The 72,089-nt window shown below is 38.4% G+C and overlaps 1 protein-coding gene across 2 annotated transcripts; it reads right to left on the minus strand.

The window, feature by feature from the left end:
* Positions 1 to 23,134: 23,134 nt before the first annotated feature.
* SOCS6 (suppressor of cytokine signaling 6) lies at positions 23,135 to 57,066 on the minus strand. Of its 2 annotated transcripts, none has more exons than XM_080581885.1 (2): positions 54,507 to 57,066; positions 23,135 to 29,147 (listed from the first exon to the last, which is right to left on the minus strand). In XM_080581885.1, the coding sequence occupies exon 2, from the start codon at positions 29,020 to 29,022 to the stop codon at positions 27,418 to 27,420; it is 1,605 nt and encodes a 534-aa protein (XP_080438011.1). In that variant the 5' UTR covers positions 29,023 to 29,147; positions 54,507 to 57,066; the 3' UTR covers positions 23,135 to 27,417. The 2 variants fall into 2 exon arrangements, with proteins under 2 accessions (XP_080438011.1, XP_080438010.1); XM_080581884.1 differs by having other exon boundaries at positions 54,374 to 54,508.
* Positions 57,067 to 72,089: the final 15,023 nt, after the last annotated feature.

The raw sequence follows: 72,089 nt of genomic DNA on the forward strand, positions 1-72,089 counted from the left end.
AACATGTTTTCACAGACAGTTTTTCTACTTGGATTCAGATACCTATGAATATACTGCATCATTTATTTCAGACATATGTCTCATGCCCCAGGGAACTGGGCTACAGATTAAAAATGGTGGGTTTGGGGTCATAAACCTATCAGGAATTTGACGAATATACTGAGCTTGTTACAATAAATATAATATAAATGTAATGCTACCAGAGTGGAGCTGCTAGTTTTATCCTTCTTGTTTGTTTAATGTTTTTTGCTTCCTGTCTCATAAAGGCAGAGCTGTGTCTGCAATGATAACACACATCAAACATTCTGAAACAATGAAGACCCTTAAATGTGTAATGAGTGATGGTTGGACCAGATGATCTTGAAGGTCTTTTCCAACCTTAATGACTCTATGTTTCTATGAATTCATAATCAGAACACTAGGAAGTGACAGGTGCAAATGTTAAACTGTAAGATTTGAAGCATTTGTAACAAATGAAGATAGGAAGGTCCAGCATCCTGGAGTGAGTTCCACAGAGTTAATCATTTATAGAAGACAGCAGCAAAAAACATGAATGGGTGGAGACAGGAAGAATATTCACTGACATGGATAGAAGAATGCTGTGCTTTTGGGCATTATGGCCATTTTATCTGTTCAGGAGGACAGGATCAAACAAACATGAGAAACCTTGCAGGAAAGATGTCATTAATGTAAAAACAGGAGCTCCTGTAATGAAGACTATAGTCCAAATTACATAAAAGAAGGAGGAAAGCAGACAGGGATATTGGTATCATCTGCATCACTCAGTTCTACAATAGAATCAATTTTTTTTTTCTTTATTACTTTGGACAGACCGCAATTAGACACAACCACAGAAGGGATTAGATGTTTAGAGAGAATATAGCTGTACGGTATGGTTGCAATTGCTTGGTTACCATCTAATGCTCATTTTCAAGGCCCAAGCCAATAACTTTCAGGATAAACATCTTCTAACATCCTGTTCCACTGCTTTTAAAAGTACACTATTGTTCGTGAGGTCAGAGTAAGCAAACCAAGGGTGAATCATAGAATCATTCAGGCTGGAAGGGACCTCTGAAAGTTGTCTAGTTCAATCCCCTGTGCAAATAAGGTCCAGTTAAAGTAGGTTGCTTATGGTCTTATCTAGCTCAGTTTTCAATCTCTCCAAGAATCGAGATTCTACAGCTGCTTTGAGCAAATTATTCCACTATTTGACCACACTCGGGAGTAAAAATAAATAAAGAAAATACTTATATCTCAAAGAAATGTCTCACGTACCAACTTATGCCCCTCATCAACATGCATCTCCAAAAGGACTCTCTCTCCACGTTTTCTAAGCTATCCTGCTAGGTAGCTCTAGACAGCAATACAATTTCCCTATCAGCGTTTTCTTCTCAAAGCTTTCAGCTCAAAGCTGGATTTGTTCAAGCCCAGTTCTCTCAGCTTTTCTTCATACACCATACACTCCAGGGAGCATCCCACTGGGGAGCCTAAAACAAGACACAGTGTTACAGATCTGGTTTTCCTCTGCCTAGCAAAGGGAAAAAAACACATCCTTTGATCTGATGGCTACAGTGATGATAACGCAGCCCAGGATGCAGCTGAATTTCTTCGGTGGAAAGACACACTGCAGGCTGATGGTCAATCTGTTTTTCACCATGATTCCCATGCCTTTCCTCCAAAGTTGTTTTCCATACAATGCCAGTCAGCCCCAAAATTTCATTGGTGCATGGGATTATCCCATCCCACATGTAGGACTATGCACCTGACTGTATTTGACATCAAGCAGCATCTGCAAACAGTTTCTCCAGCCTACCAATATCCTTCTGAAGAGCAGCCCTGTCCTCTATCATCTGCTGAGAGCACAGCAAGCGTCCCATCTCTGTTCCCTCACTCACCATATTGCACAGAATTAGCCTTAGAACTGACCCCTAAAGGACATTGCTAGTAAGCAGCTACCAACTGGACTCTTTCCCTTTAATCCCTTTGAGATCACAATTATATGCCCAAATGAAAAATGGACAATTATGGCTCTTGAACTGCCTGTGACTTGTGGGAGGGTATGACTGCATTGAAGGTTTATACCACCAACAGCAGCAGACAGTCCCAGAGCAGGAGCTGATGGATGGTCCAAGTCCCTGAATGTGGGAGGGAATGAATCAAACAAGAATGACAAGACCCACACATTCATCTGAAGCCACACTATTGAGTCAACAAGACTGGCCACAGTTGAACCAATGAAGATTTCTGAGAGCCATTATCATCTCCCAGCTGAGACCTCCTTCTGGGATGCATTGTGCAATGTAGCCCTGGTAATAGAAAGGGTAGTCACTTCTGACAAAAAAAAAAAAAAGTCCTTTGATGCTGACCCCCTGCAAGATCCTCATAGAGAAGCTGTACGAGCTGGGTGAGCAGACAGTGAGGTGGACTGAAAACTGGCTGAATGGCTGGGCCAAGAGGGTTGTGGTGATGAAGTCCAGCTGGAGGCCAGTAACTATCAATGTACGCCAGGGGTCAATACTGGGTCTAGTCCTGTTCAACATCTTTTTAATGATCTGGACAATGAGGGTAGAAGGCACCCGCAGTAAATTCGCAGATGACACTTAACAGGGCGGAGTGGCTGGTATGCCAGAGTCACACTGTCATACAGAAGGATCTCAACAGGCTGGAGAAATGGGCTGACAGAAACAAGGAGCAGTGTAGAGTCCTGCACGTGGGGCAGAAAAAGACAGTACTTTCACCAGTACATGTTGGGGCCACCCAGCTGCAAAGCAGCTTTGCAGAATACCTCCTGGGGGTCCTGGTAGACACCAAGATGAATATGAGTCAGCAATGTGCCCTTGCTACAAAGAAGGCTAATGGTATCCTGGACTGCATTAGGCTAAGTATAACAAGCAGGTCAAGGGAGGTGATCCTTCCCCTCTAGGATCCTGGTGAGGCTGCACCCAGAGTACTCTGGCCAGTTCTGGGCTCCCCAGTATGAGAGAGACACAGAGATACTGGAGAGAGTCCACTGAAGGGCCACAAAGATGATGAAGGGTCTGGAGTACCTTTCCTATACGGAAGCACTGAGATTGCTGGGACTGTTTAGCCTAGAGAAGAGGATCTCAGCATCCTGAGGAGGATCTCATTAAATGTCTATAAATACCTGAAGGGAGGGCAAAGAGCCAGGCTCTTTTCAGTGCTGCCCAGTGACAGAACACTAGGCAGTGGACACAAAGTGAAACACAGGAGGTTCCATCTGAACATCTGGAAGCACTTCGTGCTGTGAGGATGACCAAGTACTGGCACAGGTTGCCCAGCGGGTCTGTGGCATCTCCCTCCTTGGAGATATTCAGAAGCCATCTGGATACAGTCCTGGGCAACCTGTTCTAGGTGGCCCAGCTTGAGCATTTGGTTGGACCAGATGACTTCCAGAAGTCCCTTCCAACCTCAACCATTCTGTGATTCTGTGAAAACAGTGTTCTAGGAACACTGTCATCTCAGTGGGATTCTGGGCAAGGATCAATTCAGCTACACTGACTGCAGAAAAAGGGATATATCAGTAACAGATACAGGGCCATGAATATTCACATCCTTGCAATATACACAGTGAAAACAAACGTTCTATGGAAAACAGTCTTATGAGACCTCGACAGAGGCCACCTAATGAGGACCTAGATGATGACTTGGTGTAACCTTTCCTTATTCATGGTAGAGTCTTGCACTTAACATCAGAAAAGTGCTTGTACATTTTAACACATTTACTCTAGCTTAAAACAACAAAATGCTGGATGGGATGTAGGGCCAAACCATTCATTGTATGAAGGAGGGAAGATTGCTTTGTTACAACAGACCCACAAAATAGGAAATCTGGGTTCTACTCCAGTTTTATAGTAGACTTCCTATGAAACATTAACCAAACCTCTTTGAGCCTCTGTTAAAATTTATCTACAAACACTATTACAACTTTACTGGGAATTTCAGTGAGTCAAATAATAATAGAAAATAGGATTACTTCTTTCATTGTGTGCTTCACATCTGCTAAATACTATTTATTTTAATAACGAATACTTACAAGTTTAATGGTATCTGCAAGAGTTTGAGATATTTGTTGGAAAATGCAAAATGTTACCATTGTTTGCAGTCAAGTGCTGTGTCATTTTCTTCAGAATATTTAGATCAAGGCATTGACAAATCTCCAAACCAACTTCCTCCACACCCCAGCTCTTCCCCTGGTGGTGCAGGGCTTATAGTACTGCCATCAACTAGGCGGATCCTCTCACCAACATTACGAGTGAAGCCACTCAAAGTTTCACTTTGAAAAAGGAAATGCATTTTCCTGAAAATGTGCCAGATTCTACTCCACCCCTAAGTCTCTGCACTCATTAGTTACACATAGTTTAATGGCATGAATGCTGCAGGGGAGTTGGTGATCCATTACTACTCTATCACTGCATTTTTAGTCACAATGACTCACTTTATTGCTTTATAAAAGAAAGCATGACTGAGAAAGGGTGCAGTACTGAACTGTGCAAATAAATGAGCCCATAAATCTTAGGTGATTCTAGAATTTTCTATTGCATCTCAAAAATAGGGAACCATTAGCTGAAATGAGGTAGGCTTTTCTCTAAATAGCAAGTATTTAAAACCATATGTGGAAGAACAACAAAAAACATACTCTGACTATATAGAGACAGATAGATATGAAAAGAGAGATAAGTTAGCTATGACAACAGCTTTGTAAGCTCTACAACACTCAATTAGCAGATATAGGAAATAACATGAAGTGCACTATATCCAAGGTAGTACCTGTAAATGTCATACAGCAATGAACTACTTATAAAAGAATCATGATAACATATAACAAATATGTGACATGGCTGCTTCAGTTATAATTCCCCATGTTAGTAGCCTTCAAAACAAAACTCTCAAGAATAAGTCTACTGGAGTCATCCAAAGAAATTGGAAGAATAGGTGGTAAAGGAAGCTACCCTCTATTTCTGAATGGTATTCCTGATAACCTAACAAACCTTAGCCAGAAGTTTTCTGAAAATATCAATGAGTTCTATAACGAGAGTAACCTTCAATAATGAACATTATTGTTGACTACATTTCATTGTACATTAATCGAAAGTGCCTATTTATCCCTATTTATCCAGTTATTTGAGGATGGTTGAAAAAAGCATACTTCCCTAAATATTTAATTCAATGTGTTATTCACCCTATTTTCAAAATAGTGCCAAACTAAGTTTCAACATGAGATGATGACAAATTTCATTTGGAGAAGAGTGACATAAAATATTTTTATATTCTGAATGTCTTCCACTCTAAAATATGTGCCAGATTCAGAATTCCTGAAAATACAGCCAGACTCTTTTATCGTCTGGTTTTTGCTCCTCTGCTGAGATACCATCCCTTCTACAAATTTCTGTCAGCAAAGATGACATTAAGACAAATCTAAGAGCAAATTTTTCAGAGATGCTAATCCTAGGAAGATTTAGTAATAAGTGTGTAATTTAAGTTAAAAGAGGTAGGTTGGATTTGAACTGTCCATACAAATATTAAAATCCTAAGTATGGCAATACCCATCAGGTGTATTGTTGCGAAATTCCACTGACTCATGGATATGCATATCATGATTTCTCATACAAGAAAAGTTTCTAAAGAATAATTGCAGGGGAAGAAAATAACAGCATGATAAATGACATTTTTAGTAAAATAACCTTTAACTAAGTTTGCGCCAAAAGGTTAGTTGTGTTTGTATCTTAGATATAGTTTAAATAGCAAAAATATATAGCATTTTTTCCTATCAGTCACTCATCATTTCAGGAAATCTCCTATTGACTGAAAACTATTACTTCTAGGGCTTATCAATGCATGTATAAGTCTCTCTTATCTTAAGGCTACATAATTTCAAAAGGAATTGTGTGTAACGTGCTTCACAGAAGTAATTAATAAGTGATTAATTTTGTAATTCGTGACTTAAGCTCAGTAATCCATAACTCAATAGGATCTAAAAGAAGACACTTGAAAATGAATTATGTGCTTAGAGGGCATCTGAATTCATCACATTGTTCAACATCAGTTTCTGTTAAAGAAAGACTAGGAAGTTTCATTTTAATTTTGCTGAGGACTTGTTTGTTCATTTTCATGCACAGAATTATGGCTTATACCTTGAAGAGGTAAAAGTGTTCTAAAGCATGGAACTGTATTTTTAAAATTGTTTAACTTCCTTAAGCTCTTGGACAAGGTCCTGGTTTTGACTATGTGGCCACAGATACAAATAAACTTAATTGATTCTCTTTTTCATTCCAGAAGATACCAGGCTATTACATATTTGAGTTTCCTCAGATGTCATAGATTTAGATCTATCCTGGTACATCTTTATATCTTTGGAAGTAGACATTCCCAATAATTCAGGTTACAGTTAACACAAATCAGCTCAAGTCTGAAAATAGTAAAACTTCATGCACATGGCAGTGAACTTCATGGACTTTGCATAGGCATTGTATTTTCTAAACTTCATTTGCATAGCTTTGTGTTAACTGTGCTTTTCTCTTGGGTACCAAAATCCTCCACTACCCAGAAAACCGAGAGAAAATTACAACTGGTTCTAAAAATAGATTTGGTTTTCAAGCTCACAAGCATGCCAGTGGCAGATGAAGACTCCCAGAGTCTTCATCTCCTGTGACCGTCACATCCTGAGGATCCTAACCAGGCACCAGTTTGTCTCAATTTTTTCATCCGAAGGTGATTTATAAATTTTGATCTTAATGCTACAAGCTAGACCATTTCACATCTCTTACCATGCTTAAGCAAATTCACTGTTGTGGAACCATATGTACTTAGTAGCACCTGAGTGATCCCAAGATCCAGCTACCCCAGGCAGTGAGGAAACTCCAAAAATAACCCAAACTATCAAATTACTTTGCAGAGTACTGAATACCACAGCAGCTACTAATACCGGGCAAAATCCTACATCAGGACAACCTGATCTAGTGGAAGGTATTCCCGCCCATGACAGGGGGCTTAGAACTAGCTGATCTTTAAGGTCCCTTCCAATCCAAACCATTCCATGATTCTGTGATTCTATGATCAGAGAAACAATAGGGCTTTAGTATTATTTCCATTTTATCAGTAACCACACTAAACAGAATGTGATATCATGACAAACAATAATAAAACATGCAGTTTGCTGTAACTGCAGGACTTTTGGCACAGAACTATTTGCTGCTCTCCTCAGGTCACCAATACCAGGTGCATATACATGACAGCACTTACCATGGTGGTTGATGTGACAAATAAGCAGAGGAAAAGGAAGAGAGGAGAGAGATCTCCCAAAAACATATCTATCAGAGCTATGCTTGAAAGAACTAGAATTCACTTTTTCTCCCCCCCCCCTCCAATTTTATCTTTACTTAGAAAAAAAATGTTAGCAGCAAACAAAACTAAACTAACTCACAGCCAACTAATTTCCTTCCAGCTGAGCAGTTCTTCTCTTATCCCTCTGTATTCCTTGAAAATAGAAGATATATAAAACTCCCAAGAAATACTAGTCACTAAGTCTAACTACTGGCTCCACACAGGACCACCCTAAAATCAGACCATGAGTCCGAGAGCATTGTTCAAATGCTTCTTGAACTCCAGCAGCTCAGTGCCATGACCTGGGGAGCCTGTCCCAGTGCCCGACCACCCTCTGAGTGAAGAACCTTTCCCTAACCCCCAGCCTGACCCTCCCCTGTCCCAGCCCCATGCCGTTCCCTCGGGTCCTGTCGCTGTCCCCAGAGAGCAGAGCTCAGCGCCTGCCCCTCCGCTCCCCTCGTCAGGGAGCTGCAGGCCGCCATGAGGCCTCCCCTCAGCCTGCTCTGCTCTGGGATTAACAATGCAAGGGACCTCAGCCACATTTCACATGTCTTCCTCTCCAGTCCTTTTATCATCTTCATAGCCCTCCTTTGGACACTCTCTAACAGTTTTGTCCTTATACCGTAGTGCCCAAGCCTGCACAAAGCACTCAAGGTGAGGCCGCACCAGCACAGAGCAGAGTGGGACAATCCCTTCCCTTGACTGGCTAACAGCACTGTGCTTGTTACACTCCAGGGTATGGTTGGCCCTTTTGGCTGTCCAGGCACATTGCTGACTCGTATTCAACTTCCTATTGACTAGAAACACCCACATATTTTTCTGTAGGCCTGCTCTCCAGCTGCCCATTCCCCAGTCTGTACATAAACCCAGGGTTGCTTTGTCCCAGGTGCAGAATCTGGCACATGTTCTTGTTAAATGCAAGGTCTCTCTACTCTCAAGGGAATCAACAGCTCCTCCTAACTTAGTATCATCTGCAAACTTAATTAGTACGCATTCAAGTCCTGCGTGCAGATCATGTATAAAGATCATTGAAGAGAACTGGCCCTAAAATGGCCCCAGGGAACGCCACTATAACCCTTTGAGCTCAACCAGTCAGCCAATTGTTCATGCATCATATTATGTGTTTGCCTAGCTGTATGCTGGACATTTTGTCTAGAAGTATGCTGTGAGAGCTGGTACCAAAAGCTTTGCTGAAATTAAAATAAATAAATAAATACATACATAAATAAAAATACATCAGCTGGCTTCTCTTCATCAACTAGATGGGTAACTTTGTTATAAAAGGAAATTAAGGTTGGTCCCTCCTTTTAAGAGGAAATTAACGAGGTCCCTCCGGAACCTTCTTTTCTGTAGGCTGAACAGCCCCAACTCTCTCAGTCATTCCGTGTAGGATAGGTGCTCCAGCCCCTTGATCATATTTGTGGCCCTCCTCTGGACTCACTCTAGCAGGTCCACATCCTTCTTGTGCTGGAGGCTCCAGACCTGGATGCAGTACTCCAAGTGGGGCCTCACAAAGGCAGAGTAAAGGGAGACAATCATCCAGAGAACTTAAGAGAAGAAAGCTAAAGGAGACAGGTTTAATCTACTCTTTGATATAAAGTTTTACTCTGACTTTTCATTGTACATACTTTAACAAACAAGGCATTGTCTAGTTCAGTGACTTAATGCCATGACTGGTCCCAATTACCCTTCACAAAGCTTTAGGTCTGTCCCCTAAGACTCGTTATTCTACTTCTGCACACAGAAGAACTTACACATTTCATTAATATTTTAACAAATCCCTCTTTATCTGTCACTTCAGCTGACACCCCACCTGCTAATCCATGCCCCACTCCTCTTCATCCTACAGCTCATGCTAGTGCAGTACCTTAAAATTTTGAAGGTATATTTGTGAACTTTCAAAGGAAAAGAAAATATTCTTCCTCCACAGAGAGCACTGGTAGTGTTATTAGTGTGTCAGCAGGTAATTTCCTGCTTCCTATGATCAGCAGGGCAGGAGCAGCAGCCACAGGCAGAGAGGATCCCAAATTCAACAATCAGTCAAGCTGATGGATAGGATCAGGATCAGCTGATTTTAAACTGAGAGAAGAAGTGAATTAAGATTTAAATCACAACTAGTGATAAAAGAATGTGGAATAGCAATTGGAATATACTTAAATATCTGGGGACCGCTGTAATAGCTTTCATTCTAGTGTGTATTGAAAACTATCAGGTCAGCTGGTAACAAGAAAATATATTCTGATTTTATTGTTGCTGAATATTGAAGTGGAAATAAACTAGATAAGCCTGTCTCAACCTTCCCATTTTATGTCATCTTAATATGTCAAAGACAGGAGAATTAGAGGCTCATCCGTGAATAAATTACCTCTTCTACACACACAGAAATGCTGTATAGGTTAGTGCCTCATTTTTTCTTCCAACCATCCTTCACTACAGTCGCAAATCTATGGCTAATTTTCAAATGGTATCCTCCATGAGTAATTAAGTTTAACTATCAAGGAAGCTAATATTCTCAGAAATAAAAAGTTTCATGGCGTATTCCCTCTATCTTACATTCAAATAGACTGTTATAAATTGATGGCACCACAGCTGACTTTTTCCTTCAAATGCCAAAGCCCTTCCTATGTAACAGCATGTGAATTCTAACTAGAAAGACATTATCCTTTATGAACTGCTTCACTGCAACACCATAAATCACTTTTCTAAATGAATTCTCCATGTTACATGAGCAAAATGCTGAACCTATCAATTCCTCTTGCTTTATGAGTCTTAGGACAGCACAAAGGCGTGAAAGCTGAAAAAGTATATATTAATCCTTCTGAAAATTCAAAGCTCAGCTAATGTAAAGAAACAAGCATGCCAGACATTGCTTATTTGAAAGACACACACGCACACGCACAAACATCAAAAGTGAGTAAGTCAAACAAGGAAGGTATTGCTGTCACATTTTCACAAGGAAATATAATATATGCCAATATACTGACTGTATATCAGCAAAATCTGATAACACTAATAAATACATCCACCTTAATATATTTAAATGGATATTCTTGTTTTGTTTTCTACTAACTGTTAATTGTACACTACCATCAAAAGCTACAGTACTTGCAAATATTATTAAATCAATAATTTTTAGATGTTAAATTAATAGCAGCATTACTAAAATCCAAGTCTGGAAACTGCTTACCATAGTAAAACGATGGTAGAAATATTCATTCACCTGACAATCTTTTACAGTGATTATGCTCAAGGCTTTGGGCCAATGGATGGTTTCAGAGGTGAAAGAAGGAGATGAATACCCCACAACAGCACCTTGGCTTCACTGGACAATCCTGTCGGAACCTCTTGTTGGGGTTTCAAGGTTACCTTTGGGATATTAGCTACACCAGAAACAAGTGTCAGTAGTGGAAACCAGGCTTCTTAGCTAGTAACTGCTAACAGTTAACGTACTTATAAATATGATTTTAAATACTTCCCTACCTTCCTCCACAGAGTCCCCAAGGTCAGGTGGAAGTTGTTGCTTTTAAAAGATATTACCTTTAGTGTCCTAAGGTGTGGTATCAGCATTTGGCTCTCTGCCAATCAGCTTCACAGAGGAGTCCCATTAGTTTCTACTTCAGTGCTGGACCAATATGACATTTTCACCCTTTAACTTCCTTTAAGATTGACAGAATCATGATCCTGGCATCACTTGGCTCTTAAAGTAATGCAAGACAGAACAGACACCTAGCTTGATTGCATTTGATTAAGAAAGACAGACAGCAAAGACAGGCTGTTGAACAGTTATTTCTCTCGGTACACTACAAAAGGTTAAACTGAGTCATTCCCAGCCACACACAACTGACTTCCTTGTCAGGGCAATGGCTTTGTATGAATAGTACAACTCCAGATTAGAAGAGTGATTCTACATATCTTCTGATAGATAATGATCTAATTATCTGTTAAAGTACCTGCCCACATCATATTGGCTTCTTTTCTACATGAGCTATTCCAGCTGCTAAATTACATAATAAACTCTCTATTGTGAAATTCACAAAAATACTCAGTGCTATTCCAAAGTCTTTTGAGTTCAATGCAAGCAGAAATATGACATCAAGATGAATTCTCTCCATATTGCTTTCCAAAGTCATACTAAATTTGTCATGTGAAGTAATCAATTTAGTTAGAAAATAATTTGTTTATAAGAAAATTTCTAAGCTATAGTCTCAATTATGGCCAGTACTGTGACAAACTTTGAAACTTCTAGCAAAGGACAAGACCCACTAAGATTTTTTGGTTGGTTGGTTGTAGTTTTTTTGTTTGTTTGTTTGTTTTGTTTTTTGTTTTGTTTTGTTTTTGTTTTTGTTTTTGTTTTAGGCTACCTAATTTTTCTCTTCAACAATGAAGAGAAACTGAAAAAACAGACATAATTTTCTTATCTTAAAACAAATGAGTTTCACCTCCAGACCACAACCAGAAAAATCATCAAGCTATTTAGGCGTAGAGAAATCAAAGCTGGCTGAACCCAAGAGACTAGTAAGACTAGAAATATGAAGAAAAGGGTAATTTGCTATTTAAAGTTCTTAGTAAATACAAGTTCCTTAAAACAAGTCAATATCTACCAGCCTGGGAATGTTATTTAACAAAAAACAAACAAACAAACAAACAAAAAAAACACAGACACAAGTAGTTTGTTATACCTTCTGACAAATTAGCCTTTCTCTTTATTTGGCAAAAACATTTGGCTTGATTCATTTCCTATAAATATTTCCATCACAGTTCAATGTCCATGGCTGAACAAATTTTTCCCTTGAGTAGAATACACAGATGAGCAACTACCAACTTCTACAGAAACATAATTGCCCCCAAAATCTTGACTAACAACAGTGTCTGAACCCTGCAGTGCCTCATCAATGTTTGGCAGCTTATACTGGCCTTCTAAAGCAACGTTGTAGTTTTTAGTAAGAATATTTGTCATGACATGAATTGCTTCTGATTTTCTAGCCAGAAAGGTCAAGTGGAACTGCTTGTCTATATTTATGTTTCAAATTAATTGCACTGGTATTTATATAATGCAAAAGAATCTGAGAGTATGCTTTGTTCCCAGGTCATGAATTCATGAATACAGCATTTTCTTAATGTTAAAATATGAAATGCAAGCCCAGAAGATATTATTGGCTAATTTAGTTTACAAGGAAAGTCAGAAGTTCCACTTATTTACAGAGTTCTAGCAATAATCTTTGAAGTAATGTGCATTTCATATAATTTAGCCAAAACTTGAGCTGTACTAGTAAGCTACCTTGGCTACATTTCCAAATGCAACTGCCAGTAGAAGGTATGTCAGGTCCCACTTTCTTGCCTTGACACAAGAGTTTATAACAAAATAAAGTTTTGTTATAACAAAATAAAAATGAAGCAAATTCAATTAATTCCAAGTAAAAACATCCCTGTGTGCACTCTATTTTACTGGCCCGTATCATGGTTTCAAGCTATTTATTCATACACATACATCATTACATAAATTTTCACACACACACACCATTTGTCTACTGGTTACTGTGCTGTTTTTGATGGCATAAGAGTAACTCACAACATCATATGAGACTGTAAATTTTCCTTTGAACTGTCTGAACTTCTTCAGTGTCCTCTCAGTCAAACGTGTGTGCACATACATACATGCACAGAAATGGACAGTCTTATGTTTTCAGATCAGTAACTCCTTGGAATTATTACATTGAGTAGGTCAAGTGGGTGATCTGTTTGGAGACTGCATCCAGTCTATTTGCTTTACCACCTCCTTTCACATTACCTCAAAACATAATGTTTTGTGGAAATTTTTCTTTCCCATCTGTTTTATCCAGTGATCTTCCATTTTTGCACAGTTGCTCTGCCAAGTTAGTTGAGGCTCAGAGAAGCTAAACAATTTGTGCAAGGTCACATAAGTCTTGGCTCAGCCAGAATTACCACTAAGAATTAAAAACAGATATATAAGTATATACAAGGTAGGGAGAAAAAGCTAAAACCTCAGCACTTTGAGTGTTATATTTTGTTTGCTATAGATAAGTTTAGGTAAATGTTGGTCCTGTCAAGACAAGGTTTTCTTCTTGTAGTAGATCCTCAGTTGTGCCACAGAACTCTTTTCAGACAGAAAGAGCAAGGTTCATCACAGCTTTTCTTTTCTTTTCTTGTATCACCCCTGAGGGAAGAACAAGCAATGTTGTACCTGATTTTTAAAAAAGGAAAGGCATAAATGGCTGCTGGTAGCAGCCATTAAACCCTCTCCTAGACAACAGAGACCCACTACTTGTTCTCTTCTTTCTTGGAAGCTGAGAGAAAAATAAGATGCTAGTCCTTTAAAGTGAAAACTAGCTCTTTTTTTTTTATCCTGTTTTTTAATCAACCTCATGCTTTATGCCTGCAAATGACTGCATTTAAGAGAATTGTGTGAAATACAATAAGACAGAGGACTTTATGAGGTAATAAGATTTCATCTATATTACTATTACTGTGGGTCTGTGAAAAAAAAAAAAGGTAAAAGGTTTGGAAAAAGAATGTCAAGAAAAGTCAGTGCCTCAGACATGGAAACGCTAAAGATTGGTTCAAAATGTGTTGTTATAGTTCCAAAATAAAACATGCATTACTATTAAGGAAATATGAGATATAGTAGTAAATTATCTTACTATTAATGATAGATGAGGTTTTAATAATATATAACCTCTATATGTTATATAGCATTTTCTATTTCTTGTCATCCTCCCAGCTGCGTGCCAACAGCTTCATGATTATTTAAAGTATATATGTTTTCAAGTCTAAGAATTGAAACTTGTAAAAAGTCTGCAGAGGAGAAAAAAGCTTGAGTTCATACTGTTTCTTCTTAATTTCCCCAGCCCCTCAAAATAATTTGTGCTTAAAATGAAACACTGACTATCACCTGCTATCAAAAGGATAAGCATCTGTTTCCAACAGATCCCTAGAGAAAGGGAAGAATTTCAGTTGATTGCCACATTTTCACAATATCCGCCCTCTCAAATTAGAATTTGAGATTTTTTTAACCTTTTTTTTTTTGTATTATAAAAAGATACCTAATTTCTCTTCCTATAATACTTCCTCCAAGGTCAGTTCCAAATATGCAACATTTTCAATCTATCTCAACCTCGATAATGCATCAGGTAATGCACAAGCTTTTACAGTTTTAAATGCATGAGACCCCAAATTTTCTTACACCTCCCAGGATTGCAGATAGAAAATTCAGATCCTTCTAATATCCTTTTAGAGTTAGAAAATAACTCATTATGCACTTACTTCTTTTAATTACTTCCCACCATTTAAAACGATCTCTGGCCAAACTCCTTGGAGGTTTTCAGTTTCTTTCCTAAAGAAAAAAACTTACAGTATTTGACATGCCTTTCAGCATTAGTACTTTTGGACTAAAATATATCTTCCCTTTATTCATTATCAAAATCTATTTATATATTTCCATTGGGAAATATCTGAGACTCATGAAGCAATGAGAAAAAGCACTAATCCATTCATTAGCTGAGCATTTGATCTTTTCTAAGTCTATCCAGGACAAAAGAGGGGAAAAAAACAAAAACAAAAACAAAAAAAACAGTAGTTCCCTGATAGGTCTTTGAAAATATAATCTTTGAAAAACCTCCAAAAGCAAGCTACCAATGTCTTAAAAGATATACAGATGACAACTTATGTGGCTTAAACATTATTTACATAGGTTGTATGATCATCAGACAAACATTGCTACACAATTAGAAAAAAAAGTAAAATCCCTGTAATGTAATGTTAATGTTCATCTTTATCCAAGATGTTTCCATCCCCTCCAATGGCATTTCTTCTCTTTTTTACATGCATATAAAAACAAAAGGATGATTTTTTTTTCTCATTTTACTTCCTTTGATTTTTTTTTTTCATTTACCCCCAGCAATTTCATTACCTCTGCAACCTAAAATAAACCTACAATATTACATGAAATAAATATATCAATATGACTCCACTCATAAGGATGACAAGGTTGGATTTTTTTTTTTCTTGTACAAACTGATGCACAGAGATTTTAATGAATTTATGTGCAGCTAAACACACTCATGGAAGCACTGCTTTGGCAAGCACAGGAGAAAGTGCATTAGTTCAGATTTCCTCTTGCTCTTCTTATGTAGTGAAATATTTATACTACACGGATTTTATGTTGGTTCGAATACAAACCTCTCTCTTGGATATAATGTTTTTCAAAGTTCTCAGTGCTAGAATGAATCTGAGGCAGATTCAGAATTCATTTTAACACTTGCTTTGCACTAGAAAAGTACAGAAGAGCTTCATGAAAAATCTGTTAGATGATCCAGCTGGGAGCGATCCTTTGTCTTGAAAATGCCAAATTATTTACTGTTCTGTTTAATGTTTCTTTGCGGAAAAAAAAAAAAAAAAAAAAAAAAAGCTTTCCACAACGATCAAGTATGTACTCAACCTTACAATTTCTACTAACACTGAAACTAACACTGAAATATATAAAGAAGAACTGTTAGACAGGATTTCAAGATTTATAATCTCCCACCCAAAGTAAGAACAAAAGCACAGATATAGGGTCAGACCAAAGATCCTCACGGCTCAAAACTGTATTTGTTCGGTGAGAGCCAAATTCTGGAAAAGACAACACAAATAGGAAAAACCTAATCAATACTTCCTTCAAAGGCCCTTCCAGCCATCCTGAGCCATTTCTGCATTTAGCAAAACTTGAGGTACTTCTAATGCATGACCTTACCATTTTCTTGACTACATTCTTGGCATCCACCAGATCTGCTGACAAATAGCTTCACACCTGCAGATCTGCTGTATGAAGAACTTCCTCCATTTGTTTGTTTTGAACCTACTTTCACTTTTTGACCCCCTAAATCTTGTTAAGGGAAAGACAATGAATAATCCCAGTTCACACCCTGTGTTTGTTAGGTGAAATAGTTTCATTCCCCCCAGCCAGGGACCTGCATGCTGCTTCAACATGGGGCTAGTCACAGAGATGCTGAGTAATTGCAGGTCACGCTTGGGGCAGGCAGAGTGTGATTAGCAGCACTGGCTGTAAATGGAAGCTCACTTCTCTGCCATATTATTCTTATTCTTGTTATGACAACTCTTGTGAACTCCTGTCTTAAATCATGAAAAGCCTCAGGCACTAACACGTATATGGAAGAATTCTACAGAGACTTCTAGAAACAAATACTTATGCTGCTCTCTCAAACTGCAGGGTAGCTCCCTTCAAGCTGTCAAGCAGCAATCATTAGCACATTGTGGAAACCAGACAAAGACTTAACCCAGAGGCATTGCGGAGAGTCACTGTACAGAGCAGTGAGAGCCTTGGTGCAGTTGATGGCATATACAATAGCAGCATACTGGATGATGTTTATATTTTTATTTCTTCTGGTATAAAAGGACAGAGATCAAAGAATGTGGTTTATCTTTAAGCCCCATTGAGGTCTTAATATGCATATCCCATAGAGCAAGCATGCCAGTGAAACTGCAAGGGCCGCTGGGGAAAATGATACTAAAAAGAGTGATTAAAGCCTGGGGAGAGATGGGGTTGTAAATGATCATGTTGGGAAAAATGCATGTGGAGAGAAGTGTCAGAATTGAAAGTTACAGCACTGAAGAGAACTGACATCTCTACGCACTCACACATCCAAAGTAGGTATGGGTCTAAAGAAATGTCAGGCATCATAACGCATAACTTTTTAGAGAAAATCATCAATTTAAAATATTGTCATTCTTCAATTAGATTTCCTTATTTTTAAAAATTACATTTTCTGAAAGAAAGCAAACACAGAACATTAAAATTCTACATATATATATACTTATATATATATAAAGCCATTTCTTCAAGGCTTTCTTCTAGGAGCTCAGAGCTACTTTTCCCTTGCACTACACTGTACATCACATATTCCACACTACAAAATATTGCAAGTTTTACAAGCACAATACTGTTCCAATGACTGGACATACTACCTACAATTTTAAAAGAGTAAATCTCTACCAAACCAAACATCAATTTCTTAACTGAGCCCATGCAAACTGTAACATTCACGTTTCTGTAGTAGCACAGCTGATAATATTGGGAAAAAAATGTTATACCCCACCACAGATTAAATTCTGATATAATTAAATCCCTATATAAATTTACCAAATAATTTGGGTATTAACTAGGAACACTTACCTATCTAAAAATCAGCCTCTATTGATTAAGATGCAATTGGTTCTTGGAGAGATAACTAATTCACTGAAAAGTTACTTGAAACAAATTTTTATGAACGTTGTTGTGTCCTTCCTCAAATTCATTGAAAATTAAATTATGCTTTACATTTTCATAATATATTACTTTTACATTTGTTTGTGTATGAAGCAATGATATCTTCGAATTATTATTCATAGAATCACAGAGTCACAGAACGGTTTGAGTTGAAAAGGGACCTTAAAGACCACACAGTTCCAACCCCCTGCCATGGCAGGGACACCTCCCACTAGATCAGGTTGCTCAAAGCCCCATCCAGCCTGGCCTTGAGCACCTCCAGGGATGGGGCATCCACAGCTTCTCTGGGCAACCTGTGCCAGTGCATCACCACTGAATAAAGAATTTCCTCCTAACATCTTATCTAAATCTCCCCTCTTTTAGTTTAAAACCATTCCCCCTTGTGCTGTCATTATCTGCCCAAGCAAAAAGTTGTTCTCCATCTTTTTTTAAACCCTCTTCAATTACTTCAGTACTGGGTCCAGTGCTCTTCAACTTATTCATCAGTTACCTGGATGAAGGGACAGAGTGCACCCTGAGCAAGTTTGTGGACGATACAAAGCTTGGCACAGTGGCTGACACACCAGAGATCCATGCAGCCATTCAGAGGGACCTGGACAGGTTGGAGAGCTAGCATAGAGGAACATCATGATGTTCAACAAGGGCAAGTGCAGGGTCCTGCACCTGGGGAGGAACAACCCCAGGCACCAGTACAGGCTGGGGGCTGACCTACTGGAGAGCAGCTCTGCGGAGAGGAACCTGGAGGTTGTGGTGGACAACAAGTTAACCATGAGCCAGCAGTGTGCCCTTGTGGCCAAGGCCAATGGGATTCTAGCCTGCTTCAGGAGGAGCGTGGACAGCAGGTCGAGAGAGGTGATCCTCTTCCCCTACCCAGCTCTTCTGAGGCCACACCTAGAAAACTGTGTGCAGTTCTGGGCTCCTCAGTAGAAGAGGGACATAGAAGTTCTAGAGAGGGTCCAGCATAGTCACAAAGATGATTAGGGGATTGGAGCATCTGTTTTATGAGGAAAGACTAAGTGAGCTGGGCCTGTTTAGCCTAGAGAAGAGATTGAGAAGGGATCTTATCAACCCCTACAAATACCTGAAGGGACAACATAAAGAGAATGGGGCCAAACTCTTCTCAGTGGTGGCCAGTGGTAGCACAAGGGATAATGGGTATTAATTGAACTACAGGAGGTTTCATCGCCATATGAGAAAGAACTTCTTTACGGTTCGGGTGACAGAGTACTGGAACAGGCTGCCCAGAGAGGTTGTGGAGTCTTTCATTGGAAATATTCAAAACCCGCCTGGATGCAATCCTGTGTAATATGCTCTAGGTGATCCTGCTTGAGTAGGGGGGTTGGACTAGATGATCCCCGGAGGTCCCTTCCAAACTCAACTATTCTGTGATTCTGTGAAAAAAGCGATATGCTACATTAATATATTATTGAACTGTTAGCGAGAAAATAGTCTTTAACCATTATGGCTGCACTTATTGTTTCTGAGAAATATTCTTTCATTCCAATATTCCAATGCTCTGCTTCATGACTATCCACAGGAAATTGTCTGTCCTAGGATTCCACTTAAGATTTATTATACTAGAAAATTTATTGAGATCAGTATTCTTTTGAAGATGTGATAGTGACAGAAACTTTTTTTTCCACATGTAAGTAAATGCTTTCCAAAATTAACAGTATGAAGAAAAATAGAATTTAAATAAAATTTTCCCATATACGACTATTAGTTGGAGAAAAGATAGCAACCTAAATATGGCAGGCTATGACTTTCATTTTAAGTATTCAATTATCTTCATAAGAGACAAAGATATGCAGCAAATTAAGTACCAAAATATGATGGTGAGGTTATCTTCACTTCCAGCATTATATTGACCCACAGTAGTAGTTAATTAGCTCTCAATTAAAATGATTCTTTGATGAATACTTCCTATCATCTAACTGGTGTGAAGATGTTAATGTCAATATTAAATTTCATTCTACAACCTGTAATCATACCAAAGTTCACACTGTAAATAAAGAGATAGGAACAATTTCTAACTTGTGCTTTCTTCCAAAAATTGGTTGTTTTTTTGTTTGTCTGTTTGTTTGTTCAGTTGGTTTTGGTTTTGACTCCTTCATTCAAAAAAAAAAAAAAAAAAAAAGTCATTATCACCTATGAGTGACAAAAGGGAGCAAGTCTATCATGAGCATATACTTTGGTGTAGTATACTTTTGGGCTCTAGGAGGCCCTGCAAGGGGGTCAGACTAGATGACCCCCAGAGGTCCCTTCCCACCTCAGCCAGTCTGTGATTCTGTATTAGAGGTCATATACCCCATGAACTCTCTCAGAGCAGACAGAAAGCACATCAGAACTCACATCTGAAGTGCCATCTATCCTGTGCAGCAATTGCTCATGTTTTTTCAGTAAGTACACAAGTTACATGCTTCTGTCTGCTATTAGAGAATTTCCTTGACATCATCTCTGTTTGACAGAGCTGAACAGAAGTTTTCAGCTTGGCAAGCTACAATAGCCTGAGAAGGAACACTTTTCATTTTTTGTTTTGTTAGTACTATTCAGTGTCCCCACCACCTCCAGTCAGAAATTCAAAAAAATAAATAAATAAAATTAATGGGATGTATTTCAGACTTTTGGTTTTCCAATCTAAACATTTCCCAAGCTTTACTCTGCACTCATGAGAACTACAAAAGTATCTTAGAAAATGTGACACAATGAAGTCTTGAAACTCAGACTTTCAGATGTTTCAGTATGGCAAGACTGATTCAAAACACTACTGGCACAAAACAGTTCAGGTAACCTTCCATTACTTTATTTCTAGCTTGAATGAAAAATGGAACTGTTTAAAACAGATACAGTTTCATTTGACAATGGTTCCACAGTTGTTTTTACTTTCTTCTCTGAGGGACATGGAGCAGACAACCAGGAAAGAAAGATATTTAAAAGAAAATAGAATGTATGCTTTCAGTAGAGATCTGGGGATGTAGAAATAGACATTAAAAACTTTTTGACTATCCATACAAGCTCCAAAACATGGTGGAGGCAGAGAGCTGGGGTAAAGCTGGGGTGTTGAACGTGGGCTGTGGGCAAGCAGCACTGCAAAAAATCTCAAGCCCAGATAACACCACTTTGGTTGATGAGCCATGATCCAGCACAGAAGCATCCAACGATCATCTGAGAAATTCAGGTGTTTTCCTTTCTCTCTCAGTTGAAAACACGTGTGTCATTAGTAGATAGATATGATGTTGATCACATGATGAAAGGTGCCCTAGCTATTTTATCAAGTATTCTGGACCAACATATTTGAATTGTTTCATCTATTTAAGCAAGATTTCCTATTTAAATAACTATAGCTGACAAGGGTTGCTTTAGGAAAACAAAAACAAACAAAACCAACCAACCAAACTAAAATAATCCTGTCCTTATGGCAGCAGACTCAGCCAAGAACACTATTTCACATCAGAGAGACATGTAAATTAGAACTAAAGAGTGCTGTGAGTGAGAGTTTAAAGAATTAGACAGGCATTTTGTTTTGAAGAACAGATGGAGACCTAGCACACATACAATGTCAGACGCAGTAGCTCCCTAGTTTTACAGAACTTGGGCTACCTTTGCTACAGGTCCTCTTCCTTTCACTGCCCAGTAACTCTTCCCTTTAACGGCTGCCCAAACAACACTTGAATTGTCAGTGTCCGGATCAGTGCAGACACCAGCACGCATCCTTCCTCTGCGTTCTTCCAAGCTTAGTCATCTTCTCACCTACTGAAATTGAAACAAATCTATTTTTTCTTTCCACCCTCATTCTAAGCAAGAAACTACTCCTTTCTTTAAGTCCGTTTTTGAAGCCCATTTCTGCCTACCCCAAACCCTCAGAAGCACCATCCTCAAAGCTCACAGTCTGCGATTCAGTAGTTTACTGACAGCATGTGGCAAGTTGGCCTAAGATGATCACAGGCTCCAGACTCCAGAGGCAGGACACTTCCTACTTCTGAGTCATACCTCAAAACAAACAATTATTTTCTCTGCTTTCCACATTATCCTATCTCCGTGTTGCATTGCTTTGACAGGAAGTATTGGATACTAACTTGACAGGAAAGCCAAAGATGTGCTTAATAATGCACCAAGAGATGCTGAAATGCTTGTCTGAAGCTTAGAGTTTGAAAAGGGAAAAAAGGAAAAGGTCTGAGGCATAGACTGCAAGCAAATTGTGTGTGCTGGAGGGAAGTAATAGAACATTACTTCCTAAATATTAAGGATTTCTACTCAATTTCTACAGCTTTGTAATCTCTGAGGTCTTCTCTTAATTGCAGAGCATGACTTAATTCACCTTCCTGCCCCACCAAGTTCTGCCTTTGGGTCTTGCTATATTATCAGACATAACGCACCAAGTTTTCTGCATCTGACAGTGTTTTAGCATTTCTCTTTCACTCTTACTGCTATTAAGCTGATTGAATGTGAGGCAGAAGTAAATAGCATTACAGGCATCTTAACTATAAACATTTCAGCCCTGCTTGGATCATGCTAGGCAGCTGTAAAATTAACTCCTACTCACCTTTCAGCACTTACCAGTGAAACATTTAAGAATGCATTTCTTTCTTGCCAAATTTACTGGAGTCAACAATAGAATGAAATTAGAGAAGGGCATATGTGGAGCAACAACAGAACCCCGACAAGCTTCTTGACAGGGAGCAATCACACACTGTACTGAGCTAGTAACACCGGCCCCAAGAGCGGGGAGAAGGAGGAGAAGGCAGCCTTCCCTTTGATGGCAAAAACTGGTTATTACTGGATTTGGGTTTAGGACCTAAGTTACAGAATACTCAAAAAGTATGTTATCAGCTGTGGACAATACGAACAATAATTACTTGCTACCACCGTATTTTTGTTTGTTTTAAAAACGTATATGCAACTGTGAAAGTCCTTCATAACATACAAATTCCTAACACTTGATCTTCTGGTTTATTTGTATTATTTTTCAGAGTTTAAAATGTCACTCCTTGTTTAAAATCCAAGCATCAAATTTTAAAATCTAAAAAGCATCAAGTGAATATTTGAAGATCAACACCATATATTATTTCTTATTTTGGAACTAAATAAGAGCTATATTCTAATTCAGAACATAGGGGAAGACAATATTACCTTTAACATACATCTGGAGGAAAGGGAGACTTCTGTTATGAATTCTGTATTGTTTGTTGTTGTTGTTGTTGTTGTTTTTTTTTAAGAAAAAAATACATCAGAAAGTTAACTTACATTATACATGCTGATCTTTTAAAAATCGTGTTCTGGCAAATTTTCTTCTTGCTTTGTAAAGTAAGCATTAATACAATTAGTAAGTATATAGAAATAGTTTGTTTCGAAAAGTCAATCAGCTGGGGTAAGAACATATGAAACAGTTTAAATTACAACCAATAAAATCTAAATTTATACATAAGATGCCAAAATTCTACATTGTCTTTCAGGGTTTTTTTTGTTTGTTTGTTTTAGAACTTCATTCAGGTATAGAACACTCCACAGATCTTCTTGTGAATGAAATTTTTATTTACACACTGTATCCATAAGCAGATACATAAATCCTTATACAATTATTTTTCAAAAATGTGCAAGAAATTACTATAATTTTGTTTACAAACCAAAACACATTAAAATCAATGGACTTTGGATAATTCACTCTGTGGCGTGCTGAGTACAAATAGCACACACCAGGTCTGAAACAGAGAAAAGTGTAAACTACAGCAATCTGGATTGCAAGTATTAACTTCATGGCACTCCATCATCATCACTATAAAAATTCTTTAACCCAACATGTAGTCACAGAAAATTCTTTAAGAATTTTTCATCATCTTTGTAGAATTTAGAGCTTTCCAGACACATTGATGCCACATTTCCAATATTATGAACTACCATCTTGTCCATTTTTTATTTAAAAAGAATGCTTTTAGTTTTTATTCTTTGCAGTCATAAAAAGATTGAAAGAAATGAGATTTATCCATACCTTAGCTCAGAAATTGAAAGTTCAGTAACAGAGAAATACTTCTCAACAATCATAGCCCATATATTGCTGGTATGCTGTTTTAAAGTTATAATTCCAGTATTCACACAGATGAAATGCATCACAAGAAAAAACTGCACAGATTACTGCACTTAGCCCAGCAGTCAATATTCATAGAAAGAAATTGGCTTTAAAAAAATGTAAAGTCAGCTCATCAGAGAACAGAGTTTAACTAATAATTGCATTTCTGATCCTTCTGACAGAAAAACATTTTTATCAAAAGATGGCATTCACTATGTCAACAGCAGGAGAAGTGCTATATCCTTCAAATGGATCAAAGAATACAAATCATTTTGAATTGTTTATAACACTGACCTACAAAAAAAAAAGTGCAAATTTATTTCTCTATGTCCAAATACAAGGTGTTTTTTTACTTTTCAAATTAATTGGTAAAACAAAAATGTTATCAATAACTTCAATCATTTCAGACGCTCAAAAAAGTTTTATTTCAAAGTCTCATTTGGAAAAACATTGTTTCACAATTCAATTGCATAAAAAGCACACCTTCTGAACCCTTAAACTGTTGTGCTGATCAAGTAGTCATTTTTCTACTCTGTAAGGATCATAGTCAGTTAACTTTTTTCCTAGTGTATCTACTTCCATAGGTTCCAAAAATATCTTCAATTATTTTCCTTTTTGTTTACCAAGGACACTTTGTTTCACTAATTTTTATGAAGTCGAAGTCAACACAACTTTTATGTTTTCTCTGAATACTTCTAAATTGTCTCATAACTAAATGTTACTGTGTTCTATATTAATCATTATTGTACAAAGTTGTAAGTATCCTTAATGCTTTCAAAGTCATTTTTTCTGGGTTCTTTCTCCTGGCTGGCCAGTTACCTCAGTATAAAACATACTGAGGGATTTTGAATAATGAAACCTGTAAAAATAAGTATTTTTGTCTACTTACTACTGATTTAAAGTATTTCAAGCTTAGTAGAAATATCACCACCATTTTTGTCAAAGTGCTATATGGTTCTCACATCCTAGGCCTCCACTACTTAAAGTGTTCCTTTTGCGGAAGCTTTATTGGGGGCGGTGGGGGAGATGACAATGTTAAGTTGACCTGATTAAGTTCACAAATGAAGAACACAGCAAGGAAGGCAATTCAAGAACTAGATAGCTGAACTACAGTTTCTAAAAGCATTGACGTGTAATGAGTGAACAAACAAATTTGTAAAGGCATGGGCAAGAAATTTAGTATGTCTTATATGTTTTTCAATTCAGCAATAAAATTGGGATATTATAGCTTCAAATATTTCTGTTTCAATGCAGTAACTGCTAAATTAAATTAATGTGAGTGGCATAGTATAAGTTTAATGCATCCAATAATGGTATTAAATAGCAAATATTTAATATACTGTAATCTTTCAAAGATTCTGTAGAATGCATAGGCCCTCCAGCTTGTACACGGAAAGAATTTTTAAAGTGAAGAAGATGCCAGAGGTTTTCTTCCAAGTATGAGTCTGAAATCTATAAAAATGATTTTCCTCCCCACAGACAGAATATCAGAACACTGTACCATACTATAGGTTATTGTGCCTTTTTTGAATAAAGTTAGTGATTCTGATTCGCGGGGGGGGGGGGGGGGGTGAACAGAGCTAAAAAAGAAAACAGAATTCACACTTGCATACATGTATCTCAATGGCAGAGCCAACAAATTATGTATATAGACAGCTCTACTTTTTTTTCTTTTAACTTTAAAACTTTATCAGACTAAAGAAGAAATCCTTATTCTCCCTCCCTTAAAAGCAAAGGCAGCCTTTATCTACCTTTGATTTTTTTTTTTTTATTTTTTGCTAAACATTATGGTCAAAAAATAAATTAAAAAAATATAAATTTTGTCTATCAATTCAGGCAACCCAAAATGTAGTGCTATTGCACCACCTTGCAGCAATACTGTATTCATTACTAACACTCACTTCAGGGGACAAAAGGCTAGAAAATAAAAAACAAAGAGAAGCAAATGACCTAAATGAGAAAGCTGTATCAACAGCCCTTTCTATACTGATGTTTACTGACTAGCAGCTCCTACCACAGATTGGGAAGGTAACATTCTAAAATACAAATCCAGGGGCAGAGGGAGGCAGAGTAAGCCTCCCTCCCATGTCAGTTAGCAAGTTAGCAATGACCCCTTTCACAAGTAAATCATAAAAGGGACAGAATAATGGAGAGGAAAAAAAAAGAAAAAGAAAAAAAAACAGAAAAATGACATGGATTAACCTTGCATGAAGAAAATATTACCTGTACTCCCAACTAAAAGTATTTTTTTTTTTCCTAAAGGTCAGAATAACTGTAAGCTTTTCAAATGCCAGAATCTTTGACAGATATCATAAACATTTACTTAATTGTTCCAATATTTCATATGTCAAAACATATTTCACAACAGTTAACTGAAACACTTTCTACAGTCAATCCAAACCTCTCTTCCCCATAATTTCAGAGGCTATGAGAATAGAATTAGAGATTCATTTTAAGCATCTTCCATCCAAAATATCATTAGTCCTATTCCTTCCACCCCAAAGAAGATCCAAAAAGGAATAAATCACCCGAAGGACATTAGTGTATTGCTGCATTTCAGAAGTGAAAAATGCAGAAAAATGGAAAATACCGAAATCCCAAGTATTTTGAATAAATTGTAGAAATCCTCCTATTAGAAGTTTTACCCAATCCCTGAAATGGCTTAGTAATTTGTATTTCCGTAATAATAATTCCTAGAGTCTTCCTACAAATTCAGACTTTTTTGTTTTGCTTTTGTTCCCCCCCCTTTTATTTTTTTATTTATTTTTTTAATTTTCCCTTCTTCTTCTTCTTCTCAAGGGGAGGCAGGGGGGAAAATGACAAAGGGAGGACCTGGCAGGTGTTCATTTATTTAACTGATGGCATTTTAAAAGGTAATATTTGACATGATCCTGCAATTGCAATGATACTGCAATTTTCTTACAGGTGCGAAGCACTGACTCTCACAGAGTTCTCTTTTAAAGGCCATTTTTAGAAGGACAAAATACTGAGACGATAAGAAAGCTGAACCAACCTTCTCAAACACAAAGTAGTGTACAGACAATACAAGGCTTAAGAGAAAGGTGTTTTTGTTTTACTTTTTTGTTGTTGTTGTAGTTATTTTTGTTGGTTTTTTGGGGTTTTTTTTGAAAGATATGCTGCATAACCATGTCCTTATCCCACAACTCTTTAAATTCCACGTTAGGGCATATCTCTATAGAAATTTATAATAAGGATACTAGGAAATCATTTTTAGCATAGATGTAAATTCTTTAGAATACCAATACGTTTTTATCCATGATCATCTTTTTCAAACAGGCTATTTTAAAGAAAAAAAAAATCCATTCAACAAGTTTCATTTGACTTTTACTTATGGTCGAATACACATGAAATGTGCTTTCAATGCATAAAAATCACAGTGGATAGCAGCAAAGGACTTGGGGGAAATTAAGGAGAATTTGATCATTCACATTGTGATTAATCTGCACATTGATGAAAGATAGCTATTTCACACTTCTAAAAATAAACTTGAGATCATTCTTTTCAAAAAAAAAAAAAAAAGCCCCCCAAAATACACAAAAAACCCGAAAACAAACATAAATCCAAATGCATTAATTTTCTTTAACACACAAAAATGAAATTGTTATGGCAGCAAAAGATTTTGATAATAATGAAAGTCTGTAAACTGTAATTCAATCTCTTTTTGTTGTTGTTGTTCCCAAAGTGCAAGATGCAAGATTTCCATAAGCTTTCAGTAGTGCTTTTCCTGTAAATAATCCTTCATTTTGTTTGGCAAAGGCAGTTTCTGAATCAGGTCTATTCTGGTGTACTGACGTATTACAAAACGACACAGGTATTGTAAAGAACGCACCTGCATAAACCGAGATACTGGATTTGTTAGTCTCACTGGATAAGTTGCAGATCCAGGCAATCGGGATCTCGAATAGCAGAAAGCTCCATTTTCAGAGTCCCTGATTGAGTGTTCAATTAAATCAACTATAGATGTATGCCCCTCCACATCTGGTTGTTCATAAAAGCTAAACCTACCATTTGAATGTTCAATTCTAGTGTGAAGCGTTTTTCCATGTGAACGAAAACTCAAACTTAAAAGGTAACGATCATCAGAACTATCTCGAACGAGAAACGAGCCATCAGGCACATTAGCTAATTTTCCCTCTGCCTCCCAACGCGTAATGGGGCCCCAGTACCACCCTTGTTTTGCAAGTTTTTTCAGTTCTTCCGTTAGACTTGTCACAACCATAGGGCCACTGTTCTGTACAGAATCATAAACTCTTCCAACTCCAGGGGCAGTGTTAGGATCAAAATTCAAATGGCAGCGCATACTTTCAGCCACGTGGGCATCTGTGCCATTCAATCCATTAAAGTTCCTTTGGATTTGATTATTCTGCATTGGAGGTAGCAAAGGTGAGAGTGGAGGGACATCGCTGTGATTAACTCTTGGGCTTTGCAACATGACTCCTGTGGTACCAATCAACAAACCATTCACCGCCTGGTCCACAAAGATGTCTGGTGCAACGACTACATCCTGATCCACTTGACTCTCTTCTTCATGGAAAGAATTTCCCCCCACTTGAGAAGAAACAGTTGAAACTTCCATGGGTGAGGAACTATCCAGACAGTAACTACGTGATCCTTCCAAAGGATACATTCCCTCATCTAAAGGCACAGTATACTGAATGTAGTCCTGAGGCATTAATCCAATAACTACAGGCACATGTTCATCAATATGAAGATGCAAGTCCCCATTCTGAGATTCTGTATTTTTTAATGCATTGTTTTGTTCCTGGAACACGTTATCTGACTGCAAGTCATGGAAGTCCTTTCGAACGCCATTCAGTGCTGGGCTTGGATTAGAAGAATGGACCAAAGCTTTGACTTTGACTTCCATTTTGATGCAAGTCTCTTCTGAATTTGTAGGTCGAAGGGGCCACGGAGTTGGACTGTAATGGTGATTACGGAGGGAAGTGGATCTCAGAGGTCTTTGAGCTCGCACATCTTTGAAGGTTATTGGAGCAGATGAGGAAGAAAAGGTGTCATCATCTGCAGAGCTTACAGATGGTGTGCTGCCTTTGCCTTTCTGCTTTTGTTTTGCTGAAAGCCTTCTTTTTAACGTACCCATTAAGCTTTCACTTTTTGATCTATTTTTGCCTCCTTTTTCATCTTCACTATTGACTTCACAGCTAGCCAAATCTTTACCATAGCAGCTGCCAAACAAGGAGTCATCTTTTCCAAATTCACTTAACGATGGCTGCTGAACCACTACAAAGTCACTTTCATCTTTACTTTTATTTAAGTTAAAGGACTTGCGAATTGTTTTGAGACTAATTTTCTTCATTATGACAAGTTACCAAGTCTGGCTGATCAGCAGTGCTCGTGGTGATATAGCCCTAACACATGCAGAGCAGCTTCTGCTTCATTTACGTGTTTTATCCAGCCTCATTTAACTTCAAGAGCCATTTCCTGGAAGCAAATAAAATACAATTAACTTCACAAAAGAAATATTTGAAAAATTATCCATAACGGTGTTTTCTTTTTCCTCCAAACAAAACAGAAACTGAAGTACTTAAGTAATGAGCATCAAATAAAAGTAAATATAGAGAGCTGACTTGGAAATCAATGAGGCTTAAAAAGTGAATGTGCTACTAGAGACTTGATCTACACAATTTATTCAGCTTTTACTATACTATTTTTTAATACACACGTCACATGCACATATATTTAATGCATGTATGTAAAATTTTCAAGCACAGAAACACCCCTCCCTTTCAGAAGGCATCTAAAAAAGCCCCCACAAAAATAACTAGAAAACATAAAACTGTAAGATACACTACCCAACATGTTTTCTATGTACAGGTAAAACTGTCATCAGCCACGGTCATACCTTCTTTACACAGGACAGCTGAGCAATTATCATATATAATTATAGGAAAATTAACTCTAGTCAAAAAAAACTGAGGGAAATAAACAGCAAAATAACATCTATTTAGAGCAAACAATGGAAGTCTCCTCCTAAACCTTTATGAAAGAAAAATTATTTCCAATTTTTGTTTTAGACACAAAGGAAGCCACATCACTGCCTTCCCTTGCCTAGATATACTGCTGCTGCTTTTCTTTCTCCAGTACTTCTGCCAAGGCTAGGTGGACAAACCTCGTCAACTCCCAGACAACTGGATCCCAGACAACCTGCCATCTTCTAGAGTCATGTACCCCCCTGCCCCTCCCCTAAACTTGACTTTTCAGCTTGTTTTTCTTCGGTGTTGCTCAGACCTACCAAAGCAAGGAGCTCTGCAGAGACAAGGGAAGAACAACAAGGGAAAAAGAGAGTGGGAAGTTATTTCTGCCATGAAAGTAGAGAATACCTTTAGAAACAGCCATCGTAACATGTACATGCAATTACATAGCAGAACAAACTGCAACAGTAAGCCTGGCTCTGGGCTATGAACGGCAAGCTGGAAGAGACCAAGAATCCTCCAGAAAAAAGGTATTCCTAGTCTGGGGGATAGAGCAAGAGGCAAAACATCCCTTAAATATGCACTTCCCATTTCTCTCATGATATCACAATACACACAACAGAAGAACACAGTAAAATGAACGGAAACATTTTTAATAAACTGAATAACATGTTTTTTCTTAAGTAACTGTTCAAAAACTGTTAAAAAAAATGTAAGGTGAATGATTACTATACTCAAGCAGCAGTCCACTGATTACTATTCTGATCCAGCCCTACTTTTGTGGACCTTAAGAACACAAAGGCTAAAAGATCATATCCAAAACTAACTAAAAGACAATGAAGGGAATCTAAGGATTCTGAACTTCAAAATACCTTGAAAAAAAAAAAAAAGAAAAGAAAAAAGAAAAGAAGTAAAGGCCTGCTGCTAGGGTGCTGAACACTGTTCTCATAAACGGCAGAAATACAAAAGCTTGATTAACGTGGATTTGTATCCTTGACCTCTCCACCACCTGCACTTCGAAGACCTGCTCTGTCTCAGCCATAACCTCTGACATTCCCCTAGTCCATCTTTGGAATATCTGCAGTTTGTCCCACTTCCTTTTCTTGATTACCAAGCTAAATGGCACTACATCTCCTTTACTTTTTTTCAATGGGGAGTACTAAATGTTTTCTCTTTTGCCTGTAAACTAATTTACATGCCACCAGAAAAAAAATACACAAACAGCTTATTTCCTAAACAAACAAATACGAAACCAAGAACCAATCCTTGCTATAAAGAAATAATAAAATCTTAAATTAAAAAAAAACGGACCAGTACTTTATTAGAAGTTCACTACTTATTTTCAACATTGTAACAAAATTCTTGGGGTATAAGGAGTCCTGATACCTTAAAAAACATTTCCTTTACAAAATCTAAAGGGGATGCAGTGATATGGATATGTATTTCCAGAGAGCAGGACACTAATTTTCAGTTTCTTAAGACAGATACATGCAGAACCATGACATTTCATGTTTTAAAATACCTGTTTAATATGAGCTTCGTATGTTTGGAAGAACTAGAAATTATGAAAGTACTGAAAAACAAACATGAGTGAATACTTTATTGGGTTTAAGTGGCAAGGTTTTGGTAGCGGCGGGCTGCAGGGGTGGTCTCTGTGAGAAGAATCCATCAGCTGCCCCATGTTAGAAAAGGGCCAGTTTCAACCAGCTCCAAAGGGACCTGCCACTGGCCAGAGCCAAGCCAGTGAGCAACACTGGTTGGGCCTCTGGGAGAGCAGATTTAAGAAAGGGGAAAAAAAACTACTGGGCAGCACCAGCTGGGAAAACGAGGAGTGAGAAACAGCCCTGCAGAGCCCAAGGTCAGTGCAGCAGGAAGGCAGGAGGTGCTCCAGGTACGCAGCAGCAGTTCCCCTGCGGCCTGTGGAGAGGCCCCTGGTGGAGCAGGCTGTCCCCCTGCAGCCCATGGGTCCCACACGGAGCAGATCTCCACGCTGCAGCCCATGGAGGAGCCCCCGGTGGAGCAGGTGGATGTGGCCTGGAGGAGGCTGCGGCCCATGGAGAGCCCCCGCAGGAGCAGGCCCCGGGCCGGAGCTGCAGCCCGTGGAGAGGAGCCCACGCAGGAGCAGGGGGTCTGGGGGGAGCTGCCGCCCCTGGGGGACCCGTGCTGGAGCAGTTTGCTCCTGATGGGTGGACCCCGTGGTGAAGACCCATGCTGGAGCAAGGGCAGAGAAGTGACCATGAAGGAGTGCCAAAGATGAAGCATTAGGGGCTGACAGCAGCCCCCACTCCCCATTTCCTTGCACCACTCAGGAGGAGGAGGTCGAAGAGGGTGGATGGGGGGGGAGGAGATTTTAGATGGATTTTAATTTCTCACTGCTCTAGTCTGCTAGTGGTAGGCAATAAATTACATTGAACTCCTTATGCTGAGTCTGTTTTGCTCACCAATTACTGTCACGAGCTATCTCCCTCTCCTTATCTCAGCCCCTGAGCCTTTTCCACCATATTTTCTCCTCCTGCTCCTTGGGAGTGAGAGAGTGGTATGGAGGAGTTCAGCTGCCTAGCAGGGTGAAAACACCACAAATACACTGAATATTTCAGAGTTTTTATATGCCTGAAAGCTGGGGTATCAGAACTAATAAACAGACAGTAATTAACAAAAAGCTACATATGCAGATAAAGAGAGAGTTACATGCCACTTAAAAGCAAACTTGAAATGCTTTGTTGACCTTCTATTCCTAAACTACTTTGATTGTGGCATCTTCGCAATTTACAGTACTCTTTTCATCATATATAACTAAATGAACATATAAAATGAGTAAAAAAATATAACTTTGGGATTTTATTCAGTTCCTAAACTGATGGAGTTACGTCAGAGAATTTTTTCATTTGATAAAGTGCCCTTGTGTATGCAACATCAGCAGTCTTGGAATACTCACATTAACCCCACTTTTAAAATCCACGGTGTTCTCAAACTGTTTCTGACTGACATCCACAAATTGAAATTATTTCCATTTTATGAAATACGCTCACTCCCACATCCTTGTGGGAAAGATATCATACTGTTTGCAATTCCCAACCCTGAAAGCAAGTAAGAAACAAACTCAAATCTGCCTTCTAAGCTACAGAGAAAATAAAAGAACAATCATATTGCTGACTAGAGAGGGAACGTGTATAGATCCCCAGACTGTCCAATTCACCAATTTTTTGATTGCAGTTGTTCTGGATAATTAGAACTGTTTAAAAATTTGGCTAAAAGAAGCTATATTTCTTTAGGTTTAGCCATAACTAGACAAAAATACAAATCATTTGAAAGAATGTGTTTGTATCACATACTAGTCTATCTGTATCTAAATCTGTTCTTACAAATGAAAATCCAGTATCCAAAAATAAACTCAACAGATAAATCTCTATAGCAGCATATACACATAAATGTAAATGTTGCAGTTTGAGTGTGACTACTGAGTATGCTTGAGAAGAAAGTGTTCTGTATCTGTCAGCCTACCTTAGCAGCCAGTATTTTTAATCAAGCAAAATGTATGACCATCTAAATGCTTGAAACACTGCTTGTATACTTGTAACATTTCATATAAAGAAATAATAAGAACTTGTGGGTCAAATATAAACCACAGATACAATATGTATATACCCAGAAGTCCAGCCCATTCATCCAGGAAAAGACCATAAAATATAGTGAATGACAGTCCTGGTCAAAGTTCTCTGAAGCAAACGGAACACACCTACAGACGAGAGCAAGCCGCTAAATAAGTCTTACATAAATGGAAATCACTGTACATTGCAACATCTCTTCCATGTTTTTTTATCTAAGACAGGAGAAAAAAGAAATACTGTGAAGTCAAATAATCCAATCAATCCAGACATCCTTCTTTACATATACTTTAAAAAGCGACAACAAAAAACACAGTAATTCTGCATTACATAATGTGTTTAAACACACTTTATAAACAGTCCTCAATATAAGATACACTCACGTATTTGCAATTTTAAAGTTTTTCATTGTCTGCATCTATAAGAGCTGAAACAGAAGAGCTCAGCATGCATTCCTTCCTGGAATACATTAAAATGAGCTGCTGAATTTTATCACAACTCTCAGCACTGCAACAGCTTCACTAGCATTTTGTAAGAATTATGGCACCAATGAAGTCTCCCACAGATGTGCTCTTCCAGTGCCATCTGCTGTACAGTGCATTTAAAAAGCCTAACTACAGACACCTCTGGAAAGTCTTCTGGCAGGTATTTGTAACTATAAAAAGACTCTGAAGGATGTTAATGCAATTCCAAAGCTTGATGAGTGTAAGCAGCAATACTTGGAACACTGTGATTTAAAGCAGGAGAACATTAATCAGACCCAGGAAGAGAATGAAATGTTAACACAGATTGAAGAGTCAGAATAAAATTTTGGCTTATTAACTTTCATCCCAAATTCATCTCAGAATCCTTAAAACTATGCAGATTGATTAAACACAGGCCTCCTGACAAGAAGTATCAGGACAACTAGATTACTATCTGGCAAGTACCATGGTCCCTTTTCTACTAATAAAAATAATCAAAACTAAGTTTGTATGCCTCATATTAAAGTGACAAAAAACACATATTAGTCACAAACTACTAATGAACAGACTTAAAGCCAAAAGCTTTACAGGATGCTTATCTGAAGAGCCAGTCACATGATCACATTGTTATTACTGTGGTGCTGGATTTATGAGAAGTTATGAAAGCTAAAAATACCAGTCGGTGCAAATCTAATTGGAATATTCAAAACATTTCATAGTAGTTTCAGTCTGATGCTACAAAATGGTTGCAACGAATTACAGTCAAATACCTACCTATCTTAATGCATTGTATGCAAAAGTATACTAACAAAAAGTGTTTATTTATATTTATATGGCCTTTATTCATTTCTTATCTGTTTCACATTTCCAGGTTAGGTACACTCATTTCCCAAGACAAATACCATGAAAAATGTTGTCAGAACATACTACTATCAAAATAAAACAGCATTAACTTTTAAGAGCTGTGACAAAGCCCATCATATTAGAAATATACAGCAACTCAGCATTGAGCAAAGAATTATCACAAAAAAGGTTTTAATAAAAATACCATCACAAAACATGTCTTGGGACTATTAATCAATGCTGCTTCAGGTAACTCACACTTCCCTAAAAGAAATGTTAATCTGCTTATTTATTTCCATAAAGGGAAACAGGTGAGCACTAAACTTGTTTTTAATTATTTTTTTTTGCACCCATAGCTACAAGATTCCTGAAGAGTCTGGCAATCAATCAGAATACATATAATCTTTACTCTTTATACTGAGTCACAGTAAAACTTGCATCATTTACAACTTCAAGTTAAGCACATCTTGCTTGAGAACATTTGGCACAACTGTGCATGGAGCTGAAGTGAAGAGAATAACATAGACAGCGGAGGAACAATCATGAAAAATACATATCTCGAAATTTACAAGTTCCAACTTCATATAGAAAAAGCTTTTTCACCATGAGAACTGTCAGGCAGCAGAACACATTCCCCAGAGTTGTGTTATCTCCATCCTCGTAGGTTTCCATGATCCAACCATATAAAGCCCAAAGAAACCTTGTCTGATCTCAGGGCTGAGAGGACACTGGACTTGAGATGTCCTGAGGTCCCTTTCAAACTGAATTATTTTACAGTTCTATGACGTTAAATATTGTGTGCTATCTGAAGTTTAAAACTTAACATTTTAGATGTACCTTAAATCAAAATTATGTTTGAAAACATCCAGGAACTTAATTTCTAATTTCTGTGCAGCACTACAGAGTTGTTAATTCTGTTTTTGCTGTCTGTTGTGTAGAAAAGCATTCAGCTTATAAAGAAAATGCAAAAGCTAGAATTAACTGTAAATGTTGTACTACTACAAGGCGTTTCTCTTCCACAGAATCATAGCACATGACCCAAAAGTAATATAATATATTACAATTTATGACATTATTAACATTACATATATATATTTATATACTATATTACAATTTATTACATTATTAACATTACAGATATGTATTTATATACTTCACAATATATTTTACATAAAGATACTTTTAAGCAAAACACAACAAAAGGTTCTGCATTTCTGAGCGTAACAACCACTGCATTTTCATTATAGTCAGATAGTGGAACCTAGCCTAATTTTCTGCAGAAATATGAAAGTGTTCCCTCACTGTCACCCAAACTCTTGCTAAAATATATTCATACATTATTTGGCAGGGTGTCTCAGCAAGCATCTTAAGGTAACACAGATTTCAAGAGATATATTTTGGAAATATCCAGGTATCTATATTTATTCTGGAATTCCAAACGCATTGATGTAAATTACTAGGAAATTGTTCTACATACACGTTCCATTCCTTTTACTTTAATAACGAAATCTCTGTAGTGCTGGAATTTATTTCTTCACACTAGTAACATAAAGCTCAAAGAAACTCAAGATATTTCTTTCCATCTACTTCTAGTTTCACAGAAGCTACACACATATAAAATATTTGTTAAGCAGGGAGATGAAATACCTATTTCAAACACTATGACTCTCTTGAACATATAAACGACATGGCAGCTTTCAGCTTTCTGACTAGACTTGCCATTAGTTTATTGAGGATGATGAGGTTCTGCCTTCCCCAGAGCTTCAAAGTAAATTCCTACATCATATTATTCTTTAATATGAAGAGTCTTTAAATGAAGTAATGTAAATTCCATTTTGCATACTCATACGCTGAAAGTTCAGACTACCTTGAAAGCAACAAAACAGGTTTTAGTGGTAATTTGGTTGGTAATGGATGAATGCTGTTTTAAGACAGGAGTGTGAATTTTATAAAAGTCCATCCTATCCTCTCCTGTATACCTGCTCTTCTCCTGACTATGAAGAAGCTCAGGTGCACACCTTCATATAAAACTGGAACAAGGTAAAGAACAGATAGAAGATCATCTGCCATATTTTGTACTCTTTCCAATACTTAACACCTCTGTTTTTAAGTTAACAAGTCAAAGACCTGAACAGCAAGTAGATACTATTCACCACCAATTTAAACTTCCACCTTCTAAGATTTGAACATCTAAGTAAAGTTCTGCTTGCTTCTCTAAAGGCCGATATAACCAAAGGCCAATATAACTAAACAGGTATTACACAGAGAAACCCTAACTTCTAACAAATAATAAGCAAGGCATGCCTTTGGTAACAAAGCAGAAAAGTAGGGTAAAGTAATAATGAAAACTTAACACAAAGTGACTTTTCTTCACCATGACCAGTGGAATTAACTTTATGCATAACCAGCAACAGAACCCTGTAAGAAATCCTAGTAGTACCTTGACTCTGCTTGCCTCTGTTGGAAAAGGATGTCCCTTGACATCTGGACTTTTTTTCTTTTTTTTTTAAAGCTTAATCCATGCCTGCTCGCACTAAGTCCTGTTCTTTCTTCTTTCCCATATTTGGTTGCAGAAGAGAATATTTCTATCTGATTGGTAGCTTTCCTCTGGGGAGTAACTGCGGAGTGTTAAATGGCATCTTTGTATTCCAGTTCATCTGTGTACATACAGCCTCGTAACTACAATAATCGCGTAACTGCAATAGCCAAAGCCAGCCACTAACAGCAACTGTCCTTGCCAAAGTCACATCACCCTTGCACAGGGTGGCAGGCTGGGCTGTGCTGCTTGTCTGATCTTCGGCGGCCGCAGGCACGTTCACCTGGCATGACAAACTGAAGTCAGCACTGGCTGACACACGGGCAGCCAGCCGAAACTGCACGCGCTCAGCAGCGGCTGGGCATCAACAGAGCAGCACTGCTGGTGGAGAGGGGACCCCGCGGGACGGGGTGGATGACAGACAGAGCAGCAGCCACTTCAGCCACTGCTGCTGAACCTCTCAGCACCCGGCAAGGAACCAGCACCCAGCAAGGAACCAGCACCCCAACAGGGAACAGCGCACACTACCTGCTACACGTTTGCTGCGAATGGCACAAGTGTCATCTCCTATCAATCTCTTTTAAGCAGGCATCTGATAAAGTATACTGGTCACAGCTGAGAAGATACAGGGAAAAATAAAGCCACAAACCGGCTTGCAGGCCCTGATGAACAGCGAGAGGAAAACAAGCAAACAAAAATAACTGAGCAAATCAATGCATACCAAGTCACTGAAAATGAGAAGAAGTGAAACATTTCTGCTGAATCAAATGAGAGAAATCACCAAAGAAACCTGTTGTGCATAGCATGTGTTTCACTGTTGGAAATCAAATCCATCGAGGGCAAGTAAATCTTTTTCACATAGCTCTACGGAAGCAGACCAAGACAGAGAATAATGCTCAGTCAGGCTCAATTTTCATCTCTTGTTATTCTACAAGCCTGCAGCAGCCAGCCTTGCAGCAGACTGTCAGCAAAAATTAAGTTTAGCTTCATAAGCAAAGGTTAGATTTACTGGGAGATGATACATGAGAATTTCAAATAAGACTCCGTCCCACTTCTCCTTCCTGAGAAAAGGTGGAGACATCAAAATGCTTATCCTCTGTTGTAAGGTATGCTGGTACTCTCAGCACGGTAACAGGGAACACTTCATGATTAACAACGATATTTATGCAGTCTTCTTAAACCTTAAAACAGGTACTTTAAGAGTCAGAGAAGTGGCAGGACTGCAGTGCTCTATAAACTAGCTTCTCAGAACCAGTGCCATGGACCATCACCATGTCGTGTAAAAAGGAATAACTAAAAATAAATTTGCTAGAAGATTCATGTTAATTTACAGTAATAAAATGCTTTTGGCAAGTAACAGGTTCTATGCCTACTTATTTGAGAAAAAGAGTGTTTGAAATGAAAATAGTGACGACAAAAGGAAGAAGGGAAAGGACTATCAATAAAAAAAAAGAAAAATTTGCACTTCTGTGATTCTTTTTATGGAGCACGCACAGATGCTTGAATCCTGGAACGTGCGTCAAAAAAGAACATAACCTATCTCATCATATGGATGCAGGCACCACAAACCAATTTGCAGTGCAGTTTGTTTTTAAATCCCAATGAGTTTCAAAAGTAACTTCAGAAACACCGTCCATCCAGTTAAAGCCTGTGCCAGAAAGACAGAAATAATAGACCAGAACGTTCTCTCAAAGTGATGGTGTGGTCAGAATTAATCTGGCCCTTTCTTCTAATATTAATGACTAAATAACATGATTGCAAAGTACAGTTTTCAACTCCTTCCCAAAAAAAAGGAAAGAAAACATTTAGAAGACATACAACAGCTTAATATTACCACTTCGTATTGACTTGTACTGATAGTGACTTTTGTGCAAAAGTTTATCCTTTACACGTTGCGCTAATTCATGCTAGTATTACTGCAAGCAGGGAAACATCATTAGTGTATGTAACTTCCTTAAACATGAACCAAAACAGCTGAAAAGGGCCTACTGCCAACAGATCATTTTGATGAGAAGACAGAATGATCTTTCCTACATTATCAAAGGAAACATTCAGCTTCTTAGACCAAACTTCCACCACCAATCCACTCCACTAGACACGTATTTAAAGGACAATACAGAAACTCATCTTTCAATTAACACAAGTGCATACTTATCTGCATCCCCAAAAATAATGCTAGAAAATAAAGGAACACAATGTGAGGGGAACGAGGAAAATGCAGGAAAGGTAACAGAAACAGAAGCCTCAGACCATTTTTCTGTTGAAACCTACAGCACTTACACAGGATCACCATATACATGACGAAAGTCCACTACGCTACTTGCCAGTATAAAGATTTTATGTTGCCATTCTCCTTAAATTAAGAGCTAATAATTTGTAATAATAATCACATTAGCTTCTGCCTGTCTAGTTCACCTGTCATGAAAATGAGGTGTAGATTGAAATCTGGAGGAAGTAGCGTTTAGATTGAAATCTGGAGGAAGAAGTGTTTACACATTCTAGCACCAAGCAAGAAGTCTGACTGGCAACAGTAATGATGCTTTCCTTAATCACAACATAGGATACTCCTTTTTTTTTTTTTTTTTTTTGACAAGCGGGGATGAAAAACCTAAGGAACAAGTCAGGAGAACTATGAAGTCACATTCATAGAAAAATCAAAGTTAAAACTAACTTTTATATTAAGCCTGCTCTCTACTCAACTGATGGCTTCTTTGCACTTATTTGAAAAACTAGACTAACATCTTGAGCATCAAGGTGTAAACTGTTCACTTTCGCACTTTATTTTATACTTATCTGACAGACAAGAGGAAATATATGTAGGTATATGGAACTTTGCTCCTACAAAGAACACTAACTGGTATCAAAGATGTGAAAAAACAGATCAACATTCTGCAACAATTCTTTCAAGGTAGTACAATCAGTTGCAAAATGCCAGGGAGAAAAATCAACTTTGTCAAAATATCTCATGAACTTATTAATTAAATAGTAAGAACATGATTTTCTTCAAGTAATAATCCAAATTTAGATATCTAATCTACTCCGGTAGTAACAAACTCTTAAGAGTTTCATCCCTTTTTTCTTCAATTTTCTTATTCCACAGAAATTTAACACATACACAAGTTGAAACAAAAGATGCTGAGATAAGCTTTTAAAATAAACAGATAGAAACTAGTTGGAAAATGTATTATAAAGAAATAATAATTAAAAAATCCTGCTTTTTCAGGATCTGTGCTTGAAGTAAGACTCACTTTCCAATATTCAGCTTGTCTAGAGGGTTTGTGCAAATGGCAATACACTGTGGTCTTACACCACTTTGTACCTACCACTCTGCCTTGGATCTTGCAATTCATTAAAGCTGCACCTGTGGCTTCAAATTAACCTCAACTAGATTATTTTCTGTCTGGGGCTGAAACACTTTTTAAATCCACATGACCAGGCAGGCTCTCTGAGATCTTCACAGCTATCACCCTTGCCACATCTACCGTGCTGCCACTTTCAATAACAATAAAAGCTTTCTTTCATTAGAAGATACCACTCCATCCTCTCAATTTAGGCTAAGATGCAGCAATCCTTTGTAATGCAGTTAACCCCCTACATAAATATAAAGATTAAGTGGACCCATTTATGGTCTGAGGGGAAAGAGAGCACAGGGCCTTGATTAAAGAGAAGAGTGGGAAGATCTTTCATTATAGCACCCATACAACGTTCACACACCAGCAGAAACCTCAAAGTGCGCTGAGGAAGAAGAAGCAATTAATAAAAGACATTCCTCAGAATCACAGAGAGGAAGAAACTGATCTGTTTTCAGACCTTCTTCACTTAATTATTAGAGAGATATATACAATTAACGGTCCAAGGACACCACAAGGATACCACCCTTCTCCTCCAGACTATATAAAAGAGTTTAATATCAACACCACATAATACTTGCCCCATATGAAGGCAGTCATTTTCCATACAGCTCAACAATTTAATATGTTTCACACTCACGCAGACTCCTATATCCGTACCTTTGCTTTTGTATGCATACTAAATCACTTGGTTCCTTTAATTTCTCACAGTGGAAAATTCTGAAACAATACAAAAATTGACAGCTGATGTTCTATAAATTCCCAAGCATGTGAAGTGAAAGCTAATTTCTGTGTGTGCGAAATTCACACACCTTTTTTTATTCATTGATTTATTAAACACATTTTTCCAAAGTAATAACCAATTGTTTTACTACAAATGTACACCATTAGCACAAACACAACATGCATAATGTGAAAGTTATGTGCCACCATTCATTGTAAGACAGATTTAAAGTGAAATATATGCTAAGTGAAACATGAAGTGTTTCACCTGGGATGAAAATGCATTGGCTAAATTTAAGTAACTACTTTTAGTCAAGCTGGGATTTCCCAATCTTTGAAAAAATAGCAACTAGATAAAACACCGTTATACAGTAATTCAAAAAGTACAGGTACTACTCAAGCAACCTAGTCCCCTAGCCAGCTGTGAAAAGTTCAGAGTTAAATTCAGTGAATATAGTTTGGTTTTGCCTTGCTTCCTATAGAAACAAAGCTTGACCAAGCATGGCTGTTTCTGTCTGTATACACTGCATCCTCTTCAGGACTGCCACACTAATGTTTTAATCAGTTCAGCAGACAGTCTCAACTGAGGGAGCAGCCATAGCAAAAATTTGTATATTCTTATATATGAAATATATATATATATATATATATATATATATATATATAAAATCCAAGGCATGGAAATTTTTGAAATACAGGAAAAGGTTTCTTGACAGTTCAGAAGTATCTCCAGAACCAGGGAGGAAACTGGGATTAAACAGTTCCATTCCTCACAGAGCCATGTGTTTCACAAAACTTGTTCACTGTAGCACAGACAAAAAATATGTTTACCCCCAACCACTAAGATATTACATATGTTCATTAGAAGCAAATGTGGTTTGTCATTGTGATGTGTTTTTATTTACTTCTGAGCAGCAGTCAAAACGAGAAATGCTCAAGCAATACCTTTTATATCAATGTAATAAGTCACTAGCAAGAACATTAAGAATTGAAAACATTTTCTAAATATCAAGATGTATTCAAAATTTGATTTTTATTTCTGAAATAGAAATAAATAATAAAGTCAGTTGCACCAGCAATTTTATTTTCCCGGAAATTTTACAATAAATACTAAACCAATCTAAGGCAACTTCTGTAACAACTTCTAATGGTGAGCAAAATCCCTTGTTTTCACTCTTAAACAACAGTATACTGCAAAACATGTTTTTGTATCCTTTACATGAACTACTTATATAGGAAACATAGCAGAAGACTTCATAAAGGTTCAGAGTTCAAGAACGCAGAAGTTGAGAAAAGCCAGAAGGGTTGCCTGAGCAATTCTCTTCTCTGTCTTGCCTCATACACAGAATAAAAATGTTTACATTAATTCTTCTCTTCATCACCCTTTGAAGTGTATGATCCCATCATTAACTTACAGCATACTAATTAAACTCCAAATTCCAGAGCTCACAAACAGAATTATTGGCTTCGCTAAGGAAATTTTTGCTGTCTCTATATCTGACACTTGTTAAGACATAGGTATTCAACGCTCTGTTCAGCATTTCATGAGACAGAATATGGAGAGCTCTATTTCCACTCTTTTAGACGGATTCATAAGCTGAATAATAATATATATGCACCAGCAGGCCAAATTAAGGTCCTTTCATTCTGAAACCTGAAGTTTGAATTTTCGTGACGTGGAACGATTTGGGGCAGGGAGGGCTTGACCTGTAGGGGGCTTTGAACAATTGCCTACTCAAAACTGAAACCTCCCTCATTTCGCCATGGAAGTATATGGTGACAACAGAACAAAATGGGTGTAACTCAAGTAGTTAATTGCAGCAGCAGCGAACTGTCATCCACTGCAAGAGATCAATCAGTTAAGCCTGTGGTCCCTTTCAGGAATTTGCTGACAATACAGAAATAGGCGAACACAGGACCTTGGATTTCATCATTCTGTGGAGAAACACCCAACCTTTCAGGATAGCTTCTATCACTGTCCTCTCTTTAGTAATGATTCTACTTCCTGACATTCCTCAAAACTTTATAAAATGCCTGCTGAATTTTTAAGTCTTTTCAGCCCAACTGCTTAAAGTTTATCAAGGCAATAAGCAAATGAATTACCCATCTTACAGTACAAAGGATTATCAGGTAACCCTATGATAAGCGGAAGATCCATCAGTAGTATATATCTCAAGGGGTTAGAAAGATGCAGAAAAACAAAGAACGAGATACCAAGACACAAGGTTATCTAAACCATTAATGAAGTTGCAACCTGCAAAGAAAGTGAATTCAGACTGACAAATAGGCCAAAAATATTCCTCTCCGGAGCTTAAGCCTTACATGAAAAACGCTCTGAGTTTGCTAACTGGTGACTCCAGCAAGGCACGGACTATTCTCACAATTCCTACCACATTCTGCCTGTGACACAACAGATCTGAGGTTGGTGGCCTGCTTTCCAAAAATACAATTCAAAGCAAAGTACATTTTGACAAACTGCAAAGGTCAGAACTACAACCAGTCTTATCTAAAATAGAGATAAAGCATCTGATTTTTGTCCAAGTTAAGATTTTTTTTTCAGTACCTAAGCATAAGTAACTTCTCCAAAAATCACTGCAAATACTTAGAGCATACTAGAAGAGTCAGGTTCCTGAAGAGTCCACAGAAATTAGGACTTGATATTTAAAATGTTCATCAACACCCCTCTCCCCTTCACATGTGGGGAACTGCTTTATTAGGAAGTACCTAAATTCCAATTTATTAGTATTATTTTTTAGTTGAAACCTCCTCCGCAGTCCTTAACCTTATTTTTGCAAGAAAAAAAAAAAGAAAAAAAAAACAATCAAAACAATCTCCAGAAGTACCTCATCTGAGCAGAACTATATCAATGCCTAACTCATGGAGTCATGGCTGTGCCTTCACATAGCTCCTAAGGCATGTTCTGAAAGGAAAACATGAAGCACCTCACAGAATCATGTTGCATAAAGGACTGTGTCAACTACTTCTTTTTCTGGACACCACAATAAGTGGATAAATAATTACCATAACCTTCCACATCACATAAAGACTTTGCTCCATGGGAAAACCAAACTACAAATTCTAGCATCCTGGACAGTGGTCCCAGCCATCATGGAAGGGATATTCTCACTTATTCTTGATTATGATACTCTGTTGTGAAGAAATAGCTTAAGACATAAGATGAACTGGGCCAGATGGTCAATCCCAGGTTTTCCCCCTCCACGGCAGATCCTTAGGCCACTGGGCTGAGAGAACACACACCCTCTCTAGCCCTTTCTTTTTCAGCTCCATTAACCTTCCACAGACCAGAAGAGCTTTAAAAGAACAGACAGAAAGCTTTCTGTACTTCAGAGCAGCCAACAGGACAGTGTTCAAGGCAGCCCCCATTACAGAAGGGGCAGAGCTGAGTAACTTGGCTGTCTTATGCTCCGAGTGATGGCTCTAGCTACCAAGCTGTAGGTCCTGTATTTCACATCACTGGGAAATGCAGACTGGACTGCTTGCAGCCTGTAAAACCTGTATGCACAAACAAGGGAAGTTTTAGATATTTATATATTTAGATTTATATTGTATTGTAGATTATTTTTGTCATGTGGACCCTAAGCCCAATGTTTACCTATTACATGGTCCACAATAAAGATCAGTAACAACTCCGCTCACTCACTTAGGAATTGATTTTAAAGGCAAAAGAGAATTTTACATCAAGCGTAAAGAACCCAGTCTTACATAGTTATGTTCGCATATCATTTCTATTGTGGAACACCTATGCTATTTAGCAAGGTGCAATTCAACTGAGATTAATGTTGGTTTGTTCTGGGTACTTAACAGAAGGGAAAAACTTAACCCAAGTAAAAGTTTACATATATAGCATTATTGGAAAAACACTTTTAATAACTTCTTCCCAAGTGAATATGCTTTTCTCTCTCTCCAAGTTAGTAGGAATGTTCTATCCAAACAAAACAGTTACCAAACAGATTCTTAACTCCATCTTCACCATGTCTTTTAGCACCTAGAGTTTAAGGCTGAAAGAGCCACTACACTCAGGGAAATAAACATGTGCAACACTCCATGAGTACCTCCCACAATCTTGTTGGTTACATACAAATCATAACATTTGCAGTTAGTATTACAAAAGGAGGTTTGAATAGGAATTTTTGTCTTAAACCTTCTTTAAACCAAAGTCCAAATATTTTTTGACAAAATAAAGAAGTGCTGACTTCTTTCAAATGACTTAATGCCTCGTACTGATGAAGAAAGCATACCATTTCCCATTACTACTAAACAAAAGCATTTGATTTTCAGAGACAAAGACAGTAATAAACACTGAGAGGCTTACAAATTGTGGTCACCACAAGCTAGTACAATACAGAAGCAACTTAATTTGTAAAGTTAAAAAATATTAATTTTAATCTAATTTTACTAACGGTACATGGAAAGTAATCCATTAGGTTGGACTTACTTGCTATATTCTGCAAGGAGAAAAAATCACTTATGACAGGTGAGCAAGACCAAATTTAAACTGCCTTTCAACAATTAATCTCAAAATAAACCCAAGCATTCCTTTTGCTTGAAAAGATTTTCCCCCGTTATTTGTTCTTATTTAAGTGCTTATCATAAAATTACTAGATCTGATAATATTTAATAAATACACAAACTCTCTAATGCCCACATCTTCCTTTCTAAGGACCCCAGTAATCATTTTAAGCTCTAAATAACATCAAATTTGGAGGCGTAGGGAGGAAATGCTCACTCATTCTTTCAAAAATCAAAGCACTGAAAGACTAAGATTATTTTAACATAGCTAATCACATTTTTCCCATTGTGCTCTGGTGAACCGATACTTAAGTAAAACAACAACAACATATAAAGCTTCACTACCGATTTGACTTCAGTTTCAGGATCTTCAGGATCAGAAAATGTTCCATACAAGACAAGCAGAAAAAAATTATGGACGATCAGGTTCCTTAGAGTACAGCACACAAACACAAGACTGAAGAAGGCTTGTAACACTGTTCTCTTTTCCACTACTATGATTCCAAATTGTTTTAGTGTAATCCTCATTCCCATATAGTCTATTTCTGGTATCTCCAGCATTTTATTTGGACTCTCCATGATTCATAACCTAGCCTGTCAACTGCTAAACAATGCTGGGACAGTTTTAAAGCTTTACGAAAGATGAAATCCTTAAGAATAAGACATTTGAAAATGATACTTTTAAACTGTCGTGATTCTTTTATTAACTGCATATTCCTTACTTAAAAAATAAAATTGGTATCTGTATTAAAATGCATACAGGAAGATTAGGCTAGGATCACTTTTAACCTCAAGCTCACCAATTTTATACAAGCAGTTTTGAAGAGAATCAGACACTGAAGCTGAGTCTCTCATGGTCAATAAGGCAGGTCCAGTTCATGAAATGAAAGTGGGGTTTATTTCACAGACAAGCCAGCAGAAAGAAACAGAGAACAGGAGAGAACTTCCTTCTTGTTGTTTGAAGACTGATTTGACTTCCCCAGGGAAGTGGTCACGGCACAGAGCCTGCCACAGTTCAAGAAGTATTTGTACAATGCTCTCAAACACATGGCCTGATTTTTTGGATGGTCCTTTGGGGACCCAGGAGTTGGACTCAATGATCCTTATGGGTCCCTTCCAACTTGGATATCCTATGATTCTGTGATTCTATGACTGGTGGATCCCAGTCAGGTTGGGGCCCAAGAGGAAAGCTTCTCAGACCCCAATAAACTCAAGGTACCTCCTGAAGCGAGCAGCGAACACCCTCTGGCAACAGAACCTAAATCTGTTGACCAGAAAGTTCATCCTAGCACCTCTTGCCGATGGACTGACTGCTTTTCTGAGTTCTTAGGACCCACTGCTGACAGTAATCCAAGCACTACATTTGGGAAAATGAGAATGTAAAACATAACTTATTTAAAATATTTTCTTTCCCATTGTCACTGGCAGAAGGCCCAATAAGAACAAAGAGTAAGCTAATTATCTTTTTTATGGTTTAGAGCCTAGCCATATAAGGGTAACAGTAGAAATGGCTGTGCTCAAAGTACTGTCAAATATACAGGGTAAACACACCTGTACAGAGATTATTATCTCCATATAATCTCATAAAATTACTTTACTACTTTGTTTCCCTTAAAACAGGAGGAGAAACATTAAACAGGTTTTCACAATTGACAGTCCTTTTAAGTCTAGAGGGTGCTTTTTGGAAAGACGAACAACAGCAAAACCCACATACATTAACAGGGCACAACCAGCCCATTGACCAGAATAGGAATGGAATTTTGACTGCATGGGGAAGGCTGCTTAGCAATCTTTTTAATGAAGTCCCAATTTGCCAGAATAAAACCTTTTTACAAGACTACACCCGTTCTGACAAAGCTTAGTCTACATGTAAATTCTCTAATTTGGGGTCAAAACTAGAGAGACTCTTAATTATTCATGATTAAGATCAGGGACTGCTTTTTTTTTTCCCCTCCTACACTCTAATCACCTGCAGCCAGAGACGTCCTGCTATCCCAAGCAGCACATCAAATGGAGAAAGAATATATTAAAGTTTCTAGACAGACACCGTTTTGTCGTGATGCACGCTGGAAAGCTCAGAGGGGAGGGGGATTTGTGTTCTTTTTTGTTGTTTTGTTTTGTTTTGTCAGTGGTGGTTGTTTCTTTTTTTAATAACAATTTTCCACACAGCCCTAAACAAACTGATTTTCCCAATATTAACACTCAGCCCAACAAAGATTAATTAACTGTGGGCAGACATTTAACTCAATGGGACTGCTCACTGTACACTACTCTTAGCTTGCACTTGAAGAATTGGGGTCTTACACCAGGCAACTTCACATTGGTGTATAAATTCTCATGTGCAGGATCAAAGATGAAGTTTTCACTGTCTATACGAAGTAACATGCTGCATGAAATTTATACAAACTCAAAGCCCTTAAGATAGCTATCTCCAGACTAAGGTCAAATTTCTGCAGAGCCAGGAGTATAGGAGCCCTGCTGCAAAAGCTTGCTAAGCTTGAAATTTCAAGCATGAAAGAGAGACAGACATATACATGCGCACAGACTCTGTTTTTTCTCCTGTTCTCTCTGACAAAAATTTAAACTTACACACACTATAAAAAATGTATTAACCCAATTAAAAAACATGAGAATAGGCACACACTTTTCAATGCTCATACACAGACTTTCTATTCCTGTTTTCCATGCCAAGCCATTTAAAATACAGCAGATTCCAAAAAGCACCTGTTTTGGGGGGATAAAGAAAACGCATCTGATTCAGTACTGACATAGCTCCCCTTCACCTTGTTCTCTCGACCATCATTGGATTAAATTGCAAATAAGGCTAATACATTGGTCAGCACAGACTCTTTTAACCCTTCAGCAAGGGACTGAAGAATAATTACATTTGCATTTAAGTTTTCCCCCAAGCAACTAGGGTTTTTTTTGCACAAAATCATGCCAAAGCTTTATGATTAATCCCTTATTACTTCTCAACATTACTTTTTATTAGCCGAAAGCTCTCTTCTTTTCAAAATCCAAGAAGAGGAGAAAAGTCAAAGTTTCAGAAAGCACTGGATGAGATTTGGTTTTTGCCTCTTTTCCACCAAACAGGGAAAAGGAGGGGGGAAAAAATGCCATGAGACTCCTACCTTACACAGACGCAGACTTGAGATCTTACATAAAACCTAGAGACTTGTACCTCTGAATGCACAAACCAACTATTCTGGAATCAGTCTCCTTGGGCTGACCAAAATTCCAGCCTGGAAGCCTTTCCAAGTACAAGTTTCATCAAAACCAATATGCTTGCACAAACAGCTTCTGTTCAGTGAATCCAGTGAGAATTCCTCAGTCACAGAGTTCTCACCAGTGCCTGAAAGACGAGTGTCATCCTGAAAAAGCTGCCTATCCTGTTTTTGGCATACAGCTTCTACAAATCTCACCCTGGAAGGCACACTTTCTGTAATCAAAAACCTTCTACCTGATGCCACCAGTCTCCATTTCTTTATTTCAGTTAATAAACCTCCTAATCTGATACCTGATTACCAACCAAAAGAGTACGTAAAGGATTTTAAGAGTATTCAAACCCATTACTAATGCCAGAAACACAGTTAACACTATAGCTTGTAACTGCCCAGGTCTTGTAGCACTTACCAAGGCAAAGTCTGGGGATTCCCTAAATCAGAAGGAACAAAAAGGAAAGCAAGCTTGACTGCTGTATCAGACACATCTTGGGATCAAACAAGCACACTTTGGAAACATTTGGAGTAGCCTAGTAATTTATTCTCAACTTATTTGAGGAATACAGACTGCTTCAGAGAAGGAAAAAAAAAATCACCTACTCAAGACTCCTACAAACTGCTGTTTTAGCACATTTACCACAGAACGTCAAGATTAATTAAGAATAAAACTACTCAAGAAAAACAGAGATCACACACTGTAAAACCAAGCCTGACTAGAATCTCATTTCCAACAATTTTGTCATCAAGAGAAGCAATCTATGTATTGTTTTAAATAATACTGAATATCCTTGAGGAACAATAACCAAGGTATTAACTCTGTGGTCTCAAATCCTGACACTCATCAATTTATCTGCTAGCTGTGTTCACCACATTATCTCAAGACCATTAAAACCTTACACAAGTCCTCTTACAGATCTGTATCTCATACCACGCAAGCTAAATACTACAAATACAGCTGCTGATTATAAACTGCTTTGGAAAGCAAAGAAAAATACCACATAAGCGTATGTTTTACCTAACAATACTTAGAGGTTCATTTTCATTGTTTAACTTTTTTTTTTTTAAACTAGAGACCACTTAATGAGCTATGAAAAAAAAACAACACTAACATCTATTTATACCTTCACTGCCAGAGAAAATGGCTCTCATCCAAAACTTTTACAGCAGTTTACAGCAAAATTATTTGGTGTTTATAACAAAAAGCCCACATACTTTACAAATCTAAGATTTTCTAGAAGTGCCAACCTACTGCACTTGGCAAATCTCAAAAAAAAAGAATGTTTCATCAGAAGACAAGAAAGTTCATGTGTTCTGTGTGCCCTATATATACACACAATCGGAAGCAATGTTTGGAGAGCAGCACCTGGATAGAAATACCTACATATGACTTCTTCAGGTTGGGATTAACTGCAAACAAGAAGAATAAAACTCCATTGAAGGAGTCTGAAAAATAAAGTCACAGTTAGAACAATGACAGAGCTAACGTACTTGCATCCTCGCTAAACAAAGATTTATGTTTAACTTACATACTTTTCTTGTCAATGTAGCAACCCAGGAACAATTTCTTAGGTAGCATGTGGCTTACATCCTTTCCATAAACAAAGCAGAGTTCCTGAGAATTCATAATGTTATGTGAATGAATCAGGACACTGAAAAGGGCAAATAATTTCCCAAATATTTTATCTCGATATTTTGCAGAAAAAAAATAAATGACAAATAATAGTTTATTTAAAAAAAAAAAAAAAAGAAAGAGAAAAAAGAAAGCTCTAATAGTAAAGATAGGCCCTTGAATCTCTATTACCGCCTTTAACAAACAGTAGTCAGATTTACAAAGCCATACACCTAAAAACTTGCTGAAATTATCTGGAACTGCAGATGCTTATTGTTTGCATGCCCATACATGACAGAAGAGTCAGAAGACCATGAAGACTGGTAGAAGAAAAAATCTGGAATAACTTTTACTTAAGCCAATTTAAGAAGTCAGAAAGCTAAATTTCTAACTCTGATCTGAAAATTTTAATTCTCACAATAAGCAGTCTAAATCAGATTCTGCCTCATTGCCTTTTTAATGTCAGTCTATGTAGACTCTAGCAACATTTTTGCATCTTTCTTTATATATTTGATCTACTAGACAACATCTCACATACTATCAGCTTCCCGTTTTCATCCAGGGCAATAATTCAAGGCCAGTTTCTTGAGGTTTTGGTTTTGGTTTTAACCACCAGGAGAGGCTGAAGTGGGTGAGCCGTTTTTGTTTTAGTATTATTAGTAAGCTACTGGGAGAAACAAAAAGCTCTAACACTAAAGAAGTGCAAAGTTACAGCACTTTAATATTTGTTGCAAAACTAATTGTTTTTAAATGAATTTCTACGAATTTCTGTTAACACATGCTCATATGTTTTAATTTGGAATCCAATTATTTCTAAAGAAAAATGCAGAAATATCGATAGCAGAAGGAATCTACCATGAATCACCTGTCTTTACACTCTGTTGTACCAGAAGAATATTTAAGTGGTATGAAGCTGCCTTTTAAACATGGACAAGGAATATTCCATTACAAGCACAATCTTGTTTCCTAGAAAACACACTACTGTATGCATCTCGCCATCTGAAATTCTCACAGAAAATTTTCAAGACTCTTTTATTTTGCTAGGGAGCCACTAGGATTCATAGGAGTGTCTCACAAGAGGCGTTCATAAGAACCTGGGAGCTCTGCATCTGTACATCTATTGTTTTCTGAAGACTAGTATTTCCAGAAAATAAGCATATATTAAAATGGAATGAAATTAGATTTTGGCAGAAATACAAAGATGAGGTACATTACCAGATACTGCTATTTCACTAAAAAAAATAAAAGAAAGCAAACTTCAAGTTCTGTACTTCTTCGAACACTTTATAGAAATATAGAGTTAAATTGCATAAGAACTCTCTATTCTCCTTTTCAATCCCCATCCTGCCCAATTTCTACTCAATACACTTTAGTATTTGCACTCCCGAGTTGCATTATGTTTACTTTTATACTCCTAATACTATATTTGCCTCCTTGAAACATCACAAGCCTCTCTGGTTGTTGCTAATACACATTAAAGCACTACCAAGAGAAAGCTGGGACACACCAGCAAAGACCAGTCTCCTTTCCATCTACTTTATGTTATCACTCAACTCCCTACAACGCTGCACTACCCAAACGCTACCAAAATAGCACAGTGTAGGCCTAGGAAGGAAGTACAGCAAATAAGGCACAGGAGTAAGGAATGACTCTGGACTGTGGCCTCGGTTTTGCTAGCAGTGATGCAGCAAATATGTAGCAAATATGTAGTCAACTCAAGGCAACGCTACTAGGAAAACTCTTTCAAACACTGATTTGCAAGTTACTGTATGAATATAAGTCTTCATAATAGCACAAAGAATTCACTTGCTTCTGGAGAAGAACTCCTGATTAAGAGTCCACTCTCTCACTCCACTACTTCATCATGCTAGGCAGAGCTGGGATGTGTAATCCACCTGCAGAACAATGTGGACCAAGTTATTATTTTGTCAAAACCTCCTTCTCTAAGAGTAACCCAAGGTATCTGACTGACCAACTTCACAGTCTCAGAATAAATAAATTAACAGCACAATATAAGTTAACATTTTTTTTCTGATTTCACAATGTCAACTTTTTGAATTACGCAGTATTTTGCCTGAAACTGTAAGAACACTTTGATGCTGCACATATGCAGCACAATGAAGACACTCACAAAAGCTCTGGAAACAATACAGTGCTTCTTCCCTACTACTCCACAGCCTTGCAAGTTAGCAAATGCAGATATCTCTACATAACACTACACTGTGATCGCTCATACTTAATTTCAAGGCTTAGTTTCATTGAATTTCAATTGGGGGTGGGGGAAATATGTTTAAATCTCATAAATCAGGATATAGGGAATAGGTGCTGAATTCAGCATACACAACAAGTGAGCCTGCTTTAAGTAAAAGCTCGGTTCCATGATGTTATGCCATAATAACAAGAAATATACAGTAAAAAATGAACACTCCATTAAAGATTCACTATGTCAAAGCAAGCACTTTGAAAACGCCTTGGTAAGTTACATAGAAAAGTGTGAGCTACCTTTACTGTCTTGCTGCAGAAGACTCCAAAAATACCCAGATATTCTCCAGTGGTTTAAGTCTTCTGGCCCAGCTAGAGTAATTTATCCCATAACTACACTGAAGCTTCTATATTTTCTACAATCCAAGGACGGTCTTATTAACATGAAACAAAATAATGCTATTTTTTCTACCCACGGCAGAAATGCAGATGTATTATTCCTCAAGTACTTCTGTAGCTCTCTAAGAAAGGAGGCCTGCAGCAGGTATTTTTAACTACAGTTGTATTAAGAGGCTGGACGTGGTGTAAACATTACTGGCAGGTAGGGAAGAGGGGTTGAGACCTAATCATGAAAGGGCCCAAGGATTTCATAACTGGAAGAGGCACTTTCCCTATCTGAAGTGTGTTCTACTGCCAGTGTCTCCTACTTTAACAATGTAACATTCTCTGCTGGAAAATACCATGTTCAAAGTGAATGGGATTTTGAAAACACGGGGAGAAAAGATGAAAGAACCAAGGAAAAAGAAAGTCGTGTTCAATGCATCTCACATCACAGCAGCATTCTCTGCATCTCCTAAAACTTCAGTGTTTTGGAAAGGCGTTTTTCTCAGGCAAATGAGTGGGCATGAGCCAGAACCATTTTTTTCTGACAGAAGTGGCACCACTGGGGAAAGAGAATGCAAGAGGCAGTTTGAAGAACAATGAAAGCCAGGAAAGTTTGGGGTTTTTTGTTTGTTGATGTTTAGAAGAAAAAGGAAAAAAAAAAGTGTTAAGTTTTTTAAGCTTTTAAGTGCTGCCTGTCACAGAAAGCAACGCTTCTCCCGCCCCTTCAGGAGCCCTTGGCATACCCTCGGCTAACAATAACATGACATTCACAGCTTCACCTTCCCTGGAGCTCATCCAGAGCTCAAGCCCCCGCAGCAGGGGCACAAAATGCCACCTCTGGCCACCCGCCCTGCCCAGGACGGGGACCCCCCCGGACCCAAAGCGGAGGGCGGGCGGGGAGGACGCAGCCTCACCCAGCTGCTACGGCTGGCCCCAAAGGGGGGGATCCGGGCAGCGGCCGGGGATCGAGGCCGGGCCTAAGCCCCCCGCCAGGGCGCTGCCCCCCGCCGTGCAGGCCGCGCCGCAGCCCCGCTGCCTCCGCAGGGCCTGGCGCCGCCGCGGGCTCGGGGAGCGGCGCAAACAAAGGGAGAGGAGAGGAGAGGCCGGGGCCGTGGCTCGGCAGGAGGCAGGCGGGCGAGCCGAACCTCGCGCCGGGCCCATCGCCGGCTCTACCCCCGCGGCCACCGGCGGACGGGACGGGACGGGACGGGGCGGGAGGGAGGAGGGGGCGGCCGGGCTCGGCGCGCCCGCTGCCCGGGGACGCTCACCCAGCGGAGGCCGCCGTGCCCCGCTCCCGGCGCGGGCCTCTCCTTCCCCGGGCACCTCGGCGGCGCGGCCCGGCCTGCGCCGGCATCCGGGCTGGGCGGCGAGCAGCCTCCCAGGCGACAGAGCGGGACTCACCGAGCCGGAGGAGGAGGAGGAGGAGGAGCTGGTGCTGATGTTGCTCCGGCGGGGCCCGGCCCGGCTCCGGCTCCCTCCCTCCCTCCCTCACCGTGCCGCCGCCGCCTCCCTGTTCCTGGCGCCGCCGCCGCTTCCTCCGCCTCCTCTGCCCCCACCCCTCCGTCCTCCGAGGGGCGCACGGGGGCGGCGAGCCCGCGATGGCCACAGGCTGCCGCAGGCCGCGTTCAGCCCGGCGGCGGGTGCGGCGGGGCCCGGGTCGCCCGCCCTCCTCCTGCCGAGTCCTGCCTCCGCCTCCCCGTTTGCCCCGGCCGGGGCGGCCGGGCCCCTTCTTCTCTTCCTTTCCCTTCCCTTCGTTCCCTTCCCCGCCACAGGGCTCCGCCGCTCCGCGCCGTGGGGCTCGGGCAGGCCGCGGGGAGCCTGCGGGGGGCGGCCGGCGCCTGCTCGGGGCCTTCCCCAGCGCCCGGCCCCCTTTCTCACCCGGCTGCTGAAGGCTCTCCTTGCCTGTGGAACCTCATAAATAAAGTGCACAGCGAGCTACTTTATTTATTTTCTCTCTGCGTGTCTCTTTCTTTCCCCAGTTTTTGGGCGACTCCGCTCGTGCTGCACCCCCTGAGGAGCTCCCCACACACACCCCCAGAGGCTGACCCCTCCGGTGTCTCCGTGCCCTCTTCGTCTCCCTCGGCCTGAGAGCGATGTGCGAGAAGAGGCATTTTCACGTTGAACTTTGCTTCACGGATTGCCCAGAGTGCCGCTAAACTCCAGCCACATCAGCTGTGCCACAGAAACTTCAGCCAAGCAGGCTGCTTGCTTGCTTGCCGGTCCCTTTTCGAAAATAAAATGAAGAGCAACGAAACAATTTCTAACTTAGGATGCGTGAGACTGACGGAAGTGAATAGCAGAGGGTTAGGTTTTCAAATCTGTGGACAATATAAATTGGGGAAAGTAATGCTTGCTGACTGATGTTGAGCTGGTAAAACAGTGCCTTCAGAAGCTTTTTCATCATTCGTTTCCTGCTTGTGGCACATATCCGATGCAAATCGAGAACCTGATTTTGCAAAGATATGCATAATTTGCTCATCTATCTAATCGCATAAGAGTCAGTGAGATTATTTGTGTGACTTGCTGCTCACCCACACAACTGATTTGAAGTTGAAAGAGAAATCACTGAAACTCGTGAGGTTGTGAGAATATTTCTTGCATGTCCTGCTGAAATTGAGGGTATCTGTGGGTTGAGGTCTGTGAGTTGTTTAATTGCCTGCGTTATTTGAGGTCAGAATGTGTCCTGATTGCATTTACATTTTTATGCCTCAGATGTTTATGGAGAGTTAAAGGCTTTTCTTGAGCTTTATCCAAGAGTCTTTGGTTCTTTATGTGTCTGATCGACCGCAGTTGCTGGCAGGCCAGAACCATTTCAGGGCATGATGACTCTAATTAGCATTGTAAAAGGAAATTATTATTATTTTTATAATACAATCATTAGCTTTTTCAGATATCAAGTACCTAGACTTATTTATGTTTTTGTTATGTTTTGTATCAAAACTGTATGTTTTACAATTGTGATTAAATGTTATCAGTTGTATAACAAACAAAACTAAGAATAGCTCCAAGTGGATCATTTAGGAATCCTTATGGAGCGTAGCTCTTGTGTGTAAAACTAGTACTGCTGGTATGAGAAGTATGAGCAATCTTCTGGTCTGCTGTGTTATTCCAAGAAAGAACAAAAATGCAATAAATAGCAAAAGATTTTCTTTCAACAGAGTAGGTTCCTCCTTTCCTAGATAAACCATTGGGAGTTCACCAACCTAATCCAAACAGGAACTAAGAAAAAACCTTACTAGAAAGGAAGGCCCTGACTAGGAAAATTTTAGTTCAATTGTAACACAATTTTTTCTCAAACACGATTTTTACATTCATACATGCTTCTCAGGACTCCTTTTCCTTTGGATAGCAGGCATTTGAATGAGCAATTAATTTCAGGATCCAGCTGGTGTTCTTGCTTGATGTGCGTTCATAGTATTAATTTAACCAGAATCTTCAGCAGCAGCTGTGGGATGATGGCAGTATTGGAAAGCATAGTTTAAGAGTTCTTGCTGTACATGAAGGATCCAAATGGCCTAAAAATGTTTTTCTGCCTTCAGACATCTTCTGCCATATGCAACTTCTGCATTAGAATATATTATGTGTGAGACAAAATTAAAAGTTGGTCTTTGGAATCTTATTCTAGAGCCTTCTTCCCTGTTAAAATGAAAAAAAAAAAAAAAGTTGATTCAGAAGTATAAAGTTTTCTGGCCCATGTGTTGACCAAAGGTTTTCATGTTTCTGAAACTGTCCCCTTGTCACTCTTATGGGGCAAAAGGATTAGTTTTTGGCAGAAATGGCACTATTAGACTTTCAGAGTTGAAGGAAAGGAATTCAACCCCCCCCTTTTTTTTTTCTTCACAGTGTGTCTTCCGTACTTTATTTTTATTAAGGAGTATGTAAATATGGCTTAAATTAGTATCACTACCAAAAGCAGTGGCCTTCCTCATTTTTCTTCTGTCTCCCTCCCTCCGCCTGCCCATATATTTTCCTTATAGTGGCTCCAGTGCTCAATGGACCTCTCTAAGCCAGCTCAGGTAGCTAAATCTCTTGGAGTTCAATTAGCTAATGATAAATCATGACATAAATTTGAATAGGTGTCTGAATTTTCACTCTCTTCAGTTAGAAATGTCATATGTTGCTGTATTGGTTTATGAGAGCTGCATTTCCAGACTGTTAGCGTTAAGCAGTTAGTGATAAATCAAGATCTATCAAGGCAGACAGGCAAACTGAAAAAGCAAAACCAAACCAAACCATACTTTCCATCTGGATCAGAAAACAGTTATCAGGTGAGTATCACAGTCTAAACAAAGAAAAAGAGACAGTTTGTGCAATTGAGTGGTGGTAGAGAGAAAGGGAGAAGAGAATCAGGGATGGTGGCTTCCTGTGTATGTTACCAGGGTGCTGCTAGCTTGTCTCAGCCTTAGCATGTAACTTCATGTTTGGAATAGACTTTTTCCATCCAAATTTGCCAGCAAACAGCTGCATCCCAGTAAGAGCAACAGTTTTACTACGAAGGGTGAAATGACTTCAGAGTGCCACTGGCATTACAACATAGATGGCAGACTAGGAGGAAGTTAGCAGCGTTGCACAGATAAATTTGTTCTTGGCTTAAAAACACATATTGAACTAAATTGGGCAGTTCATACACTCAGACATCTTGTTGTAATGTTCTCTACTTATATGAGTCTATTACACTTGCCTCACAGTTGCTATCTTATTCAAAATTATGAGGACTAGAAATTAGAATTTAGGAATCAAAATTCAGATCTTTTATATCTCATGTGCTTGTATGCATGAACTTCTACAGCCTGGAGCTCCACTTAATTCTAATTACTTTCAATGGGTCTGCAAGTTGATATAGTCATCATTTTGATAATTAAATCCCCCCCTTTTTTTTTAATATATTCAAAACTGTGATTGCAAATTATTTCATATATGTGTATATTCATATGTGTATATGCAAATCTGCAGATCAGAGAGACGGGTCAGAGACCTAACTTACGACCGCTCATTGACAGCAAAGACGATGTTATATCTGCTGTATCCACTTTTTATCTTACTGCTGCCTACCTGCCTGGCACAGGTTGCCGTGGTCTTGCAACAATGACTCTCCTAGCTCTTGGGCCTGAACTGGGGCTGGAGGTCAATGCCTTCTTATTATTATTGCTCTTTGCGGACATGTAACTGTACATGGTTGTATTCTAAGGAAACAAATGCTTTCTTTTCCACTTCTGTTAAGTATAATTCTGAAAGTGCATTTGTTGCCATTGTATTGCAATCTTCAAATTATGTTCAAACAGTTTTGGTAAATCAGACTTTTAAAGAAAGCAATACACACAAAATCATTGTAGTTTGCTGGACATTTATGATAACTATGGCCTTTTTTTTCCCCTATTTTTCTAATTCTTGTATTACTATGTATTTTATCTATTACTTTGTTTTTATTCATATAAATATTGTATATTTATATTCCTATATTATAATATGTATTAGCAGTCTTTATATATAACATCATCACGTATAGTTTATGGACACAGTAGGTTGATTGTTCCACTTTGTTTTATCATAGAATCTTGTACGTTTTCTGTAAATAAATTCAGTTTCCATTACAGCAGTTAACACGTAAATATTTTCAAAGTATATTTTTAGTATATTTTTCTTTTTTTTTTTCTTTTTGAGTGTCTTCCCTCCACACAGTTTAACAGTACTACTCAAGGGGAAAAAAAAAAAAAAAAAAAGAAAGTGAAGTATACAGGAAGTTGTTTTACCTCCCCTTTTCTCCCAATTGGGAGTTTTGGGGTTACATTTGCAGTGTTTACTGGAACTACTCACATCATATGAAGGCATAGAGGCATAGAAGGTGTTAACACCTCATTTTAGCTACTGAGGATAAACTATACATAACACAAACATATAAATTATTTGTCACATTTTTATCAGAATGATGTTATTGCTTCTACTTCATACTGTGGTTATGTTTTATTATTCTGTATCTTTGTTATGCTTATGTCAGAAAAATCAGTGCTTGTTTATTTAAAATTGTTCTAATTTACATCTATTTTTGAGTGCCACTCTCACCAGTTTCACTTCATTTCAAGACAAAATGTACTTTAAAACGTTTGATGAGTTTTCCTGAAATTAAGATTCTTAAATCCATTACCAAGGTTTCTGTTGATGATAGGGGTGTTCATTTTCAGCAAGAGAATAGCTCAATACTTTCTTAGATCAAAGTTCTCTGAGAATTATATTATGGTAGACAATAGAGTATAGCAAAATGGCATTTCCAATAACTGCACAGGAAGACTAAATTCTAATCTGCTGAGTAATGGAGAAAGGGAGGAGTCATTTTAATTGTCTATGGACCAAAAGTTGGATAAAGTCAGGATAAATTGGGCCTCACAAATGGATTTCTATTAAAACCAGGGAAATGATATATCGCTTTTCTCTTTCTGAAGACGACCAATAAATCATGAGAGTAGTTGTGCTCACCCACTGGAGAAGCAACATGGAAATTCTCTGTAAGTAGGTCTATATACAGTTAGGTTAGCCTATGCATCTTATTCATTGATTGTCCATATTGCCTGTACACCTGCTTGTACACTAGTTCAGGTATGCCATGAGTCATGAAGATCTGCAGATAGAGACAGGAATGCAAAGTGGAGAACTGGTCCTGACTCAGGTCTCATCTCATCAAGTACAGTTGACTAAATTTCTTGACATAGTGAATTTTAACCTGAATTAGGACATAGCTAGCAACTACTTCCCTGTGGTCAAATTCATTCTATTTAACTTCTTTGTGATTCTTTACAACACAGATCATGGGCTTAGTTTTGTAGTCCTTACATAAGTATTCACAACCAGCCCAGGAATTATAGAATTCACCACAAGGCAATAATTTTTGAGACCAAGCACTGAAGACAAAAACAAAGCAACTCTAGATGTCACTTTATAATATTTAATCATTCTGAACTTTTGGCTATGCAGTTGTCATAGGTCTGGAGGATCAAAATGAAATTTGTGAGATTTAACTGAGATTGCAGCAAGGGAATATGTTGCTTAATGTTTCCGTTTCCTATTTTCCCTGTCTGGAGGGTGAAACTGGTCAAGCAAATGTTGCACTTGGGTTGTTTTTTCAGGGTAGAGATCGTGACAAATGTGCACCCAAAACTTTTTCTCTCACTTCTGAATAAAAAATTCTATTTTTCAGAAGTCTATTGGTCTTAAACAGGACTGCCTAAAAGGAAAAGCAGCAGTAGTTTATTTTCACAGCTTTAAGGGGGAATAGAGAATGGAATAAAAAGTGGAAAGGAGTTAGAATGTCTTACTTTTCCACATGAAAATGTCTCTCTAAAAACTCAAGTGTTAATATTATTTCACACTTTTCTTCAGCCAGCTCCTGTCAGAATTGTATGAGGTCTAAGCATATCTAGAACACTTAGAATTCTAGGTGCCTAGAATTTTATTAAACTAACTCAAAAGTTGGTTACACATTAATAATCATACCTAGTTCATTAGACCACATGAATGAGAGCAAGGTAAAATATAGGTATCAAATCGGAAGATTCACTACAAAGGATTACGTTAAATTAAAAAAATGTCTTAAAAAATGTAGTATGTCTGCTTAGAAATTAATGTTGTTCTACTATCTGTATAATGACAAACTGTTCCTCTTGGCTTTATATGTTGCAGCCATTTCCCTAGTTACGAAAAAGAAAGTTGGATGAGTTCTCTTCAGCCATCTTCTTAAGAATGTAATTTTAAAAGCATTCCTCAAAGCATAAACAATACTTAGTTCATGGACATAGGGATATTAAAACAAAAAGTCTTTGCCTTTTAAGATGCATGTATAGTTGCAGGAAGCTAGCAGATTTCACAGTGTCATCTGAGCAGCTTTTTTATGGCTTTGATTGTCCTTCCCTTCCAGTTCACAGAAAAGACCCACATTTACTTTAATGCTACACCATAACACAGTGCCTCTGATGCCATGAGCAATTTCTCTTGATTTCAGAACTCCCACTGACTGCAACTGGACCCAGGCTTGATCCAGTATTCTCATTTCTCTGGGGCTTATCATTACATGCTGTACTTTCAGCTAGATCAAGAGTTGCTCCAATACTCTTGTTTGTCAAGACCTCATCATTATAGAGTGTACCTGCAGCTGCTAGTTTCAATAGAACATAGTTTGTAAATAATTTAAACTCCTATTTATTACACTTATAATGTTCAAATTAAAAAAAAAAAAAAAAAAAGAAAGAAAAAAAGTTACTTCAGACTATACCAGTCAAGCAAAATAGTTCACAGCTTTCTGGAATAAAATTCCCTATTGGTGAAGAAACAATATTTAAATCTAAATGGCTTGTGGAGGTACATATGAAACCTTTCACATTTGGGTCACAAGTTCAAGCATGGTCTTCATTACCTGCAAATTAAAACTATCAATAACTGACATCTGTTACATAGCAAATATAAAAAGAGTTGGTGCTCTCTTTTTTCTGAAGTAGATAGCACAGAGGACATAATTGCTGAACTTTTTTCTAAATGTGCTTTGAACTTGCAAGTTTAAATATGGTTCTTTTCAAAAATAAAACCTCTCAAAAAAATAAATCAACACTACTGACTTTTACAATTTTCCAGAACACTGTTTTATTAATGTTGTCCCAACAAGTAATAAAATATTGACATTAAAAGCTCTGTTATACCTGAAACCTACTTTTTCACTGAAAGCAAAGCTTTCAGCTTCAGTTCCTCACATGTACGTTGGTCTCTCAGTGGAAGTACAGCTGGCTGGTAAGGCAGAGTGGAAAAGCCTCTGTTGCTCACACATTTTCAATAGGCTTTAGTCTCAAATCACTGTAAGATCCTGAAATGGCATTGCATTCATTAGAAAATAGTCCACTGTGCCTCTGCATATTATTATCAAAAACTTCCTGGTGATATTTATGAAGACTCCTCTGCAAGTACAGAGACACACTGAAATATACTCTACATTTAAGTGTGAGGAGACTTTACAATCAATTCATGAAATTTGAGTTGTTTTTCAGAGATAATAGCTTGTCAAATATCTTGAACATTTAAATATATATTTATATCATATAAGGACAAGATTAATTTTCACAGTTTCAGTAGCATAAAAGTGAAAAATCCTCAGATTGTGATTGGTTTTGTAAGTTGCAAAACAGTATGTAAAACAGCCAGGAAATGTTCCATCAGCTTCTCTGGCTGTTCCTCGATGACGGAGGACAGAGTTCCAGCAGTAAGTGAACGATCTTTTGATCCTGCCTTCTTCTTTCACAGATGCTTTGCAGATCCCTTAAACATTTCTCTGCTTTATATTTATGAAAAAGTGCATTTTTTCCACTGTGATTATAGAGTAGCAAAGGTCTTATTAATCATCCTACTCTGCTCTGGATAGAAGTGACTGACGGCATCTTTTGGAAGAAAAAAAAGACTCAAAAGCTACAGCATGGACAGCTGAAGATCATATCACAGCTCTCACTGATTGCATCCAGGAACTTTGTCAAAGGAAAGAGCAGCACTGAATATGTAATGTGTTCTTCCAAAGCTGGAAATTATTACCGATGCAAAATAACATTGCAGCATCTTCTTTCCACTGTGAATTTGAGCATGCTTCTTGATATACCACTAAAATCTTCATCGGTAAAGGCAACACTAAGAATGATATAATGTTAAGCCCCAGGAGAGAGGGCTTTCATCTGAAACTGGCTATTCGTTTAGAAAAAGGAGGTTGATACATTTGCAAAATGTGCTTACATAGTGAATACACAACCACAGTCTTTTTTTTTTTTTTTTTTTCCTTGTGGGTAAAAATAAGTCTCTAGCTGGATTTCAAATGTTGCTCTAGAAAAGGAAGTGCCTACTTTGATGGAAGCAATGTCAGTCATGTGAAAGTGGTATGAATTCAGGGCATTTCAAAGACGTGAAGGGCACTTAGATACATCAGTTAGATGTCTCATGGATCTTCATGCCTTTGATATGAAATATCCTTCTGTGCTCTGTTAGGATTTTTTTTTTTATGCAGAATTTCTTTTTTCTTTTTATGACTCATCTCTATAATTTCTTTGCTGTAAATAAAACATTCTCTTGGTTTTATAAATGTGTTGATAGGCAGCATGGAAAACATTAATCAGTGTAAAGCTGAAGGATACTTAGAAAAGTGTAGAGTGTGAATTGAGGAATATTGACTTAAATAGTATTGAAAAGCTAGAAAAATGCTTTACAATTTCACTGTGATCGCAGCAGAGAGGCTACTTGGTCATACATGAAAAGAAATAAAAGGTCTTTTTGTCTGATCTGAAACAAAAATTGAAGCAACATTATTCAAAAACATTCTGCAGTGGAACACATTAATACATATAGCCATAATGATAGCCATGTTTGATAAAAAATAATAAAACACTTTAAAAGCTTGTAATATGTAAGTAGATACACTATGGGAAAAAAAAATACCAGAATAACTAAAGGTATGCTTTTTTAATATAATTATCAATCAGCATGTAGTTTTACCTAGCCAGCAGTTCAAAATGAAGTCTTAATCCCATTTAAATTCTTAGCAGAATTGCCATTCACTTCAGGAGGACTGTGGTTTTCTCACTCTTGAGAAAAGCCTGATTAGAATGGCCAATATTATGTATACTACTGAATATAAGCCATTCCTGTATTAATCTAAAACAACAGTCAAAACTAAAGGAATGTAATATTAAAATATTCCTGCTTCAGATTCAGAGGAAAACAAACTACTTTTTAAAAATTTAGTTAAAAACATCACAATTAGCTAAATGGAGCATAAAAACCAAATTAATGCAAACAGGAGTGGCTAATTTTTGTTGTGTTAGAGGAGGCCATTGCTCTTATAAAAATGTGCTGGTTTACTAATGCTCTAAAATTTTATGAGATATATCTTACTATTATTGATCATTACACCAAATTAGTGCTGACTGTTGCTCATTCTTTGTTGAATTGGTATCAATAAACACCAACTGTTCTGCTATTCAGCTCCTTTGTCCAGCTTCTTAAATGATCTTGCATTTCCCTGTGTTCTGAAAATAAATAAATAAAAGCACTGAACGATAAATGAAAAACTGTACTTCAGTGTAGGATTTCCATGAGAGTTAATCTACACATTATCACGGTATTTTCTTTTGGCTGAATTATATATATATATATATATATATATATTGTTTTCTATTGTTTTCACCTGGTTTATTTAGTAATTCAGATTGCCTTGCATATGTATGTTTCTCTTCTTTATTTACTACTCTCTTGTCTTTTTGTCATCTGCAGAATTTTCTGTTATTTTTTCAGCTCACTGGTAAGGTGTTGCATTGGGTCAAAGAGGAATTCAGTGAAATTCCATGCGAAACAGACTATCCGTGGCAGTTCTGTATTTGCTGTTACATCTTCAGATCTATCAATAGTGGGCTTTTATTTTGAGGTGATTTCATTTCTTAATCAAACACTTAGTTGTGTGATCAGTAGGGTAAGACCCAGCCTATTTCTAGTGAGCAGTTTCACGTGGAGTTTTAGAATCGTAGAACCCTCCAGGCTCTAAAGGCCTTCCAGATCACCAAGGCCAACTCGATGACACAAAAAAGTTAGGTTAGTTTGATCAAACTTTTTTTTTTTTTTTTTAAATAAAGATATGATGTCTGGTAAATAACCAGACTTCTCTCCTTTGAGTCCTTCTTACTGAAACCCCTCTCATGCTTATTATTTTATAGCCTTTTCCCACTCTCCCTCACCCCTGAGAGAAGTGCTGGGGCTGAGCACTGTGCAGCAGCATGGCTGTGGGGCCAGTGGGAGGCTTTTCCACTCTCCATGGCAGTGCTGTCAGACTCGCTGTCGAGCAGAGGTTTATGTTTTTGGCAGAACTGGCACCAAGCCGGCATGGGCCCCGCCGCTGCCCTCCTCCAACTGGCTCTTGCCCGGCGGTGCCATGAGCTGGGAAGCAGCTACATGCATTTCAGCAGGTGCTGCCACACTCCAGCAGGTGTAGGCTGCAAACTTCTTCACTTCGTTCCCCACCCAGGGAGCAAAGGGCCCCAGGTTCTCTCCTCTGAACCTGGAGCACTGCTGGGCCCGTTGCTGCTGTTACTGGTGCTACTGGGGAGAAGGGGAAGAGAGAGCAGCACGTGGAACAATGACATTCAAACCATGAACCACAAACTGCATCCTGTCCCTTAGGAACTCCACAGTGGGATTTTTTTGCTGTTGAAGCTAGAGCTGCTGTGTCTTAAAACAGGTTTTCAACAGTAATGGTTTTCTTCAAAGACTTCTTTCATTTTAAGCATTTTTTTACAGAAGAATAAATTAGCGTCGGTGCTTTTTATCACTTTGTATATTATTTAATAACACACTTAATGAAGTATCACTTTGTACAGAGGGGAAAAAAATCCCATTTGTTCTGCAAGTCTACAAAGCAGGATTTCTTCCGTAAAAAGCACACACACACAAATAAATGTGGAAACATACTTTAAATAAAACACATTGATGGCACCTAAGCTACTACATACTCTTTGCATTTTCCACAAAACAGAACACCTGTTTTGACCTACCCAGAAATTTCTATGAGAATTGTGTTATTATGGTATGGACAGAACAAATGAGACATGCACTTCATGCCTGTGTAGGGTGATGCAAAGAAGCAATTCCATCAGTTCTCAGCATTTCTGACCTAGTACCTGGCTTCTAGAAGCTCCGAGGTTAAGATCTCACTCTCTTGGACCTTGTGTGCCTGAAATGACAGTCCCTGAAGTCCCTGATTTAAGGACACTGCAGTGTGAATAGGCAAGACAGCTAGAGGATGAGTGGAAGGTGCTGTGTTTTGACCAAGGTTAAACAGCACTTCAGCAGCAGCAAGCACACGGCTTTCCAGAGGTTTTATTTCAGCTGACTACTGCTGTTCTGGTTCCAGAATTTATCTTCCCTAACAGGTAAGAGCTGTAAAGCATTTAGTGGGAAAAATCCTGGTTTTGCTAAAAAGGTTCCAGAAGGGACGCAACTCATAAACATCAGAATAATTTTAACTACTTACTTTATGTCATGGGAGGACTCTTCTGGGAATGCTTAGAAATTTCAGCTTTTCCAGTCTGTGTGTAGATACAAACTAAACGACTGATCTTTGATGAAAATCAATTCATTTCAGTGAAAATACAGTAATTGACACTAACAGAGAGTCTGTTTTTTAGCCATTTACTAATCAGTCACTGGTGCAGTAGAAAGTGAATGGGAGCCTTGCAGTGAAAACTTTTAGGTTACTGGCACATAAGATAATCACTATGGTGACTTTATTTCTCTATAGTAATTTATACTGCTTTTCCTGTCACTACCCTGTAAGTCATTAGATTCACCAGTACCATATTGTGACTATTTATATGCAGGTAGTTCTCACCAGCTCTCTAAGGACACCCTTCATATCAAAGCTTAATTTGTGTATGATAATTTACTGTTACATTTCTTAGTAAGATTGCCCTAAGCAAATAGGCAATGCATCTGAAAGGGTCATTTTTCTCTAAGAATAAAATTTAATAGACCATTACTTACACTTTAACATTCATCTGCTAATCAAAACATATTTCATTCATTTTTTTTAAGATATCATTAATTCACAGGGAAAACCTAAATGTTTCTCCAGTCTGTAACTCTCTTATACAGATTCAAAAGACAAAAGCTGCATTGTCTGCTTGTAAGGAAAAACTGCTGGAGGCACTTCTTTTGTTTTTCTAATGACCACCATATGAAAACAGGCATAGAACAACTATTTACTTACATGCGGTGGTCTACTATGTTCTCATGCATGTACTATTCCCTTTGCCATGCCTCTGAACACATGCTAGTGAAATTACATTGGTCAGTCTATGTACAAGGCTTGTGCATTTTTTTTCTCAATACAATAATTTACATATTACAATAACTTGTATTTTTAATGATGGTGCTCTGTACAAGGATGAAAGATACTGTTACATATAGTTTACCAGATTTAAACACATCAAAGAGCAATAATGTTTAACTGTTTAAAATGTTTCTAAGTCAGCCTTGCTCATTTCCTTATTTCAAAGTTCAGATTTACTGTTCAGTAATACCACCATTTTTATGATTCCCTGTACTGGAATTTTCTCATTTGCCTGGTTAGGGATGGTTTAGAGAACTTGTTCGAAGAAGAATGGATATTCTTATAGACCTTGGATGTGGTTTTGGTGATTTCCAGTCTAGCAGCTGTACCGGATCCATACCAATCAGTATATACAAGTTCCTGAGTCCATTGGTCATGAAGCAGCACTAGCAATAATGCAGACTGTATCAGACCTTGGTCTCCATCATTCTGCTGCGAAATGGGAAGAAATAGCACCTGAATGGTAGGATACTGTTAAATGTTTTGCATCACTTTTCATATCTGTGCAGGTACGTGCAATGGGTTGTGCACAACACTATACGAAACAGCATTTTTGTGCAAACAGAATACAGGTACAGACATACACACACATTTCCACACATTCCTTTCTTTGTGCAAGTTATTTTCTTTTTTCTGAATTGCTAATTTTTTTATAGAAGAAAATTTGATCTACTTGTTTTGGTAATTGTACCTTTTATTCCTTTTCTTTTTTACAATGATGAGTAATTTCTAGAAAACTTTCAGCAGGTAAAATAGTCCTCTATATTAAATCTTATTTAAGAAGTAAGAATGCATCGTCCAGGAGAGACAGGCTGAACAAAAGCAAAAGTACAGAAAATGGCTTGCAATTTTCCAGCTTCTGTCTGGAATTTTCAGAACAACTAACCACCATCAGCTTGATATTACCAAGCTTGCTACTAAAGATATATAGCTTTCATTCAGTGAAGAATGGACTGCAGAAAACTAGCATCAAAAGCCAACGAAGTGAGGCAATGATTTATTTATGTGTATCCCAGTATGAGAAAGTGACTTTCAAAGCTAGGAGGGGTGTTTTGAAAAAATATTGCTTCTGCTTCAAAACAAAACAAGACAAAACTAAGCCCTATGCTTTCTATTGAACACAATATATTAAAGTGAAATAGATAACAAATATATCTGAAAGTGATTGTGGAAATGTTCAGTTCAAAGAGATCTTAGGTCACCAGTAGGATCTGATGTGTTCAAGGGATTTTTTCCAATGAAAAGCTTGATAATTAAAAACAGTACAGGAGAAGCTGCTACAGTTATTTCCACTTCGTTATAATTTGAGCTCACTTCTGTTGAGTAAAAATAGTGTCTGTTAAATATAAATAGTAAGATCCACTTAATACTATAGAATAAGAAGTAGTGCTTACATTGTTAGAAGAGCATCAGTAGGAAAAACATTACATGAACAGTTATTTTAAGTCTTGCTTTTCCCTACTTACACCTATTCTGTCTAAAATTGTAACTAATGGTGTGACATCTGGCAACCATACTACCTCAGGCTGTGACCTTGTCAGTTCTTGTAAAACTGTGAGAAAGGTTTAACAGTGTAAGCATCAGGCTTGGATTTTTTTTTAACTGTCTAGAAGCACAGAATCAAATATAGATACAAGCTAGTCAGCTCTTTAGTCTCTAAATAACTAAATCTGCTTTCCTCACAACAGATTCTTTCAAGATCTGCAGTTAAGTCTTATGTAGGCAGAGAAACCAAGTGGTTGGGGGCTTTCTGGGGGGGGGGGGAACAGTATTCAGAGCTTACAGTAACTCTAGTTTAAGTTCCCAATTAATTTATGTCATCCATCTTGAATAAATGTACAGCATAAGAAAGCAGATCGTGCAAAACTGAAGTATATTATTGCAAAATTTCATAGCCAGAAAACTTTCTGCAAAATTGTGCATTTTCGCAATCCATTTGGAAAGGATGTTGATTTCATTGCAAAAGTTCTGTAGTTAGAAAAGTTAATATTCTTTATTAAGAATTAAGTGCGTTGTTATCTGGCTAGGCTCAAGATCATATCTGTAGTTCAACTATCTTGTTGTCAAGATAGTAATAAATAGAAGAGAAAGCATCCTCAGCCTGCTTTCTGGCAAAGGTCACTTTCTGTTAGATGACACTGTGTCATGGAGTAAGTTGCTTTGTTCAGACTCTGGGGAGTTCATCTCAATGTTTTCTCATTGCATGGCAATGACCACCACAGAGAAGAGGTTTTCATTTCAGAGATGATCATTTTGTATTGAGCATTGTGAGGAGTGGCATCTGGAGAAAGTACAGAAGAGTAAAATGGAAAGCCAGAAAGAACACTAGCAGTACTTCCCACTAGGCATGGAAGTGAAATCAAGCAGTAACACAGAACAGGAAAGAAATCTTGGCTGAGTAGGCAATTTCTAGTTACCCGGAAACCATCTCATCCGAAGGCCATTTCATAGCTTTTTTTTTTTTTTTTCTTATCAAAACTTCTCATGGCTTCTTCAAATTGCCACAGAAAATTGTTCTCAACTGAAGTGACATCTTGTCTGGCAGTCCAACATTAAAAAAAATTGCGGAAGTTCTTTATATATCTAAAAGCTTTTGCTGTCTTTAAAAAATGGCAGAAATGTTTGCTGTTCTTACATATTTTCAGAAGTATGAATCATTCTATAGGTTGCTGTATCACCTACTGTAACTTAAGATAGGCGACACACAGCTTGCAAAATGAAACTGTCATCACATGGGCAAATCCCATCTATCACATCTGCTAGCCTTATCTTCTAAAGGCGTAGTGTTTGGTAGGGTATTTAACAACTATCTGTTACAGTCCGAAGTTTGGACACCAGATCAGGATGTACTGATGGCTGAATGCTAACAGAAAGCAGAAGCTTTAGTCTCTTAGATATGTATCTACTTTTCTCTGCTATTGGAAAATAATTGAAAGAAGTATCTTGCAGCATAAGGATAATAGTTTTCAAAAGCTTTCTTAATTTCTTGTTTGTCACACTGATGAAGTGCCTAAGACATAAACTGAGAATAGATCTTTGGAAGAATCCAAAAAGAGGAGCTACAAGCTAGGTAGGACAATTTGTCTGTCTCTGAACTGTTTCAGTATTTGGAATACAATACCATGCTCTTTTCTTCTGAAAATAGGTAAAAGTTTTGACCTTATTTATCTGCACTTGTCCTTTATCAAAAAATACCATAGCCCCTCTCTGCTGCTCCTCACACTGGTCCCCTGCTCCAGAGTGGGGTCCTTCATGAACTGCTCCAGCATGGTCCTTCATGAGCTGCATCTTCCTTCAGGGCACGTCCACCTGCTGCAGCTTGGGGTCCTCTACAGAGACATGGATATTTCCTCCAGCATAGTCCTTCGTGGACTGCGGGGGGACAACATGCTTCAACATGGTACATCTACAAGTAAATGCTTTTAGTAGAACTAAAAACAGAACACAAAAACTGTTCCTGGTGTCAGCTCTACAGATCTCAAAGAAACTAAACTTCTAATTTTGGTCATTACCATCTTCAGATTTAAATGTTTGTGAACTATTCTTGAGAGATCCCCGAGCATCTCCAAACTTAGCCAAAGACAAGAGGCAAGAGGTACTTAACACCTGAAAATCAGACCTAGGGAAAGCAAGGATAATCACTCAGAAATGTGCTTCTCATTTCAAGGTACTCATAAAAATGCTGCTTTTGGTTATGTATGAAAGAGCAACACAAAGGAGGCTCTAGCCATATCTCCATCTGCCATGGTGTGGTGGTTTAACTCGGGTGGGTGGCCGAGCTTCACCACAACCGCTCTCTCACTCCCCCTCCTCAAAGAGGAACAGGGAGAAAATACGATGAAAAGGGCTCAAGGGTTGAGATAAGGACAGGGAGATCGCACAGTAATTATCATGACGGGCAAAACAGACTCAGCATAGGGAGACAGTAAGATTTATTGCTTATTACTATCAAGCTAGAGAAGTGAGAAACAAAGGAAAGAAACCAAAAGCACCTTCCTCCCCCCATCCACCCTCTTCCACCTCCTCCCCCTGAGCTGCACAGGGGAACGGGGGAACAGGGGTTATGGTCAGTCTATAGTGCTTCTTCTCTGCCACTCCTTCTCGATCACTCTCGTCCCCTGTGCTGTGGGGTCCCTCCCACGGGATGCAGTCCTTGCTGAACCGATCCGACATGGGCTTCCCACAGGTAACAGCTCTTCAAGAACTGCTCCAGATATGGGTCCGTACCACGGGGTCCATCCCTCAGGAGCAAACTGCTCCAACCTGGATCCCCCACGGGCAGCAGCTCCTGCCAGGTCACCTGCTCCTGCCTGGTCTCCTCACCACGGGCTACAGGTCCGGCCCGGAATCTGCTCCAGCAGGGGTCTTCCACAGGCCGCAGCCTCCGTTGGTGCAGGTCCACCTGCTCCACCGTGGTCTCCTCCATGGGCTGCAGTGTGGAACCCTGCTCCACCGTGGTACTCCATGGGCTGCAGGGGGACAGCCTGCTTCACCATGGTCCTCACCACAGGCCGCAGGGGACTTCAGTTCTGGTGCCTGGAGCACCTCTCCCCCTCCTTCTTCACTGACCTTGGTGCCTGCAAGGCTGTTCGTCACTCCTCTCACTCTCCCAGCTGCTGTGTGGCACAGTTTTTTTTTTTTTTTTCTCCCTAGTCTTAAATATGCTCTCACAGAGGTGCAAAACAACATCGCTTATTGGCTCAGCTCTGGTCAGCAGTGGGGCCCTTACCTAACACGGGGCAGCTTCTAGATTCTTCCCACAGAAGCCACCCCTATGGCCCCCTGCTACCAAAACCTTGCCATGTAAACCCACTGCACATGGTGCATGTGTGCCAACTTCATGTGACAGAGAAGCAGGCAGGAGGCTGTGCCATCTTCCCATCAAGACCGACTCTGAGTCTCCCTTTGCCTTTAACCAGTTTGTTTTCCATTGCATGTATGTAAAGTAATTCATTCATATCCCTTACCTGCTTCTCAGGACTGTTGTGCAACCTAATTAGAAATGGCAGCAAATTTACCCCATGCATAATTGCATTCACTATTATGCACCTACTTGAGCATCTGTAAGAAACTTTCTCCCAGAGAACCATTAT

This window comes from Anser brachyrhynchus, assembly GCF_964034855.1.
Source record: "Anser brachyrhynchus genome assembly, chromosome: 2".
Lineage (NCBI taxonomy): Eukaryota > Metazoa > Chordata > Aves > Anseriformes > Anatidae > Anser > Anser brachyrhynchus.

Coding starts and splice junctions, on each gene's coding strand:
- SOCS6 (XM_080581885.1), bottom strand. CDS start 29,022: ATGAAGAAAATTAGTCTCAAAACAATTCGCAAGTCCTTTAACTTAAAT.